General features: G+C 39.0%; 1 pseudogene; it reads left to right on the plus strand.

Annotated features, from left to right (window-relative positions):
- The first annotated feature begins 24,048 nt into the window (after positions 1–24,048).
- On the plus strand, positions 24,049–47,656 carry LOC102949108 (annotated as a pseudogene).
- Positions 47,657–72,089: the final 24,433 nt, after the last annotated feature.

A 72,089-nucleotide genomic window follows, 5' to 3' on the forward strand; every position in this document is an offset into this window, starting at 1 on the left:
CTTGGTTACCTTGTAAGAATTAAATGAGTTATTGTAATGTAAAAAGCTTAAATGTTCAGTACGTATTACATATTGTTTTTATTTTTATAAATATGAGATAACAATTTCCAAGTCCATGAGTAGGACAGGCAATATATAACACAATGGGCTTTGGAGTCAGATCTGACTCAGAGTTTTACCTCTGGTATTTTCTAGCTACATGACTTTAGGTCACATTACTTAACCTTCTGAGTCTTGGTTGCTAGAACTGAAAATGAGAATATTAATGGCAACTTTATAAAGGTAGTGGAAGTATATGTGAAACATCAGGCAGGTACTAAGTATCTACTAAAAGATCCATAGCTTAGCCTTCTTCCCTCCCTCAGGAGAAGCAGTCTGAGCTTCACTATGGAATGAGTATGGCTTATGAAGGTGGAGCCATCTTTCCTAGGATGCAAGGACAACATTGTTCAGAAAATATTTGTTAAAAGGACATTGACATTCAACAAAATAGAGTTCTTGTTTCTCTGACTGAAAACAATTTTAAAGGTCCTACTATAAATAGCTTTTACCCCTGATCAGAGATTTTTGTGTGTGTGTGATTCTCTCAAGGGCCCATTGATTCAACAAAAAAAAACTGAAAGAATAATTCAGAACAGTGAAATGTGGACTACAGAATAGAAATAAGGACACCCTATTTCTCGCACAAACTAGGTAAAAGATAACCCAGACCTAAAGCATATGGTTGATGGGTGGAGGTCTTACTGCTGTGCTAGTAAGTACCTTCTTTACTTGGACACCATGTCCTCTTCCAGCCAGCTTCTTATAAACATCTGCATGTTCTACCAACTGATGGTTACCAAAGGCACAAGGGTGGGGGGATGGGTTAAATAGATGATGCAAAAATGCTCAACATCACTCATCATCCAGGAAATACAAATCAAAACCACAATGAGAAACCACCTCACACCTGTCAGAATGGCTAACACTAACAATTCAGGCAACAACAGATGTTGGCAAGGATGTGGAGAAAGAGGATCTCTTTTGCACTGCTGGTGGGAATGAAAACTGGTGCAGCCACTCTGGAAATCAGTATGGGAAGTTCCTCAAAAAATTAAAAATAGAACTACCCTATGACTCAGCAATTGCACTACTAGGTATTTATCCAAGGGATACAGGGTGCTGTTTCGAAGGGGCACGTGCACCCCAATGTTTATAGCAGCACTACCAACAATAGCCAAAGTATGAAAAGAGCCCAAATGCCCATCGGTTGATGAATGGATAAAGATGTGGTATATATATACAATGGAGTATTACTCAGCAATCAGAAAGAATGAAATCGTGCCATTTCCAACTATATGGATGGAACCAGAGGGCATTATCCTAAGCGAAATTAGTCAGAGAAAGACAAATATCATATGACTTCACTCATATGAGGACTTTTAAGATACAAAACAGATGAACATAAGGGAAGGGAAGCAAAAATAGTATAAAAATAAGGAGGGGAACAAAACATGAGGGAATCTTAAATATAGAGAACAAATGGGGTTGCTGGAGGGGTTGTGGGAGGGGGGGATGGGCTAAATGGGTAAGGGGCTTAAGGAATCTACTCCTGAAATCATTGTTGCACCATGTGCTAACTAACTTGGATGTAAATTATAAAAAATAAATAAATTATAGAAAGTAAAAAAAAAGAAAGGAAGGAAGGAATAGATGATGCAGATTAAGGAGTGCTCTTGTCATGATGAGCACTGGATGATGTATGGATGTGCTGAATCACTACAGTGAACACTTGAAACTAAAATCACACTCTATGTTAACTAACTGGAATTTAAACAAAAACTTTTAAAAAATAAAAAATAAAGATCTACATGTTCTAAATAAAAATGCCAATATCCCTAACCTTTAAAAACATCAACAAAAGCATTTCCCATTCTAACCACTAAATTCAGTTTCTGAGAAGAAAATAAAAATAGGTATTAAATGGCATGAACTTAGCTGGCCAAGGTATGAAGCTTTTAAACATTTAAGACTTGAGAGAAAACATGCACCAATAGGTACAAACTTTAGGTCTTTTGCACATTTTCCCACTTATATATGATGCAAATGGATTAAAGAACAAATATAAAAATGCCTGGGTGCCTCAGTTGGTTAAGCATTTGACTCTTGATTTTGGCTCAGATCATGATCTCATAGTCATGGGATTGAGCTCCACATCAGGCTCTGAGCTGAGCACGGAGCCTGCTTGGGATTCTCTCTCCCTCTCTCTGCCCCTCTACCACACTCATGCTCTCTCTCTCAAAATAAATGAACATTTAAAAATATACATATGTGTGTATATGTGTATATATGTATGTGTGTGCGTGTGTGTATATACACACATATATAAACTAAGCCATAAATAATATTGGAAGAATGTACAGAAGAATATTGGGGTAGGAAAGATTTTCCTTTGTAAGAATAACTGAGAAGGCACAGAGGAGAACATCACAACTTATGTGACTGCATATGACTACATCATACAACTTATAAACTCTCTTAAGACAAAGATATACAAACTAATTTAGAAGACAAGTAACAGAGTTGGAGTCAACTACAACACATATAACCAAGAAAAGATTAATATATGTAATACATAACAATTATTTCAATCTATAATAAAAAAATGGCCAAATTATATTAAGAGACAATAAGCATACCTATTTCAGATTCCAGGTTCCTCTCTGTCTGCCCCTCCCCCACTCACTCTCTGTCTCTCTCTCTCTCTCTCTCTCTCTCTCTCTCTCTGTCTCTCTCTGTCTCTCTCTCTCTCAAAAATAAATTTAAAAAAGCACTTAAAAATTAAAAAAAAAACAAAAGAAGCACAAACTCAGAGGAAAATACTCAATCTCTCTAGTTAGCAGGCAAATGCAAATTAAAAACAACCACTAGAATCTGTTTTGCACTGCATATATACAAAAATCAAAACTATTTGTCCTCATAAGGATGTAATGATACAGGCCATCTATCTATACCCTGTGGGGCAAAGTTTAGAACAGCTTTTTAAGGAGGGCAATTTTGCACTATCTGATATGTATACCTTTTAGCCCCAAATTTCTATTTCTAGGATACAAATCTACAAAAACACACAGAGGCCCAAAATTACATTAGCAAAGATATTTGTTCCTGCATTTTTTATATTAAGAAAAAAAAGGAGGCCATCTGAATGTCCACTAAGAAGCAGAAGGTCAAATAAATTTTAGTACATGTTTAACACAGGACACTATACAAGACTCCAGACTGATTTGGAAATACATCTAAGCTACTGTAGCAGATGGTTTGTTTTGTTGTTTTCCTACATGAAGACAAGAAAATCTCCCATCCCCACAAGCTTTTCTCACAATGTAACGTTGACTTTCTTCCTACCTAGAAATGGGACTATGTTCCCTCTCTTTGAATTTGGGTGGAATTATGAGCACAGTGCTGAGTGGAAGTGACGCTGTGTGACCTCTCACGCAAGGTCATAAAAGAAGATACAGCATCCTCCTGGCTCTCTCTGTTTTGGGGTACACTTACTCTGGCAGAAGCCAACACCATTCTGGGGGGGAGCCTAAACTATCCCACACAGAGAGATGAGACAGAGACGCTCACATGGAGGGGAACGAAGACCTCCAACCAATAGCCACATCAACCTTCAGACACATGACTAAATAAACCTTCAGATGATTCCAGCTTCCATCTCTCAAGTCCTCTAAGCCCCAGACATTGGTAAGTGGAGACATACCTTCCATACCATGTTCTCTCTACATTTCTGACCCATAGAATCCATGAACATAATAAATGATCATTTTATGCCACTAAGTTCTGGGATAATTTATTATGGAGCCAAATAACTAGAACAGATACTTTATATGAAAGATACAAAGTCTCAGGACAATATATGTAGTATAATCCCACTTATGGAAAAATATCAATCCAAACTATAAATGTAGGTGTGAATATAGAAGTATATATGTGTTACTATATATATACATATGTATGCATGTGTTTTTGTATACGCCTAAGAATACAGACAACTATCCAGAAAGATACACAGTATGTTGCAAATGTTACCTCAAGAGATGGGAGAAAGAATGGAACAAGAAGATAAAGAGACACGAAACTTGGTCTCTAGATTTCTAGACTGTTTGAATTTTGTGCCAGCAGCCTATTATTTAAAGGGAAGAGGGAGAAGGAAGGGAAGAAAGCATGAAAGGAGGAAGAATAGATAAACAGCTTTGTCCAGGAACTGAAAATCTAGCTGAGTCCATGAATAAATAAAATATAGATCAGATTTAGGGGAGAAAGGAAGACAAGGCTGAACCTTGACTGAGAATTGGCATCCTGATATCACCACTTATAAGTTGTATAATTTTGGACAATTCAATCCTTTCTAAGCCTCAAATTTCCTGACTATAAACTGAGGGTAATATTTTATTTTTTTTAGGGTTGCTAAAAGGATAAAATAAGATGCAGAATGTAAAGCCCCAAATATAAATGCCTAAAAGATACCATGTTTTAAATAAAGGGGAAATTTTTCTTCATCTTTCTTCTTCAAAGAATGGAAAAAAGGGCACTCACTCAAGTGAGCAAAAATATAGAAGAGGCAACTCAGTTAACAGGGACAATGTAAAGATCAAGCTACATAAAACTTGAGGCTACTTTAAGGTGAAGTCAGAGGTTATAAAGAAAAAACCTGAGCTAATCATATGCAAATATGTACAAATCATTGTAACTGACCCTCCATTCCCATGCAACTCAGATACCTTTAACCATGGAAGCCAGTTGTGCTATGGCAAGGTGCAATTGTTACTGCTGCAGGATATTGAGCACATGGCTTTCTTGATCAAAAAATAAAATCTAATTTCTTCTCCTCTTATATACAGAGGACTACTTATGGCATTCCTTGGTTTCTGACCACCTAGCGATAATACAGCAAATTTCAAATCTAGGGGTTCTGAAAGAGACATAGTCCAAGGGGAGAAGAATGCACTTGAAAACCCATTAGAAACACGTGCAGAGTGTCCTTTGAAGGCTCAGCTCCCCCACCCTGTATTGTGCCCTGAGTGTAAGACCTTATTCCAAAAGGTTGAATAAAAAGGAAGATAGACTAATGATTAAAAAAAAAAAAATCAGATACAGCCTTGCCCCGATAGCCCACCCATCATACTTTCAAATAAGCTGATCACTTACAGTAGAGGTTATGTAGAACAAAGTGGAGCTCCAGAGTCCATTTATTTGAATGTATTTCCATTTCAATCACCCTGTTTCAGAAGTCGCCTCTCCTTCCCGTCACATAAGGTGAACAGATGTGATTTTAAGGACTTACTTCACGAACTCCTGCTCGGAAAAAAACAGCGCTGTCTGGATAGAGAATTTCTTTTTTTTACCCCATTAGGAGCATAAGATTCAAAATTAGTTCATTTCTGATCCTACCCTTGTGAGGGCATCATATTATTGAAGTTTCCTTTCAATACCCTTAGTCATAAGGTTCCCAGATGAGTGAGTTTTCCTCCACTCTGGGCATAAATAGATTAAAGCGATCTGTTCAGGTGAGGAAGCAGAGATCAAGGAGACTTTCTAAAACTTTTCATTTCATTTGGCATAATCATTGGTATACAAAGGCATCCCTCTAACATGAGTGGAAGATCAGTTGAAGTTCCTTTTCCAGAAGATGGGAAAGGATGGGTGGATCTGAAGAAAACCAACTACACAGTTTCTTGTGTACTAAATGCAGTTGTTACAAACAGCCTTTTATTTCAAATGATTAGCCAGGTTGGTGTATCCCCAAGACTAAATCTGGATAGAGATATTGTACATTATGAATGTTTAGCCATATGCTTATTATTTCTAACATATTATAAAAACAACAATACAAACATTAAAAAGGAAGACAAGAGAAGAAATGTATCACCAATTTTTACCTTTTTCACGACTAAGTAAAAATTATGGCATTATCAACCAACATGACATTTTTGAGCACTAGCATCACCCAGGACACTCTGAGAGAAGACAACACTCCTGCCCTCCCTAATGAAAAGATAAAAATTAAACACACACAGGGCGCCTGGGTGGCTCAGTCAGTTAAGCATCTGACTCTGAATTTAGGCTCAGTCATAATCTCACAGTTTGTAGGTTTCAGCCCTACATGGGCTCTGTGCTGGCAGTGTGGAGTCTGCTTGGGATTCTCTCTCTCTCCCTCTCTCTCTGCCCCACCCCAGCATGCACTCCCTCGCTCTCTCTCTCTCTCCCAAAGTACATAAATAAAACTTTAAAAAAATTGAACACACACCAAAACTATAAAAATTTAAGAATGTTCTGAATGAATGAAAAATAAATGGGGTACATGTGTGAAGGCAAGGGTGTATGGGAATTCTCTGTACCTTCCACTCAATTTTGCTATGAACCTAAAAGTGCTCTAAAAAAACAGTCTATTTAATTGGTAAAGAGACAGGTGATACATACATACATACGTACATATATACATACATAGAGAAGGTCATCTAGAATGACTTGTCAAAAATAGGCAGAGTCATAGAAAGCTTCTTAGAAGAGGTAGACCTTGATTTCGAACTTGAGAGGGAGTAGAAGTGGGATAAACTTAGTGAAAAGCAGAGAAAATCAATGAGCACAACTAGGAGCCCAAAAGGTTTCGACTTCACAGAAACTATCCTCATTATATCAAAAGGAACATGCTGGAAAGTATTTGCAAATAAATCTGAAGAGTGGAATAGATAGAAAGTAAGATCCTTGTTTTAAAGTTATAACATCAATCATTCTTACTAATTTTTGCTATAACATGCCTATTCCATAGGGTCAAAACACAGAACTAATTAATGATGAGGTTGAAGCTCTTAGAGTCAAGGCATATTATTCCAGAAAATTTGGTAGTGGCCTTACACAATGTTCACCTTTGACACTAGTGCCCAGGCCAACCTAAGAAATCTCTAGCACGATAGTGTTGGAAATATTCAACGATCCAATTTCTATTCAGCCAGACTAAGAAAACAAGGTAGTTTCTCAGGGAAAAATAAAATAAAATCCTGAATCCCGCAGAAATTTTTCTCAGAGGAAGGAGTTCAAGGGGAGAAGTGCCAAGAGCAACTGAAACAAACAGAAATAAATAAATAAATACCCTCATGTAATGGTAATTTGAAGGGTAGGAGGGAGGTGTGTGAATTTAATTATGATAACACCAGTTTGTCAGGAGAGCTAAACTCAACAAGAAAGTCCTTAATCATTAACACTGTCATCCCAGAAAAGTGCCTTCTCTCAACTGCCGGTTTGATAGATTCTGGATGACAAAGGGAGCCTGCAGACAAGAACCTGTCAATCCTGCTGCACAGAATACCAGAGAACCCCGTGTGTGTGTGTGTGTGTGTGTGTGTGTGTGTGTGTGTGTGTGTGTGAGATGTGGTGTGGTGTGTTTTCAGGGTGTGTATTTCTTTCCCCTTTTGCTTGTCACCCTTTGTCCTTGAAAATTCTTCCCTCGTGTTCTCTAAAACAAATTGGCAATGCCTACTTTGCTCCCTTGCACTTCTTCCTCCCAGTACCTTCTGCTTACTTTTCTCCCTGAAGGTTTTACTCAGCTTCACCGTCTGCTTCCAAAGGGGACCATGTTACTGAAAACCATTCTCAAGCCACAGTGTCTTTCCAGCATGCCCCTCCACCCCCACCTCCATCTAATCTCAGAAGAGAAGCTTCTAAACCAGTTGCATAGGTTAAGAGGTAGTTAGAGGCCACCCCCTGGCCCAGACACCCACAGCCGGGACCCGTGCCGATGAAGAGGTCAGACTTTAATTGGTCTCTTGTTGACTACTGCCACTTCTCCCCTCTTCACCAGCCAAGGAACATGGCAGGTAGTTCACCAAGACACACACAGTTCACCTCTGCAGGCTTGCAATCCACTCCTCTAAATCGACAGCCTTTTCTTGTTCCCTCCTCACTTCTCCCAGCACACAGTCTTTAAAAATCACCTACTGATTTAGCATTTAAATTGGGAACATTTATACTAATATTAGAGCTAAGTTATCTAGATGGGGTGGTAATGCTGGAGAGGGAACTGTGGGCAAATATTGAAAGATCACAAGTCCCAAAAGAGGTGAAAAATAGTTCTATTTCACCCAAGAGGGTGTTAGTTAGAACAACGACATGAGATTGAAGGAAGGTAAATATATGCTCTACTGCAAGGGAAGAGCTCCTAACCAAGAGTCAATGAGACAGCAGGATGGCTTCTGTGGGAAATGGTAAGAACTGCAGCAGCAGGGTCACTGAAGATGAACCCCCAAAGTGCCGGAAATAAACTCGAAGTAACATTCTATTCAAAGGGCTCAATTTGGTCAGCGCCCAATCTGGTCAGCACGTGGTAATAGCAGATTTCCCCATTTGGACATCTGTCATTCTCAGACTTTGAGCAGGGGGAAATCTGCTATTCATTTTTTGTACATTTTTTGGTGCCAATTTTAAATACAGTTTTATTTAAGACATTGCATTTTCCACTTATAATAATATAGTGCTTATAAAGAATGTCCAAGATGAAGAATCCCTGAAACTTGTGAGGGGTAAAATCTGGCTTGCTGCCATCTTCTAAAAATACATTTCTATGATAGTCTTCATTTATTTTATAATCACGGGTCTCTGCTGGGTCTTTGTTTTATTTTAATTCATCAGACAATGAAGTTAAACAGATCTTGTTTTGTACCATCTTTTGTATGACATATACTCCCTTTTGTATTGTTAACAATTTAGGGGCGCCTAGGTGGCTCAGTTGGTTGAGCATCGACTTTGGTTCAGGTCATGGTCTTACAGTTCATGGGTTCGAGTCCCACGTCGGGTTCTGTGCTGACAGCTCAGAGGCTGGAGCCTGCTTTGGATCCTGTGTCTCCCTCTCTCTCTGCCCCTCCCCCCCTTGCTCGCTTGCGCGCGCGCTCTCTCTCTCTCTCTCAAAAATAAGTAAACATTAATTTTTTTAAAAAAATGTCTAGATATATTGGATCAGAGGAAATTTATGGTTGCTTTCTATTCCAAGCTTTTTTAAAAAATTAATCTCTACACCCAAAATGGGGCTTGAACTCAAGACCCTAAGATCAAGAGTTGCATGCTATCAACTTGAACTAGCCAGGCAACCCACTATTGTAAGCTTCTATGATTCTTTGGCTTGAAGCAGAGAGGGAGAACTTGACAATGCTTTTTAAAAGGTGTATGCTTCATTCTTAGAAATTCCTTTTGGTGATCACAATTCCTATAGATTACCATTGAACAATCAGGAATGTTCGTATGTCAATATCTGGTTCTATAAATAACGTTTTCTGTAAATTTTCTGAATTGAAAAGATAATTATCACCTTCAGTTGGGTGTCCTTGCCTTCTTCCAAGAAGGATATGATAGGCTTTTCAGTGGTGGGTGTGGATTTCTCAGTCTCCTCTCTCATATCCCTCTGCAGATTATTTGCTCTTTTCAAACAAACTACTGTCGTTGTTGTTGTTGTTGTTGTTCCTGAAACTGCCATACATCTTCACAGTATGCTGTTCCATTAGCTGGGGGAGCCCTTTCACCAATCTTCAGACACATCCAACTTCCCTTGAGCTTTTTCCCCTTGGACTACCACTATTAGCTACTCCTTCCTACACACAGTGGCTGTGTGCCTAACCCAGGGCATTTCACTCTGCCTGATGTTACAGTTCATTGTTTGTATGGTTCTGTACTCTCACGGCCTGGAAGCTACTAGAGTTAATTATGACTATCCCTCATTTATCTTCTTTCCCCTAGACAACCTAGCTAAGGTGAACTCTAAGTGTTCATTAAATGCCCTGAATGAGTGAAATGATAGATGAAGTAACCATAGAAAGCAAAGATCCTTGATTATGAAAAACTACACTTGAATTCAAAAAGTTTAAACTGGTTTCCAACTTGTATGTGACATGGTTTAAAGTAAATTTAAATTAAAAAAAAAAGTCTTACCCTCCTACTCCTAATTACCTGATGTTCTTTACACTTTATCAAAAGGCAAGTGAAAGGAAATAAATTCTTTCTGCGGTTTCCTGGCCCTGCTTCTATACTCCACAGAAAGAATTAATAAACCAACATTATTCCTGGAACTGGGTTGATATAAATTGATGGTTCTAGTGCCCAAACCAAGATGTGGTGGTTGGATAAGACTGTGAGAGCATAAATTTTTGTTAAAAGAAGAAACTACATTAATTCTATCACCACATATAACAAACCTAAAATTTAAAAAAAAAGAAACATAGAAAGGAGAAAATTACAACATTTCCTTTGTGGAGGTGAACATAGAGAAGGGAGGGAAAAACGCATCTGTTCTTTTAACTTATTTCTAAACCAAGTGAAAGAAATTAGACATAGGAATGAAGACACTTGCTAAAACAGAGAATATTGCATTGAGTTTGTTCTCACTGCAAAACTATTTCTTCTATAAACTGCAGAAGGGCAGTATACCATTAAGCACAGGACCCAGGACACAAGAGCTGACAACTGCTAACATGAACAAATTACTTCATCCTGGTCAGGTACTGTGCTAAGCTCTTTACTTGCTTATAATATTTTATCCTTACAATAGCCCTCTGAACTGTGAATTGAGTACTGTTATTATCTCCATTTTTCAGATGAGGTTTAATAATATTAGGCTGCCCAAGATGATGGAGTTAGTAAGCAGTGAGACCAGGATTCAGATCCAGGTAGTGTGATTTCAAAGTCTTAACCACTTCCTATTCCTAGTATGCCTCAAGAATAGGAAATCTGGAATATAATCTGAATTCTATATTTGAGCTAGATTTTGAACATAGGCAGAATTTCAACAAACCCAGGCTGAGGATAAGACTTTTCAGTTTGAGAAACCAACATCAACTAAGATGTGGAAGTGAGAAAACAGGAGGTATCCCCAGGGATAAAAATGACCCAGTGAGAAAAGAACACAATATCTATGGAGACAGTGGGGCCCGTAAAGTTAGGCCCTGGAGGCCAAATCTGATCTACCACATGTTTTTGTACAGCCAGTGGCTGAAGAATGGCTTTTACATTTATAAGTGAATGAAAAAAAAATTTTTCAAATAACATTTCAGAATAAGTGAAAATGACATGAAATATATAAACTTTGAATAAAATTTCAATGTCCATTAATAAAGTTTTAGTGGAACACAGTCATACTTATTCATTTTGTACTGTCTCTATTGTGCAAAGTTATCTGTAAGTAGCCACTTACAGAATTGAATGGTTACAGTATAGACTATGGGGCCTAAAAAGCCTAAATTATTTACTAACTTGCCTTTTACAGAAAAAAACTTACTGGCTCCTCATTTACAGAAGTAATAGAGGAATGTTTAGAAGGGTATGTATATGACAGGCAGTCTTAAAAACAGGCTGATCAATCACATTTGAAAGGTACTGGATCCAAAATTCTTAAAGATTTTGAGACATAAAGTGAAATAATCAGGATCCTAAGTTTTTAAGATATAAGACATATTCAGATGTCTTCTGTAATGATCATTTTTGTAAGGTCACAAAGGGAAGCAGGACAGCAAGGCAACTGCCTTAGGAGCAGTAAAGCCATTCTGAGTCCTGGGGCTTCCAACTTCCAAGGAAAGCAGTTCATCTACCCCAGGCCTCACCATGACCTCAGGCAAGCCACCAGCCCTGTGTGCTTATAGCATTCATTCCTCCAAGAGAAACTATTTGTTTGGATTAGTGCCTTATTCCATGAAGTACAGTGGTTAGCCTCCTGTTTATCCAGCCTGTCCATGGCTGCCCTTGACTGAGACCATTCCTTGTTCCAGACAAAAGCAAGTGAGTAGTTTCTGAGGTGCCCAGCAACTACACAAGAACTGTCCTTAAAGCCTGGTCCATTTTATCTACCACTTTAATCACTTATCTTTTCTGCAGCATTCTGTCTTTTACTGCAGTTACTTTTGTTCTTTTCCAAAAGAAGGAAGAAAGGGAGGAGGGAGGAAAGGGGACAGAGGGAGGAAAGGGGACAGAGAGAGGGAGGGAGGGAGGGAGGGAGGAAGGGAGGGAGGGAGGAAGGGAGGGAGGAAGGAAGGAAGGAAACAGAAATGCTCTTGAGAGTATATCTCTCCATTAGTGATTGCAAGTCAGTCATTTATTCTCCTTTGAAGATCTTTATTTGTGTCGTACTTACTTTGAATATAATAGCAAAAGATTATCTATATAACTAGCTCAGCAAGTCCCAACAGCTCTCAAATCTGAATCTTTAAAAGGCTTTTTGTCCTCTCTTCTTAAGTATTTAAACTATTTGAAGATTTGAAGCCAAAATCCAGAGTTTGGCTGGAAACTGTATGGATAGAGAGAACCTGAGTTCTAATCTTCACTCTGTTACTCATAGGCTGTAAGATCCTAAGGAAGCCAAAACCTTTTGGAGCTTCATATTGGTCAGATATGAAATATGAATACTAGTATTTCTGTGACATACTGCACATATGGCTCAAGTGATCAAATGGGAAGATAACACATTTCAAGCTTCAGAAATTGTCAAACATAGAATACATATGAATAAAGGATACAAATATTAGTATGCACAATATACATCACAAGGCTACAGAACAATGAGTCATCATGCCAGGCCAGATTGATAAGGGGTTGCTTTGTGAATGATTTAAAATTTCATCAGGATCTTAAAGAAACAGGAAACATCTTAGGCCGGAACAACGGTATGGAAAAAAGCTTGACGTATGTTTAGATGAGTAACTAGCACAGTGGGAGAAAACTAAGCACAAAGTCAAGGGAGATGAATGTGTAAGAGGTAAAGTGAAGCCAAACTGTTAGAGTTGTTGAATGCCAGGGTTAGAAGTTTGGAGTTTTCAGGAGACAAAGAGAGATATTTTTAGACCAATGATTTGGGAATAGCATGCAAGATAGATGGGGAAAAGAATGGGGAACAGGGCCATTAGAGGCTATTGCTGTCACCAATCTAGAAAGGAGATCAGGGCCTACTGAAGTTATGGCTGCACTGGCTACCATGAAGGATTTATCAAATGATGAGGATGCTATTGTTGTAAATGGTGAATTAATAAGTGGGAGCCATCCTAGAAGAAGAAATTAACTCACTTTCAGCCTCAGTTTTTGAAGTGAGGGCATTTGGGCTTGAAAAGATTCTAATATATCACACAGAAAAGGTTTGGGGGAATGAATGAGCACGAAAGGGGCTTGGAGCCCCAGAGAAAGACAGGAGGCAAGCATTTCCCCAGACTTATGGATTGAGTAGGTTCTCCTTAAAAAGCATGAGGGAGACTTAGACCAATATAGCCAGAAGGGAAGGCAGCTCCCTTGGGAGCCTGAGTAATGGAGAAATAAATGTAGAACTGTCATACTGTAGCCCTTGATGGTCTAAACCTGACCTTCTCCAGAGATGTCCAACATAAAGGAAAACCACAACTCAAGACAAATGTTTTTGAACCAGGCAAATGGGGAACCAAACACCAAGGAGAGCTGATTTGTATTTAAATACAATATTTTTATTACTTTTCTAGAAATTTGACACCAATCCTCATTTTAAACTAGACAAAGCAGCATAAATTTTTTCTTTCAAAATGATTGACACTCAAAAGGTAATACCCTTTAAATTCCTCCAATTAAAGTAAATTTAATTTTAAGTTTAATTAAAGGAAACTTTAATTAGAAAGAAGATTAAATTTTAATTAAATTTCTCTAAAATCTTCATACCGGCCTTTACAGCTAATATTTCTGTCAGAAACCAAATCCCTTCTTAATATTCTTAAATTCTATTCTAGCATTTTCCTTCGTATTAAAACAGCATCTCACCAGCTGAACCTGCCACTGTGAAAATTATTCCCATCTTAAAATACTGGAAATGCAACTGAGGAACCAAAGTCTCCCTGGGCAGAGGAGGGAAAACAACAGATTCTATTATTGATGAGATTTTTATTTTCAATCTCTTCCCACTCCTTTCTGAGGCGATTAGGTACGGTGGGCCTGCTGTGAGCCAGTTGTACTGAGTCTACAGCATCAACAAATGTTTATGGAACACCTACTGTGTGCGTGGCCCTGCACTAAGTTTGCTGTCTAACAGGGAAACATTGTTAAAATACCAGCTCAGGCAGAGGTCCCAGTCCACAGAGCCTGGACCAACTTTGCCTCCTGGATTCTTCGGCTGCTTCCCTCTTTCCTAGAGTCAGGAAGAGAAACATCATCTGACACCTGACTGGTACCGGAACTTTTCGCTGCCCCACACTGCTCCACAGCTCACTAGCAGAGGAAGAGCCCCAGAATAAGAGAGAAAAAGTCAGATTCTAGACCTACACTGCTGCTAGACAGCTATATCATCTTTAAGGAAAACCTAAACTCTCCATTCTCATGTTCCTCGTCTATAGAATGGGGTAATAAAACCTGTCACGCCTAACTTTCCAAAGATGTCATAGGATCAAGTGAAATACCGTAGATAGAAAAAAAAAGCTTCTGAAAACCGCAAAGCGCTACATATACCTACAGATAATCACCTCCTATTGCCACATTGCACATCCTCATTTCATTTCTCCCAGGAATGAATTCCTCCCAAGCCCTGCTCTCTTTTGATTCAAACCCAACTTCAGCTCATATTTTATCTCCTCCTAAAGCCAGCACTGAACAAAGACCCCTGAAAAAAAATTCTCTTGCTTGGATACTCATTTATATATGAACCCTGGCTTAGACTGCCTTATATTTAGAGATACTGATATATAGCAGAGCCCTCCCTTTTGACATACATGAAGCAAGCTTCAAGATCCCAAGCATTGGAGTGAAGTTAAAACAAAATGAGAATAAACAATTGCATTAAAAGAATGTTACCTTTAGTTTGCGTGACAGGAAGCAAATCTCCTCTTTGCAGGTTACTAGATTAAGTTTCCAATCACTGTGAACAGAGGGCTGTGCTGAGCTCTGTACCCACTACTACATGTTCAGTTAAACACCCCATTTCCTTGAGTAGCTCAAATGCTCAGGGGCCTAGGCCGCATGCTACAGAAAAACTTTAATTTTTCTGTTATCATCTCCTAACAACCCATCTCCCTGGCATCTCAGGGTACCTTTTGGCCCTGGGCGTGGAAAGCCTCTCCTAAATCTACTTACCTAGCCTTCAAAACTGTCACCAAACCCAAGATCTTCCAAGAAGCCTATCTGACCCCCAGCCCTTCCTTCTGAATTCCTGGATCCCTAGGACTTGACAACACACAATGAAGCCTTTGATGCATGGCTTGGCTCCTTGCTGTACCCTGGGTCTCAGTCCTGTTCCTTCACCTGCCTGCAGTTTCCACAAGGACGATCTGTGTTTTATGCTGTAGCACCTGCACTCCTTGGGCCACCGCTAAGCAGACATAGGAGGTAACCAGGAAACATTTATTCATTAACTGTTTTCAAGGAAGGAGTAGAAGTCCTATTCTAATTCATTAAGTTCAAGGTACACCAGAGACATAAAAATTCTCACAAAGCACAGAGACAATGATTATTCAAGAAGCAAGCAAAAGAGAGGGACAATAAGAAGTGGAAGATGGAATGGAAAGGTGTTTAAATCAGTGGGCTTGGCACAGGGTAAAGATGAGAATGTGGAGGTGGTTTTTCCCAAGGGCTGAGAGGCCCCCAGCATAAGAAAGAAATCAAGGGGAGAGGACTCAGAGAAGACTGTGGTTCCATGGCCAACTCTGGGCCTAGGGTGATCCATTATTCAACTGTAAAATGGGTACAGGGTAATTCCCATGTTCCTACTTTGAGGACTTTTGGGAGATCTAATTATTTATTGTTTGTAAAGGGCTTTGAACTCTCCAGATGAAAGATACCATGAGCAGTTCAAAGGATGACTCTAGACCATTATTAGCTGTAGTTAGACTCAAAGTGAGAGGAACGACATGACCATTTTCAGCACACCTGTCAGCTCAACCTTTTTTTTTTTTATCATTTGTAGGATTTTTGTGGCTAAATTAGAATTGCTCTTCATTACTTTTTCACTGGCAATTAAAAAAAGATCAAAATGGGACTTGCAACAAGGAGGCTGAATGCTAATTTTTGCTCTCTATAGAAAGGCAAAATATACATCTCAGGAATCCTTTCCTATTACATTTACAGTCTGCAAGAATTTTAGGGGAAATGGGACTTTCCTCTTCTGTCTCAGAAAAACTAGGTCTAAAAGAACTGAGGTGAGAAGGTAAAACATCACGTTTAAGTGTTGATTTTTCCTTCTTTATACTAGTTACTAAACTTCCCTACTGCCAAAAGACAGAACACCATTTTATTTTATTTTTTGAAGTTGAACCTCTGAATAGAATCATCTTTCTCATTATCAAAAATGCTGCCAACAATGAATTCTAACATTTTCTCTTCTCCCCCTCCTACTTCTCCCATCTCCCCTTCCTTAAAGGGAAGGTGAGTTTCTCAAGGATCCAATGAGACTGAGGTATGACCATTTTCTTTTCCTGTTCTAGCAGAAGATTTCTTTGGGGCCCCTTTTCCATCCAGGGCTACTGGCTACAGGTCATGTCCACCTCATGCTGAGGTCCCCATATGCCCCTGGTTTTCTTTCTTTCTTGCCTTTCCCTTGACCTTTTCACTTGCAGGAATATTTAACCGAGAATTAGTTTGCTCCAATCTTTTTTTTTTCTTTCTAGCTTTATTCAGGTATACTTGACAAATAAAAATTATATACACTTACATAGATGTGACATTTTGATATATGCAAACATTGTGAAGTGTCACAATTAAGCTAATTAAAATATCCACCACCTCTTATAGTTATGATTTTTATGTGTGCATGGTGAGAACATCTATCAACTGTCTTAGCAAATTTCAAATATATAACGCAGAATTCGTAGCTATAGTCATCACGCTGTACATTAGATCTCCAGAACTTATTCATCTAACATAACTTAACCTTTGTACACTTTGACCTATTATCTCCCAATATCCCAGCCCATTCTACTCTCTGTTTTTATGAGTATGACTTTTTTAGATTCTACATATAAGCGAGACTATGCAATAACTGTCTTTCTGTGTCTGGCTTAGTTTGCTGAGCATAACATTCTCAAGATTTCTCAATGTTTTCATAAATAGCAGGATTTCCTTCTTTTTTTAAGGCTGAATAATATTTCAGTGTGTGTGTATATGTGTGTTTGTGTGTGTTTCACATTTTCCTTATCCATTCATCCCTCAACAGACACTTAGGTTGTTTGTATATCATGGCCATTGTGAATAATGTTACAGTGAATATGGAAGTACAGATGTCTCTTCAAGATACTGTCTTTATTTCCTCTGGATATATACCCAGAAGTGGGGTTGCAGGATTAAATGGTAGCTCTATTTTTTTTTTTTTTTGGTGGCTGTATTTTTAATTTTTTGAAAAACCTCTACACTATTGTCCTAAGATCCTGGAGAATTAGGGCTAACCATAGTCATGGTTCTTGTTTCTTTCCAGTAATTTCCCTTCTTCTCTCACATACGGAAGTCAATACACCAACATGGATATGCATGGAGTCACTAATGGAGATTAGAAAAAGCAAAGGTGTCAACTGCTCCTTCTCCATCTTAGATTAATCCTCACAGATAACCTAAGAATCTAGATTTGCAAATAATTCTTGAAGATGACAAGACTAACCTAAAACAAGGAGTTGAGAACGAGTTGACTGGAAAATAAACTTTTGAACTGAAATGCTTCCTGTTTCTCCTACCAAAGCTGGGAGATGGCAGGGTTTACATAACATTATGCCTCCACAACAGCATCTGACAACAAAAGATGGTGAAGTAACCCACCCACATGAGCTAGTACAGCAAAGATCCACTTTTCCCCAATCCAGGAGAGTTGTAGGATCCCTGAACTGTGCCGTGGGTATATAAGAAACTTTCCTGGCCCCCCCCTTCAAAAGTCCGGTGTCCATATTCAGAGTATTCATAAGTATTCTCTAAAGGACTTTTCATCCCACAGCAATACTTGTGTACCACAGGACTACTCAATCTAAAATATCTTGAATGTGTGTTTAATGAGTCTACTCTTTTCATAAACTGTTTCTCCAAGAACACAAGTTTCTCTTTTCAATAATTGTTTCTCATCTTCTGTTGTTGCTGTTGTCACTGGGGTATACATTGTATAATACAAAACCAAAGGCATTTATTTCAATAATTCCTTATGATATAATAATTCAACAGCAATGGCAACAACAATTAAAAAAACCTAAATATTCAGGAATAGGAGCAATGACATGGAACTTTTAAAGACTTCACAACATTCTTATTTCTTTACTCCCTATCCCAGAGTCCTTTTTCCACGATAATCTCTACCCTATATCTTCCACTTTGCACACACACAAACAATACCCTTTCTGCTCTCATACCCTATACATACATCAACATGGTACTTCTCAATAGCTTCATTTCCAAGACTGCTCATTATTTTCAAATGTCTTCAAGCTTCTTTTGTTCCATTACAAAACCCCATATTCATCTGACGTATCACCCATCACCAAACATTTGAATAAAAACATTAAAAATAATTATTCAACCCATTATATCAAGCATTGGGGTAGGAGACAGGCAACCTGTATTCTGATCCCAGCTTTGTAAGTAATTAGCTTTGTGACTCTGAGTAAATTCATTTACTCTAATTTCTTTATCAGTTACACAAGGAATATAACTGTCCTTCCTATTTTAGAACGTTGTTATGAGATATAATTAAGAACTAAATATACACCTGAAGCCAAATGTTTATTACTGCCTATATCTTCATTATTATCTCTGTCTCTGGCATCCTCTCTGAGACTTCTCTCTGATGATCACCATCTCACCTATTTAAAATTCATCCTTTCATTCATTCAGCACATGTTTATCATATACCAACTATATGCCAGGCCTCAGGAGCTCACACACTCATGGGGAAGAGATCTTGGCAGAATTGCACCCCCATGTGAGAGGTGTCCAGTGTGCTGGGGGACACCTCGCCCAGGCTGTGAAAGCACAGAAAGACTTGAGACAGTTCCTCTATGTATATATGGAGTGGACATGTGTCTTATTTTGCTTTTCCTTCTCAGCCACTCAGCATTCACTCCTCTTTCCTAACAGGATCTTCTTTGAGAAATCTACTCTTTCCCCAATGGGCCAAAAAGCAGACTCAACCTTATGCTAATTGTGTGCTCCTTCTCTGACACATGAAACTTGTTCAGAGACAATAGAGATTTTAAATAGCAGGAATTCACTGATTATAGCCACGGTCCCTGACCCAGCTCTCCCTGCTAAGAGACTGTTTCAGTCATTACCATTTCTGCTCCTCCAGAGCTGGCTCAGTTCCTGTCTTCTTCCAAGCCTGGTCCTCAGCCTTCTCTGTGAGTTAGCTGTATCCTTTCATTAAATTTCATGTTTGCTTCAGTTAATCAGAGTTGTCTGAACAACAAGAAAAACCAAATTAAAAAAAAAAAACTAACAATAATATGCCTATATGCTATACACAATGTGTTTCTGTGAAAGTGTCTGAAACCTACAGGTCTACCTAAGGGCTCAATCCACATTCATTCATTCAAGCAGCAAATATCCACTGAACATAAACTATGTGTCAGGCACTATGTCCATGTTCAGCTCACAGTAGGGCAGGGAGAAGAGTTAACAGGTAATTCGATGTATAAGATGTAGCAAGAAAGCCAGCCCTCTTCTGAAGAGTATGGAAGGCAGCCTGGAACTAAAAGGGACACTTTCTATGAAGAAGTCATATTTTACTTTAGACAGGAAAGGAGGAGGAGGCAGCTAGGTAGAGGCTGGAGAGATGGAGTTCCAGAGGGAGGGAACAGTATGTTCCCCTAGTAGAAGACCATGCACACAGCCACTGCCTCTCTGTTTCATAAGTCACCAGGGCACAGGGTAAAGGGCTATAAAGAAGGAGCCAGGAAGCCGAGTGCTAACTCTGGTCCTACAGATAACTCACTGAGAACTTAACAAGGCACTTCCTTTTTTTTAACGCCTATTCCCTTGTCTGTGAAATGAGGGTAGAAGGACACATGATATGGAAAGTTTCTAATATTTTATCATTTTATGTTTATTTTTCATGTCTATAATAGATAAAGGAGGGGCATGAACTTCATCTGAAAGGACCACCCATCCTATCTTCTCACAGTCTTCTCTCTGTTGCTCTTACCACAGGATAGGACCAATGTGGTGCAGACAACTTTGGAAAGTAATAAAAGGGCACAAAGGCTCAGATGGACAGGGTGTAGAAGGCAGAAAGTTGCCAAAAATGCAACTAATATTTACTCTATCAAGAATTAACCCTACAGCACTTGTACCCCAATGTTTACAGCAGCACTCTCAACAATAGCCAAATTATGGAAAGAGCCTAAATGTCCATCAATTGATGAATGGATAAAGAAATTGTGGTTTATATACACAATGGAGTACTACACGGCAATGAGAAAGAATGAAATATGGCCCTTTGTAGCAACGTGGATGGAACTGGAGAGTGTGATGCTAAGTGAAATAAGCCATACAGAGAAAGACAGATACCATATGGTTTCACTCTTAGGTGGATCCTGAGAAACATAACAGAAACCCATGGGGGAGGGGAAGGAAAAAAAAAAAAGAGGTTAGAGTGGGAGAGAGCCAAAGCATAAGAGACTGTTAAAAACTGAGAACAAACTGAGGGTTGATGGGGGGTGGGAGGGAGGGGAGGGTGGGTGATGGGTATTGAGGAGGGCACCTTTTGGGATGAGCACTGGTTGTTGTATGGAAACCAATTTGACAATAAATTTCATATATTAAAAAAAAAAAAAGAATTAACCCTACAATGTATCCATTTTCCTCTTTGCTGCTACTTAAGACAGCACCTCTTTCATGCAATGTTGACCACATTGTATTGTCTGTATGTATTTCTCTTGTTTTTCTTATTACTATTTTTAATTATGGAAAACAAATATAAGGCACTGTACAAAATTGTGAGAGTCGGTGATTCAGCATAAACGATGTGATCCCACTGTATGAATTACTTACAAACAAACCCACTCACCTATTGGAGAGGAATTCTCTGGGAAGTAGGTGGTATGAACCAAGAAAGCTACCAGTAGAGAATACATTTTCTCAGTCCACAGCCCTTTCTCCCTAACACCTCCTTCCTCTGAAGGCCCAAGGAGGTCTGAGTAAGGGGCAGCCCAGAGAAGGGAGATAAGCACACCCCTGGGAGGACAGCCCTGTGGCTAGAGAAGACGGTGGTCTTTAAAGAAACTGCCGGGTGGCTCAGTCCCTTAAGCATCTGACTTCCGCCCAGGTCATGATCTCACAGTTTGTAAGTTCGAGCCCCACGTCAGGCTCTGTGCTGACAGCTTGGAGCCTGCTTGGAATTCTGTATCTCCCTCTCTCTCTCTCTGCCCCTCCCCAGCTTAGGTTCACACTCTGTCTCTGTCAAAAATAAATTTAAAAAAAAAAAAAAAAAAAAAAAAAAACCTTAAAGAAACTGCCCTAGGAAAATCCGGACTCCTCACACTTCCAAGACACGAGCAATCTTTGCAAACATCTCCCCTATGATAAAATTTAGGCACAAAGCTGTGAGCAGCTTCCCTCCCCCGCTCCCCATAAAATTTACTAAAAGAGCAATGAACATCAGGAAAGTTTTGTTGGTAGCTGGTATTTCACATCTCTGGAGTTCCACGGTGCAGTTAGAAACTGGCATAGTGCACGGCGGGGAGGGAGTCGAGAGGCCAGCCCCTCCCACCGGGAGCAGGTGGCGTGTTTCACAGCAGGGAACTCACCCAGGAGGCTTGCGTTTCCAGGGGCCTCAGAACCGCGCAACTTCCCACAGCAGGGTCTGAGGCTCTCACACCCGGGAGGAATTGGGTGCCGGCGCGCATGCGTCCAGAGGGTCTGCGCACCACGTGCTCACTCACTCGCGGCTGCGCTCTGGAGGACTGCTTCGCTGAGGGCCGGTGGGGCAGAACGTTCGTGCTGAGGTCGTGGAGGGGTGAAAGGGTAGGGAGCGCCCCGCTTGCAGGGGTCCACCTCTCGTCTCAATCCGCTGTCACGTCGTCTCACAACCTCTTCCAACAATAGCTATACATTGTCCCTGAGTACGAAGAGAAAAGCAACTCAAATCCAACATGAGTCCCTACAAAAAGGTTATGGTAACGTCAGCCCTGCTGAGGAAACACTTCTCAGAAAACCAATGCAGGGAGCCAACCTTACTCAGATCCAGCAGCAGTCCCTCCCTCTCCAGGTCACAGAGTGCAGTGCCCTCAGGGCTCCAGAGCAGGATCTAGGATGTGTGAACTGCAGCATTATTCCCAGGGCTTTATTCTGCTGCTGCTCTTCTAATCTAAAACATATGTGGCCTTCCTTAAGTCTTTGCCACCCTGTTCCTAAGTCTTGGAACTCCTTTGCCATTTTTCTCCACCTGTCTACATCCTACCATCGGGAAGGTCCAGGTGAAGTTTGGCTAATAACCACTGGGAAGCTGTCCCAACTTAAACCCTAAGTGACATGTTTTCATCTCAATTCCTATAGCAACCACCTTTTGAATCACTCATTCATTTGACGCCTACAATATGCTTATTATTTTGAATTAAATCAGATAATGGATATGAAAATCCATTAAAACTAAAAAGGGATGACCTAGCATTTTCAAAGCATGTTTCACAATATAATAAATGTATAATATTAATAAATATTACATTTAATAAGGGTTGCCTAGTGAGTGTGAAGAACAAGCAAAACCACTCTGTGCATGAGGGTAGAAATCAGAATAGTGGTTTCCTGGGGGCAGGGCAGGTTAGGAGGAAGAGGATTGAGTGGCAGGAATCATGAGAAAGCTTTCTAGAGCGATACAAGTTGAGAGAGCAGACCTAGGCAGGCTGACTAGTGACTATGTCCCCAACATGGCCGCAGAAAGAAGTTCCTGCTCAAACCTCAGAACAGCCTCCTCCCCTTGAGTAACTTACGTTTTCTAAGAAAGCAGGCTACCGATTGATGCATTCTTCCAAAGTCTGAGGTGGGAGTAAGGGGAGTGTGAGAGGCTTGGAAAGTGTGAGTAGAAGAGGGAGGGCTTCTCTCAGGTAGGGGCCAGAGGCAGGAGCCCTCAACCCTGTCCAGGCTTAGAATGACCTGGGAGCATTTTACCCCTCCCCAAACCAATTAATCAGAGTCTCTGGGGATGGTGTTTGGTGCTAGGTATTTATATAGCACAGCAAGGCTGACAGCCAATGGTTCATAGGTGACCAGTGAGAAACGTTCTGTATACACTGAGGCCAAACATGTTAGAGATCCTCAGACACAGTGGTTCTTCAACTTCAGGTGCATCAGAATCTCCTGGAAGACGTTCAAACACAGATTGCTGAGCCCCACCCCGGGAGTTTCTGATTCAGTAGGTCTGTGACCACCAGGCCCAACATTTGCAATTTTAACAAGTTCCAGGTGACGCTGATAATTGCTGATCTGGGACCACACTTTGGCAGCCAATCGGCTGAGTCCACGACCCTTCCCCAGCCAATCGGCTAAGACCATGATCCCTATAAAACCTTTGTGCTTTTGAAACTTGCTCTCTCTCTCCGGTATCTCACCGCTGTGTCGGTGCAGGTAGGGGATTGACCTCGAGCTAGCTTGACTAAAGGCTCTTTGCTTTTGCATCGGACTCGGCTCCCTGGTGGTCTTTGGGGATCACGAATTCTGGGCATAACAGAAATATTCTAGATCGTTAGGGTTTCGGTTGCAGGAGAGTATCCACTGGTCAAAACTTAACCTCTGTATCTAAAAAGTGTATATGTTGCTATATGTAATTATATCTCAATAAAAAAGATAGTACAAAGATATTAAAAATACTAAATAGATATTTTTATCACAAAACTTCAAAAAGCTTGTATCCTGTTACTGCACATGAAAAATCTCCAAAAAGTGGATATAGCACCTTTTATCCATAGCACTCCTCATTTTTAAAGTGTTCTGAGATGGGTGTATTATATGGAAAGGTCTGTGCTATTATATAACATTTGTTTCTATTTTCTACTATTATGTTTGATTCTCCAAGGCAAAGACAGGTTTTATGACTGTCTGTACCCACAATACCTGGCATAAGACCCTACAGACATGTGCCTTGTTGCTGCTATTGCTGAAAATGATGCAGATAAAGACAATACAAGATACTACAATAAACATAAGGGTAAGTAATTTGCCCCGGGCCACGGGATCAGGACCATAGCAACCTCAGCCCCAAGAGGTATGTGTGGAATCTCTTGTGACAGAGGCAGGATGAGGGGGGATATTTTAATGTGAAGGTTCTATTTAGTAGCTCTTAGATCTCATGAGGTGGCTGCATTCTCTACTCATTTAGCAGATCATGCTGCCACTTTCTGAGAATTTACTCACCTTTAAAACACCCATAAAACATTCTGGTGCTAGGCACTGGGGAATCCACAGTGAATAAAACACAGCATTTGCCCTCAAAAAGCTCATGGTCTTGTGGGGGAGAGTGTTAAAGAGATGACTTAAAATGCAGCGAAGTAGAAGCAAGTGCTATATGAGCTCAGAAGAAGAAATAACTCATTCAGCTCTGGGACGATTTGAGACACTGATATTTGCCAGTCAGACACAGTAGTGGAAGACATCCCAAGCTGAAAGAAGATAAAGGTAATAAGGTAATACATTTGGAAAGGACCTTACATGTCAAGTGACTATAACTAATATGCCTTATGATCTTATACAAGTTATTTATCGTCAGCTTTTTCATCCCTGAATAAATATAATAGTAGTTTAGATGTGTTTAGTGAAGCTGGAACACAGTTTCTTGGCATGGAGACATGGTTGGATGAACTGGGGCCAGGTTGCAAAGCTCTTATGGATCCAAGAACTGTAAAGTGGTGTGGATTTTATCCCTCAGGATGATTTTAAGAAGAGTGGCATGACCACATATGTATATAGAATGTCACTTAAACCCATACCACACAGAAAATTCTATACAGACTTGTGTTTTTTCAGTATCCCCCCGCCCCTGCCCCAGAGTGTTGGTCTTGTTTACCCAAACACATTGTAACCTACATGAGGATAAGATCCTTATCTCACACTAAGGTCATAGAGTACCCTTAATGTGTATTTCTTGATTATCTCTTATACAATTATCTGACTTACTACTAGACATCTTAATAACATTTATAAGGTTTAATACAATCATATGTTACAAAGCCGATGTAAGAAATCCTAGAGCACAGGATTTTGTATTTTACACATTTTATGGAGAGAAGCTTGTCTTCATTTTCCAAAAGCCTTACATTCACCTCATACTTGCAAGTAGCTGGGTGGGTATCTCTCCATATGTATGGAGAAGTCTCTGGATGGTAAATTAGGAGGCTGTTGATTGTAGAGGTCTATGTAGAATTAGGGAATAGAAGCTACTATGTGCAACAAATCCCAGCTGAAAACATTAGAAGGCAGGGAAAAAGAGACATGGTGAGAGATTGAAAGTAGAATAAAGGAAAAGAAATGGAAATGATAGAGGCAACCAGGCTACAGATCTATTCACTGGTGAGTCCAAACTCTTCTTTGGAGACCACTGGATTTAGTGGTTCAGAGGCAAAAAAATGAATATAAATAAAGTGAGAAAAATCAGTGATGACTTTGTAGACTACTGAAGCCTTGACTTGAGTGAGTTATTTTGTTTTCCTTTGTTAATCTTTGCCCATAAGTAGAAACACACAACACAAACACTTGGACCCAGTGTATCTCAGCCCCTCTTTGGGTTCACAAACCCTGGATACTGCCCTCTAGACCACACACTCCCTCTCCTCCTTCACGAAGATAAATTTCGCATCAGCCCAGCAGTCAGCCATCATCTATTCTCAGGGGAAGAGTATATAGCATGACCTCCCTTGAAATATTAGCTCTATTTACACGGGTTTGCGTGGACCACATTACTTATGAGTCACCAAGGGGAAACCGAGCCTCCAGTAGATAAAGCGATCAGCACAAACCTCTGTAAATAAATCTGAAATTTCAATGAAGGTCATGCCAAGCCTGATTTATTCCTCAGCACCCTATGAAATAATGTTGACCAGGTAAGTGGTTTTCATTTTTTTCCTCCATCCACATAAGGGAGAACGTTTTAGCTCTAAGGAGCTTGTCATGCATGTAACAATGAGCATCTGGCTAGAGAGATAATACACCCTGAAGGAAATAACCTTTTATTATTATATTAGATTCTCAGTTCTGAAAGGCCAGGTCATATAGCAACAATTTGGTGTTGTTTTTAAATTTAATCTGGTGGTACAAGTTCTCATAACAAAACTTAATTGAGGAGCTATTGCTCTACAATAGAAACTATTTTTTATTCAATAAACAGAAATGGAGCGTCTACCTACAGGAATCACTGAGCAGAGCATGAGGTTAACCCGTATAAGGGTGATGAAGATAAATATGGCATGGCCGCTGAAGGCCTCCCTGTGTCTCCACTGAAAACCCCCAAATGTTCTCAGAAGTCAAGCAATGTCAATGGCATATTGACTAACCCGTCAATTTGATAAGCAAATAATCATTCAATTAATTTATATTTATTGAGCATTTTCTAAGGATAAGACTTTATCCTAAATATTGAGGTGGGGATAAGAAATAAAATGAAAGCATAAAAAAATTTGCCTTAGAAGTTTACAATACAGTTGAATCCTGTTACAAAAATAGTCATTCTAGTGAGAAAAAAAATAGACAATCAAATTAGGTGGGTTATGTTTCATTTTTTTGTTTTGAGCTCAAGAACCACTTATCCTTTCTGAACTGAATTTCCTACTTTTCCATCTGTCCTATTGTATATAGCCCATATGTGTAGCAAAAGGACTTCAAGACCCCAAAGAATTGTCCTTTAAGCAGGAAAAAAATATATGATGACCCTAGAAGATCTTAAGTGAATTGTTGAAAAAAAAAAAAAAAAGAGAAAGTTCAGGAAGTCAAAGATAAGAACCAGACATTAATTAGTTCTTTAAAGAAGAAGATAAGATGCCAATAATGCTAGAAGTATGCATCACAATATGATTCTCCAGGTTTGGTAGGAACGTACAGAATGAATGGTAACAGCTTCTGCTTTCACTTCTGTCTCGAATCATGACAAAAGGTAACTTCAGTGTGTATGGGTGCCCTTAGAAACTACACCCTAGGAGAACAGGCTGTCCCTCTATCCAGTGTTAAAACACCAATCTCACTCATTCTAAGAAAACTTTCTTTGGTTCTCATTAAAACTCTCATTTATAGGCAAACAATTGATAAATTACTCTTAAGATATTTCTTTCTGTTTATAAAGCATCCTTTTCTTAAGGAGTCCATTGTATACCTAAGATTGAAAAATCTGGATTTCCTTACACTGACTCATTCTTACTTTAACTGATTTCTTCATCTTCACCCTCTCTTAAAATCTTCTCAGTTTTTCCAGTTTCACTTTTTTTCAAACAAATACTTCTTCCCTGGCAGCCTGGACTCACACCCTGTTGGAGAGAATGGCTCAGGTCTTTCTATCTGTGGTAACTCTGATCTCCAGTAAGGCATGAGCAACTGTTTTGGATAAGATACATATATGGTAATTTTGTTGGATTTTCAGTCTCTGCTTACAAAGGTTTCAGAACATTTGAACCGGGTAGGGCATTATCGAAAACCTGAGGGCCGCTCTTTGTCATGCTGAGGCGCTCGCCTGTATCTTGTGCCTTTTTTTCCATTTGATCAGGCTTTATGTGTGCTTTGATCCCGGCAAAACATAACAAAGATATTTTTCAGTTGCAAAACTCCAACTATATATTCACTGAGGGCAAAGCTAAAACCGTCATTAGGCAACAATGATGCTTTGAAATTCTGGCTGTAGAATTTTGTGGAGCATATTCTCCTTCCCCTTTATGTGAATAAAACTCTTTATAATGCTTCGTATTCACGATGCCTCCTGGTTTCCCTGTAATGCAGCCCTGCTTTGTTATTCCCTCCTTGCTGCTAAAGAAAAAGAGGACAAGAGTGACTAAGTAACTTGCCCAAAGTTATTCACATGGATTAAAATGAGAATATTAAAACTATTATAAAGAATGCAATGAATGTCTTTGCAGTCACTGGGTCTTCCTGTGGCATGCTAATATCGCCTGAAATGCACACTCTCCCTCAACTACCACCTGCCAGTTCAAATTGAATCCTTTAGGGGCTAGATCAGGTCCCACCTCCTCAAGGTCCACTTCTTCCAAATCAACCTTCTATGAGCTTCTCTCAGATTCACCAATGAATACAGGATCAAGTTCTTGAGTCTATACTGTATTTCTGTCTATGCAATCCAAATTGGTAAAGTCTTAAGGATAGTAACATGTTTCCTACTTCTTTTGTACACAGTGATATTCATCCTACTTCGTGGCAACAATAGTAACAATAATTATTTTATTAGTTGACAGAAAGCACTAGATTAAAGTCAAAAAGAAAGCATGAACTTATGTTGCCATTAATAAGCTCTTGAAAAACCTGAACAAGCTAAGATTCAGTTTTTCAATCTATAAAATAAAAATGGTAAATAACATGCTTTCTGAGTGTAATTATAAAACTAAAATTCTATGATTCTGTCATTTTACTTGCACACATCCTTTGGGATGCTAGAAGGGGAACACATTTACCACTCCTTTTCCTCCTGCTTCTAACTTTTATCTGTTATGTTCCTTCAACCCTGACCCAATTAGATCGGCATTTTTAGAAGTAGAGTGTAGACAGATGTTACTGAATGAAGATACTGCTAGTCTATTTAACTGGACTATACTTTAAAACACGTATTTTAAATTGACTAGAGTTTTTAAAAAGGAAGTTGAAATTGTATGTGAAAATGCTTAATAATTGAAGGAGGAAAAAATTTGTCACCGGTATTATTCATCCTCTGATGGACAACATGTTCAATTTGACATTATGATATTTGAGTTTTAGTTCAACCCGTTATCTAATTAGGTATTTGATGAATTAAAATGGTCTCTAATGTCCCTTCCGGGACCAACACTCTAGTATTTGAGAGGTCTGATGGGCCTCTCCTACCTCCCTTAAATAGCTCCATATCTAAGTTTCCAAGACCCTCCTTTCCCCCATGGTAGTGTTCTCTTTCTCCAAGACATGCCCTCCTAAAACAACTTCCAATGGGTGACCTATTCTACTAGTTTCCACCTATGTTAGTCTTACCCACATTTATCCCAGCTCTTTAGAAACCTGTTACTGCTTTAAATACCTGAGGCATGAAGCAAGCTCGTGTTGTCCATTAACATGCATGGTTGAGAATACAGGATCTCTTCGGAATCTGTCCAACATGGCAAAAGCAGCTCCTGTCAGATCAGAGGAAAAAGTGACCCATATTCCCTTGTCTGTTGACCAGTCTCCTCAATTTTCAGCAGGTACCTGCTTTTCATTATGATTTGATATTTTACAAATACCAAATGATACACCAGCATTAAGGAAACCAACCTCACAGGACTTTTTGCCAATAATTTTGAATCAGCTAAAACTCTCATCTTCCATATAAAAGTGACAACATGGCATAAAGAAAGTGTTGGCAGAGACCCAAAGCAGGAAGTTACCTTAACTGGCCTCAGTTTCTTTATCTATAAAGTGGAATGGTTGTGCATGCCCAAAATTACAGGAATTATCTAGTATCTTAAGGTAGATCGAGACAACAAACTATCACGCAGCCATTCAAATCAAAAGTACATAAACTGTAATAAGATGGAAAAAAATCTAATGTTAAATAGTAGTAGAAAAATATTGTATTTTTACTTCAGTAACTATACAAATACATATGTGTATAAGTAAAAAACACTACACAATAAGTGAGAATCATTTTAGAGTGGTAATGAGTGATTTATATGGATAACAGCTTGAATAATGGTGGACTCTTCAATTGACAGTATGGTGGTTAGAATGACTGCTCAAGTCTCATCCAGCAATGGAATTCTGTGATCCTTTTATAAATACATTCATGCCAGGGCACCTGGGTGGCTCAGTTGGTTAAGTGTCTGACTCTTCGTTTCAGCTCAGGTCATGATCTCACAGTTTATGGGTTCAGGCCCCACATCAGGCTCTGTGCTGACAGTGCAGAGCCTGCTTGGGATTCTCTCTCCCTCTCTCTCTGCCCCTTCCCCTGCTCTCTCTTTCTCTGTCAGAATAAATAAATAAACTTTAAATACATTCATGCCAACATGCTTAGCAAGTATAAATGGGGTAAGGAGCTTCTCATCAAGATAAAAGATATGTAAGTATTTTAAGTATGGAAAAAATGCCTTTATGAAAAAGGATGGCTGAAATAGACTCATTTATTTCTGTAGTTTCAAAACAAGGGGAGATCTTTTGACTCTCATCTGAAGTTTTCCTTTAGCCGAGGAAGGATTAGGCACCCATGGTTCCTTCTACATACTTTTTTTTTTTTTTTTTACAGATAGCAATTACCACATTCCACAAGGACTATCTTTATGTCTAACTTTCCCAGGAAACTGTGACCCCATGAAAATAAGAATGGGGCTTTATTAATTTTTGAGTCCTTCAGAACCCAATACAGTGCTTGGCATACAAACAGGGGCCAAATTAAATGTTGGCTTGAATGAACAAATAAATGAGAGAAAAGGAGTAGTTAGCATTCTTCTCTTAAAAATAGATACTATAGCCACTCAGGAATTAGTGTTCCATCCCAGGACCAGTGGGCTGGGTTGTTGTTGTTTTTCTTCTTTTTGTTTGTTCCCCCCCACCCCCAAGCCATCTTTATATACACAGCCCACTGGGCTATCTTCTTGTTGCCAAAAAAACTACAATTTACTTCACAGACCCAAGGTTTGCCTGACCAGACTCATTAAATCTGATAATGCTTATTGTTTTAGTCATAATTGCTAATAAACCACCTTTGCTCATATTGATTTATTTCTTACCTGTGCTCATCTTTGTAGAAGGTTTCTCCCAACCCCCTTCACTCCCACAGTGAAGACCATAAATATATTGGGGAGCATATTGGCTCTCTGATCTTCTTCAGAGAGAGAAACTATGTTTCCTAAGCATACTGATACACCATTCCTACAAGTCCTTCGGGGGTACCCAGGAAAGCAGTTCTAGACAGAAGTCCCTGTTGGTGTCTGGATACAGAGGCATATATAAAAATAATTTGTTTTTTTACTTGTCGATGTTGTTTATTTCACAACTGTTTTCTCATTATTCAGAATACTCCCCCTGTGTTCTCTGTCTTTAAAAGTTCCCTTGCTACTGGCTCCTTCTAGTCAACATTAAATATGCCTAAAGTCTGTTCCATCCAGACATCTCCCTCTCTCTTACTTCACCAGTCAGTACTTTAAAGTGTTGCCCACAACCATTGTCTTCACTTCCTCTCCCCTTCCAGCCCCTCCTTACCCCACTGCTCCAGTGAATCTATTCTTCCAAAGGTCAGTAGATACAGTACCTGGCCTCTCTGCAGTGACGAACATTGTTTCCATTCTACTGAAACCCTTGTGCCCACTCTCCTTGGCTTCTTTGGAAACCCCATTCTTTGTTTTTTTGTTCTACCTCTCTAGCCACTTCTTCAACGACTTACATTCTTTTACTGCACTTCAAATATTTGGGTTGTGTTTCCATTTCCCTTCTCATTTTACTTTGTCTTCCTGGGAGAATTCATCTATTCCTATAACTCCAGAAGTTCCTGTGTGCCGATGATTTTCACAGTCCAGCCATATCCTTCTCCTGAGCTCCAGAATCATATAGTGAACACTTCCATTTGAACATCCTAGAGGCACCTCAAATTCAACATGTCAAAAAAATGAACTCATTCCACTTCCCCAAATATGCACCTCTTCCGTATTCATAATTTATCTCCATAAAAGATAAGATCATCTATCCACTTACCTGAGGCAGAAACCTGGTAGTCATCCCCACTTTTCTCCTTTTTCTCCTTTTACCCTCCTCCCACTTCAATCACCAAATCCTGTGCTTTTCCTTCCTCTGTGACCCAAACCCATTCACTTCTCTCTATCTCCACTGCAAATACATTAATTCAGTTTACCATCTTTCTTCACCTAGACTATTTCCTTCATTCCACCCCTACCCTTAGAAGGTATAGTAGAATGAAATCTGAAATGATTCATTACTTTATTCTCGTAGTCAAATTATTTTCATTAGCCTAAACATGTTTCAGTTCTATGTAGTTACTTTACCTTGATCTTCAGATTGCTTAGAGATTACAAATGAGGCTAGATGCTCAAGAACATCACAACAGTGTCTTTTTCCCTCTGCCATCCTTAATTTTGAAATTGGAATTTATCTTTTGTTTCATTCATAGTCTCATTTCCTTCATGGTATGAATCAACCAGAGCTCATAATGCAGAAGAGTGTTACAAGCACTTAGGTTACAATGCAGCCCATTTGCTTAGGTTATAATAATTAATGTGTGACTTGCGGTAAGATATTTAATATCCCTGGGTCTCAGTCATACGAGGATATGAACAGTGTGTACCATAAAAGATTATTGTGAAGACAAAATTTGTTAATAGAAGTAAAGAGTTTAGGCCTGGCACATGGCAAACTATGTTGGCCTTTCTCATTATTGTTTTAGTTGGCTTATTTCTTCTCCTTGCAATTTTCCTGAGCCTACTGCTCATACTCCACACCCAGTTGCCCTCTTTCTGTCACTAGGAACACCCTTTTAGGCATCCCTCCTTTTCTTCAGGCTAGCCTCACACCTGTACCCAAATGATGGCTTAATGACCTTCCCTTTAGAAGGGAGGGAAGAAGAGCTCAAGAACAGGAGTGACTACCACAGTTACAGAGTAAGTCAATGGCAGAGATGGAACCAGATCCTTGTAGCTTATAGCTCATAATTTCTCTTGTCTCAGAGAAAAGGATGGCTGTCAAATGATGGCTCCATCCTGCCATGGTGTCTACAACTCCCATCATTAAAAAGACTTCCTAAAATACCCTGGAGAAACTTTCTCTTAGGAAGTCATTCCCACTGTTTTCCTTCCATTCCACTTCTCTCTCCTTCATTCCACAAAGCACCTTATAATTATATCAGAACTTAGGGCAATTCATTAAAATTAGTTGTTTCTGTGTCTCCTCTCGCCATCCCCCTCACCTATCCACCCAGCCACCCAGTAGCTTGTGAGCTCTGTAAATGGAAGGACATCTCATTAATCTTTAAATTTCTAGTGCCCAGCATGGGGCCTACCTCATGGAAGATAATTCAATAAAAGTGTATTTTATGAATTAGTAAATATATGCTCTAACTGGGTCAAAGAATAAAGTATTTGAAAAATGGCAACATCCCAAGGGAATGTTTTAGATGATTTTACACAAGCCAGAATACATCAGAACTCTCATGAGTTTAAATCCAGAATAGCTGGTTTTCATGGCAGGACACTTTCATCTGCAAATAACAGAATACCCAACTAAAAGTGACTCAGATTTTAAGGGTTCTATTTATTGCTTATTTCACAAGAAGTTCAGAGGTAAATAGTCACTCACCATCGGTGAACCAAAGGAGAGAGGGCAAGGGTGTGAAAAATCCACTTTCTCTTCTGTGAGGCATAAATTTGCCTTATCAGGTTTTTCCTCTCCTGCTTTTAAACTTCTGTGAAACTTCCTCCCCAAACCATTTTAATTTGCTTCTATTTTATGCCCATAGACCATCTTCCCAAATAGATGTTAAGCTGGTCAAAGGGAAGAATAGTGTCTTCTGCATATTTGCATCTGTCACTGAGATAATTATTATGCCCTGATAGGCACTTACAGCTTAGTCATTGTTTGAGTAATTAATTGATTCAAAGTTCTACTCATGTCCTGCACACAAAGGATTTCCACAAAGAACAATACATGTTCCCTATTATGGAACACAGGTTTGAAGTGGGGAGGGAGTGTCTTCACTTGCTTATCCAGAAAACGAACCCAAACTCACTTGCACTTTCTTGGTTCTCTGAAATGTTACTGCATGAGTCTATGATAGGATTCATTTCAGATGAGTTCCTCAGAGTCATGCCCTTATACTGTCAACATTGCCACAATGTTGTCCGGATTGAGTTGAAGCTCTGTTGATTTAATCCAGAAATTTATTTCTGACAGACAGCTGGGTAGCATTTGTCACTGTGTTCTGAATCCAAAGTCAAAGAGATTGAGAGTCAGTGTCATCACAGTTTGGGTGGTAGTGAACCACAAACGTGGTTTATTTCCATCATAAATTGTTATTTGTTGCTTTTACAATGTGCATAAAACCATAGGCTAAACAACGGGAATACTTTATACATTTTACAAATAAAGACGTGAACACTCTGGAAAGAGTACTATGTTTTGGTATCCAAGTTTCAGTATTTTATTAAGAGGGCCTATTCTCTTTAATCTAGACTTTTTCCTCATTTATATCAGCCAATGGAACAAAAAATAAATATATGTGCTATCAAAACTCACCCCCTTCCCTTTGCACATATTTAGCAGAGGACGCCGTTCTTGGCCTCACATCTCACAGATTTCTCTGACAGCCTCAGCAGGAGAGATATGTGAGACAATCCATAAAAAATGTAGGGCTGGTGTAGACATTCTGTCAATGAACAGAAAAGTAATTCAGAGCCCCTGTTATAATTAAGCTTTCTATAATATTTGCCAACTAAAGTCAATTTGGAAGTAAAGTCCCCATGTGGAGAAGCCAGAAACTCTAAGTACATCCCCAAACAATTTTTTAAACTATTGGCTGTTTCCTAAACCATCACCATCACCACACATTATTTAGGGTGAAGTCTAGCCAACCATTTCTATTTTACTTCACTTGAAAGATGAATTAACTTGCATGAATCAAAGAAGGGGATTGCAACTTCTTAATTTCCCAGAACTCTGTGAGGTTGATGTCCATATGTAGGGTTAATCAACTGTTACAGCAGATGAATCCTGGATCAATCAACTTGAGATAAATTCACTATGTGATTGATTATTTGTTTTGTACCTGGTTGTCCCTAAAGGATTTAAAGTAGAATTCAAAAGTGTACATAGTATAATACAGAGCACATACTGGAAATGGAACACAAATTTGTCTCCAAACTTCCAAGAGAACTACAATAAAAAAAAAAAGTAAGCTAGCAGTTACATCACTTAATGTTTGGAAGATAAAACCCAAGCCAGGTTCACAGAAGAAATTGATTCTTCTGGTACTAAGAACAGAGTCCTCACAGAAAAACCCTGTCATGCAGCGAACATCTTTTTTAAAAAACACATTCACATTATGAAAGCATTAATGGTTTTCATAAGACCATTTCCTAGAAAGCCTCTCAGTGTGCTCATTGACATGACACTGAAGTTCAACACAGTGATAGCATTTTCCGTGGTACTGCCATTACTTGTGTAGATAAGTTAGGCAATAGAACAGGAAATTAGCAAGTAACATTTGTTTATCATCTACCAGGGTAGCCTGCTGAGTCATTTGCATTATATTTTAGAGGTGGGCAATAAAAATTAAAGAGATCTTTCTTTTTAAAAAAATACTCTAAAATTAGGGGACAGATGGGCTGTTACTTAGAGTGCTCTGGCTTTTTGAAAATCTTCCTAAGATTTCTTGGACCCAGAAGCTGTACCTATCTAAGCACCCTGAAGTAGAGATATAATTACTTAGAAACTTTGGCAGGGGAGGGGGGGGGAGAAAAAACCCAAAAACCGATTTTCACTAAAATGGCAGTTGTGTCTAAATTTATATAGTCTGGCTATGTCATCGACCAAATCACTACATAGTTTTCTTAAATTTCTATTCCCTCTGCCAATACATTAGCTTCTCCCAGGGCATCAATTACTGCAAGCGATTTTTTGGAAAGTATTCAAAGGCAGCTACCCTAGCAGTTCAGTGAACTGTAGCCATCCCCCAATGCAATCTGTTATTTCTACAACCCCTACATGTGTACTAAATTTCACCAAAATCTATCAAATATACAGAAGATATTCCTCTTTGATAAGTTTGCTCAGCTTCCATTTTGTCTCAAGATGAATGACTGTGTTAAAAATAAGAAATACAGAGACATCTTGATATCCTATCATAAGGTATACAATTTCAGCAAAATAGGTCAATGTAGAACAAAGCCATATTAAAACAAAAAGTTTCTGGAGGGTTGAAAGAGAGCAACTACTCCAGCGGAATGAAAAACCCCATGAACTACCTACTGATAGAACGGCACACCTTTTATTAAAACTTTAATGAGATTGTGCACTCAAAGCTCTCTGGACTCAAGCTAACTTTCCTTACTGTGTAAGAGCCCATATTCCCCTCTCTGTGACCTACACACACCCCTTACTATTCTCAGGGGAAAAAAGCCTGTGGTAGAGTGTATTTTCCAAGAGGGCTGCAGCAATGTCTCCTATCTCATGTGTTTTTCTGCAGAATGTATTCTTCTTGCCCCTGAGAGGTGGAGTCTATTCTCCACCCCCCTTGAATCTGGATGAATCCTTTGAAAGTTTTGATTGATAGAATAGGTCAAAGTGATGTCGTGATTCTTCTTGTCATAATCCTTAACTGAGCCGTCAAGTTCCAACTCCTGCCTCTTGCAGCTTCTGTAAGAAGTCTATGCTACTCTGATAGATAGGCTCTTGGAGGGTACTGAGACACAAATGCCAGCCATTTGGACTTCCAGTTCAGTTGAGCCTTCAGATGATCTGGTCCCAGCTATTCTCTGAAGACAACTGCTTTAGATACCCTAACAAAAACTCCTTAGGAGAGCCTGGTTACCCCACAGAACCACGACAGAAAACAAGAAGTTGTTTTTTAAACCACTAAGTTTGGGAATGCTTCAGAATAAGTCAAACTCCCTAAATATCCTTTCTCTCATATCTGTTCCAAATGCTTGAAATTCTTTTTTTTTTTTTAAGAGAGAGAGAGCAAGAGCAGGGAAGAAGGAGAGGGAGAGACAGAGAGAGACAGAGAGAGACAGAGAGAGAGAGAGAGTCCCAAGCAAGCTCCACGCTGAGCATGGGACCGATGTGAGGCTCAATACAACGCCCCTGGGATGATGACCTGAGCCAAAATCAAGAGTTGGATGCTCAACCAACTGAGCCACCCAAGCACACCACCAACTGCTTGGAATTTTATTCCTCCTTATTTTTGCCTTTTAAAAATTTCACTCATGGGGTGCCTGGGTGACTCAGTTGGTTCAGCGTCTGACTTCGGCTCAGGTCATGATCTCACAGTTCCTGGTTCAAGTGCTATGTCAGGCTCTGTGCTGACAGCTCAGAGCCTGGAGCCTGCTTCAGATTTTGTGTCTCCCTTGCTTCTTGCCTCTTCCCCCACTCATACGCTGTCTCTCAAAAATGAATAAATGTTAAAAAAATGTTTTTAATAAAAATAAAATAAAATAAAACAAAATAAAATAAAATAAAATAATAAAAAATAAATAAAAATCCCACTCATCAAAAGTTGGCTAATTCACTCCCTCTACCTAACACTAACTTCTCTTTCCATTCTAGGCTCATAATAATTTTTCCATATCTGTATTCTATGAGTTTCCACTATCATAGGATATAGAATACACACTCTTCATTCATGGATTCATTCATTCCAGAGTATATATTGAGTGCCTCCTATGTTCCAAGAAAAAGTGAATGCAATGCAGTGCCCAACTTAAAAGAAATTAATGACTGAAGGGGTGACAGATATAGACAAAATGGAGGCTCGGTGATTGTGGAGCTTCATAGAAACACTGAGAACGGATGGCAGGAAGGCAAGGGGTTAGAAAATACATGAGCTCAGCTTGAAGAAAAAAGGAAGGATGTTCCCTATAAAAAGGACCACATACACAAACAAACTTCCCAGTCGTGAGAGGCAATATGGTACTTCTGGGAAGCTACCAGTACTTCGGTATTACCTAGATGCAAACCAGAAATTTTAGAGTGGCTAGAAGACTGAAGAAAAAGGGCATATATTAGAGACAGATTACAGACAGCCTCCTGTACCATGGTAAAGAACTGGGATTTTGCCCCCACAAAGACCCTAAAGAGAGCCTTAAGAGTGGCAAGGTGAATGCCAGGGTCAGATCAGAGCTATAATTTATTTTCTTGGCATATATATGGAGGGTAAGACAAGAGGAGAGCAAATCTGGAAACAGAGTTCAATTAAGAATCTGTGGTAATAGTACATCCTAGAGATGGCAAGAAATTGCCCAAGGGCAGTGGCCATGATCATGGGAAAGAGAATTAGTCTAATCCAATTCCTGCACTTGTAAGAAGGAAAACTAAAACCTCGGAAGGGTAAGAGGTTTCCCCTATGTTCTAACAACAAATCGGGAAATGTTGACATTAAATTCAAGTTAACTGATTCCTCACTTTCTCCATTATATTAAAATGATATTTCCAACCTCCTAGATTATTTTCTCTTTAATAAAGTGATCAAGTACTCCATTTTTATATTTATATCTTTATATTTTTCATAACATGTAGTGCTGACCCTTATATATAGTGAGTGCTTGAAAGTATTTGCTGACTTTAACTGATGCTTAATTCACATTCTGGTGGCGTAGTATATTCATGTATACCATACTACTGTTATTAATATTCTTTTCAAAAAAAAGTTATGAATGTGTAGCAATTTGTAAAAGACATTGTTCTGATATAAAGAGCGGAAATTTGGGTAGCAACAATGTGTCATGGTATTTTTTTTTATTTGAGAGAGAGAGAGCATTAGCAGGGGAGAGGGGAAGAGGTAGAGGGTCTGGGGAGAAAATCTTAAGCAGGCTCCATGCTCAGCACGGAGTATGACTCCATGCTTGATCCCATGACCCTGGGATCATGACCTGAGCCAAAATCAAGGGTCGGGTGCTCCACTGACTGAGCCACCCAGGCATCCCATGTAATGGTATTTTTAAGAAAAGTATTTACTCATGCACGTTTTCCCCTTCTGTAAATATGAATCCTATTCCTCTGCTAAAGACCACTTAGCACCAACTTCAGAGAGGTCTCCCCTGATCCCCCAAACTCACAGCTATCTGCAAGTAATCATGTCTTCTCAAGCTTCCATGATACCAAACGTTTAGGGTACATTAGAACTTTATCAATTATTTCTCATATTTTTCTAAAATTGTTTTATAAATGTTGACCTTGTTTTCTCAAATGTACTATTGTGGGTTAGATGGGCAGTGAACACACTTGCTTCTCCTTTTCATTGCATATGGTAAGGAAACAGAACATAGTTATAAATACTTGACCAGGCAGTTTATAGGAGTCTTGAGCTTGCCCTTGCCCTTACTATATTTATAAACAAAGACACATTAAATAATTATAAAATAGCATTTAAAGGAAATAGGCATGATGGCAAAATGAGGAAAAAATATTTAATAAGTTAATATAGTATTTTCTTGTACTTATAGTCTAGTTAACTAAATGATAATAAAGTCTTTTGTCTAAGCTGTTTCATAAGCATTATGTCCTTTACCTTAGAAAAAGATATATTAAGGAACACAGAGTAATTAAAACATATTGGAGCTATATATAAAGGATTGAATTACCAACTTTATTCTAATCAGTCAAGGCAGACTTCAGAAGTAATTGTGTGCTAACATGAAGTTTTGTAGAGTGAAATGATGTTATTTTACTTGGTCTTTGTCTATGAGATCTATAAAGAACGATGTCTCTCCAAGGGAATACACAGGATCTTGAAGATGTCAGAAGATGATTGCAAACCTCATGTGGAATTCTGAAATGTAACTAAAAGTAAAATGAAGACAAAGATGATTTTCTCCAGTACCCTGAATCTAGAAGAAAATCATTGCATCATTTTCAGCAAATAATTAATTTTGTTTTCTTATAAAGGGACTGCTATAGAACATGTAGGAGTCAGCCAGTTCCATTGTCTTCCTCCTTTTCCTCACATACTCACTCATGGTGACTAACGAAATGAGCCAATAATTATTTTTCCCCTTGCAAGTTCTTCTCTGCATAGAGTGGGAGCTCATCTAGCTAACCACTGGGGATGGCCAAAACCAACAAATAAAATAGAAGAGGCAGAAGACTGGATAGATCACAGAGGTATGTCATAGGTCTTTTAATATAACAATATTTTTAAATAAGAGATCATGTTATAGTTCCATGGGCTCCTTTGCTACCACGAAAACAAGAATTGCCTCTTGTGCACAGAGTCCAATAAACATCAGGTAGTAGATTTCCAGTACATGAAATATACTCTACTACATTTTTCCATGTTTTTTAATTCAATTTTTATGGGCCTCTGTGGCTGAAGGAACTATGGCTAAAGGAACAGGGTGTGCTGGGTATTTTAACACAGGCTGATATATGCTCACAGAATTACAGCGATGGAATGGACCATGAGAATCAATTTGTCCAATCTCCCTCATTTCATAGGAAATTGAGGTCTGGAGCAGTTCTTCGCAACTATGTACATATGATGACAACAGAGAAAGTGGACACATTTTTATGCAACAATAGGATTATCTGTAAAGGCCAATCATAGCTAAAGGCAACCATCTGGGGGCACCTCAGGCCTGCTTGGCCACCAAGAAGGCTATGGGATCATTATCTCAGCACATCTATAACCCATTCACAGTACTTCAGGTTGCTAAGGTACACATCAAGGGGGAGCTCTGGTCTAGAGTACATATACTCAAACAGCAGATTTATAAGAGTAACATCTGAATTTCTAACTCTCCATAAGGTACTTGTATTGTCTTGGCCAATTGGCCAGGGGCAATGGTTAGAAGTAGGATGGTCCACACTAGAGATGACGTGATACAAATCATGGTTGTAAGAAATTTCTAGCTATCTTACATATACTTAATGTCTCTACTTTTCAGATCCTTCCAAGATCTCTAGTCTTAGAAAATGGAAATGTAAATCATTGCTCTATCCCACTCTTCCCTCCCCACTCAATAAGGTTTATAGTAACTAAACAGAGTTGTGATTTTTAGAATAGAAGAAATATTAATGTGAATAATTGCTACAAGTTCCACACATGCATGGGCACACACACATGCACGCACGCACGCAAGCACTGATGGAAGTCTATTCTGAAACAATTAAAATCCTATGATGTTGCATGGCTCTCACTTTAATTTTTAAAAATTCATTTCAACGTACCATTTTCTTTAGCACTTAGGCAGAGGCAGGTTGCTTCCTGGGTCTGTGGGTTGTCGAATCTCCACCTCAGTAGCCTTCCCTAGCTAGTCTCAGAAACCTTAAAGGGCATCTAAACTATTTATGAACTTTGTGCTTCATCTGATTAAAACCTATATGAACCATTCTTTATTTTATATGGCGCTTGCGGCAGTGCCAAAATCAAAAACACCAAGGTAACTGGGCAGTGGTGTTACTAACATTCTGTTCATTAGCCCTTCTTCTCCATCATAACTGTTTCCACAATGAGGTCTTAGCTCTGAAAGAGACAGGGAGAAAATACACCTGCTTATGAAATGTTTTCTTGTATACTGCACGCTTGAGAATGTAACAAGATCCTTGTCATTCCATTAAAAATTACTACTTTAGTACATTCCAGGTTGAAAACAAATGACTACAGAATGATTTTTCTAAACATTTGGAAACCTTGCTTTTTAAACAACTCCACTTCTGTTTCACAGAAAAAGCCTCAACTATTTATTCATTTCATTTGACTACTTTTTAATCTCAGTTTTTATGAGGACACTAATGACCCTCACAGATTGTTACCCTCCAGTGAAATAACAGAGCTTTGGCAGTGGCTGGATTCCAGTTGAAGAGTTCTGAAACTCACTGTAAATCTTCCTGTTTTGTTGTTCTTCAAACTAGGCTTTGCCATCTGCCTTATGAATTGAATTTTTGTTGCAGTATTTCACATGGTCTAAAATATGGTTATTGCCATCCATAAACTGAGGTTCCTGGAGAGTATTAATTAAGTCCAAAATATTGCACCAATGTGCACAGTGAAATACAACACAAATGTCATGGCGTGACCATCATTATAACCCTCTTTGCATTCCATGATGGCTCCTCTCTCAAAAACCCGGAGACAATTTGGTTGTAGCAGCCAATGAAGTTAAATCTGAAGACTTAAATTCAGGTGTATGAGATAAATTGAAACAGATCTTATTGCTCCCAAACACTCTCTTGGAAATAATGGCATCTTGACATTTTATCAGTCACTCAAGCGGTCATTCTCAGCAGTATCAGCCGGAGCTTGAAGGATAGAGCTGTAAAGAAAGGACTGTCAGCCATAAACATTCCTCAAAACCATGAAAACCACAAATGAGAGCTTAAGTAATGGAGGACGCAATACCCTTGATATTTCAACAATTACCTGCAACAACAGGCTTTGTTCAGAACCGTGGTCATTTTTTCAAAAGCTTTACTTGTCAGGCCCAGACTGGGGTAACTAGAAACAGAAAAGAGAAGAGGGAGGAGAGAAAAGGTGGATCTGACATCCTTAGGTTAAAAAGTGAACTTAAGTTCACTGCATATTTAAACTTATGAGAATTTTTCAGCAGCAACAAACTACAAAAAAAAAAAAAAGAATAAAAATAAAACCACTGAAGATTGAACCAAGGACATTAATATTATTAAGCTTGTGGTGAAGCTTTGAGATCATTAGAAAGGCATTTACACTGCTCAGCTGTTTCCTGTGTGGCCATTCCTGATGTCAAATTATAGAAGAGAAAAATAGCAGGGAATGCATTGCAGGGAAGAGAAGGTAGTAATGGATAAGAATGTAAGTATGGGAAGGCAAAATGAATTTAACTTCATTATACCTTGGGAACATATCACTGTGTTGTGGAAGAAGAAAGACTAATTTTAAATGGAGTTGGTGCTATTATCTTGGCAATTGGGACCCAAGAAAACGAAATGAAATTGAGTATACACCACAACCGAGTCACCCAAACTCAAGAGACAGCAAACGTGGAAAGGTTAAATGTCCTAGAAATTGCATTTGTGGAGTTTCTCAACACAAGAGATTAATGGTTACTCAAAGCAATGGATAAATATTAGCTGAAGACCATTAGCGGGGGGAAAACACATCAGTGCATCACAGTTCTCAGGGCTTATCAGATCAATTTTAAATAGGTTTATCTTGGACTTTTCTAACATTTAATGAGGAACAAATTGTTTTGTTTTGTTTTGTTTTTCTGTTTCCTCTACCCATGTTGACTTTTTGATATTACCTAGGAGAGAACAATTAAAATAAATGGGTCTGTGACAAAGTGTTAATTTGCTTGTCTCTGAAGCAATTGGAAAGGGTCATTTTATGATTGTTTCCTCCTATTACACAGTTTATCATAAGTATTTAGATTGACTAGCAGATTCTTTAGATGCGAAAAGAGTTTGAATGGTCATTTGGCTGTTTCCACAGACTTCATATAGCACCTACCTAAACAATCTCAGACTAATGAGAATCTGCCTACTTTTCGGTAGCTCTCCGTTCGTGTTAATCAAATTGTCAGTCACTTCTCTTTATGTTTAACAACAACAAATGAAAACAAACACAAAATATATATTATTATCTATCTGGTGCCCATCACTGGGCTAAGTGTGAGGGGAATTTTAAAAAATAAATAAAGCCCAAATCCTTATCTTAAGAAGTTTAGCATCTAGTAAACCTAATTCACTCATATGAATATAAGTCCATTTCTTTTGTTTCTAGGAAAAATAGGGGGGAAAGTGCAATTATTTTACCAATAGCCTCTTGAATGCATACAAGAAATACTTAAGTCCAAAGCTTCCTGATTAGGCATTAACAAACCATTTGGAGGAAACCAGAGAATAGTACCTAAAGATTGTAAAGCTTGAATATCAGCTTTACAACTTGGGGTTCTGTGCAATCAGCTCTTCTTTGTCTCTTAGTCCAGGTTTACTTGGTTCCCCCACCAACTACGTGGCCTGCTTGATCATTCCTTGTGAAATCACAAAGACCTCTATATATGAATTTGCCTCTTAAATTTTACTGTACTCTTGTTTGTTTTTACTTTATTTTTCTATGGTTACACTCCCAAATTCAATAAGGACTTTGCAAGACCTATCTAAATCTTTTGATAAGCAGCAAATAAAGCAACACAAATGTTCAAACAAATGGTTCAATTTTGAAGTAGCAGGTGACATTTCTGCTTCCTTCAATGAACCATGCATTTCATCTTTATTAAAAGAATCTCTCCTTTTATTCTATGTCAGTAGCTCATAATAAGGCATCAGTAGAGTAGTTCATAAGCACTACTATGCTATGGCTTGGCTGACCTGTGAAACAACTTCCCATGATCCCAATATTTCTCTTTGTGAACAGTACACCCACATAGGACCTGCAATGTCACAATAAACGAAATAGCACAGAAGACCATGTACACTTTTCATATACTGAGGACTATCCAAAGTTGCAAATCTGAATACATTTGTTGTCTGAAAGCAAAGTTCATGAGTAAAGGAAGCTTTGAGAAGATTATTTCATGAGAGAACAAAAGACAAGTCTCCTCTAGTGATCAGAAAAGAGAAAAAGTGTGCATAATTTTGCGTGTTAAAAAGTTAAAAAGAGAGCAAAAATCTCACATAACTTCTAGGTCATATTTTGCTTTTAATAAACATTTTTCTATCTAGAGTCTTCAAAAGAGTGACCAATATCTATCCTACCCTTTCAGCTAGAACATAAATGCCCTTCGTCCTGCTCATAACCAAACCAAAACAAAACAAACCTATGAAAAGCAACAGTTGTTCTAAAAATTGCTTGGAGCCCAATTATAATAATTGTTATTATTTTTTATTATTTTAAAAAAAGAAGAAAAATGCATATGTAAAGGGCAATGCAGTTAGCAGGAAAGATGACAGAAACTAACCTGGAAAGGTAGGAATCCAATAAGAAAGGTAGACAGCAAGAAGTATTTTGAGACAGAAAAGGAATTTAGCTACTGTCTATCAACCCTCACCCAAACACAAAGGACCAATGGATAGGGCCTCCAACTGTACGGTATTTCTGGGCTCACCCAAGCAACAGGTTAAGTGAAGAAACCATCTTGTTTCTCTATTTCCTTCCCCACTTCATGTCTATACCTATTTTTCTTTCTTATTTATCTATTCAGCCAGACAAGTATGAATGAACTAACTTTTAAATTTCCTATAGGAGTAGCAAAGATGCAGGATTCTGTCTTTATGCTTAAGGAAATTTGCCTGTAGATGGGGAGTGAAAATTTATATTTGTATTAATAAGTAACTAAAAAATAAGTAACTGAAAATATAAGTCCTTGATTCTTCCAAAAGAATTTGATAATTAAGAAGTTCTACAGAGAGTGTCTAGCTTTGCAAAGAAGGGCCAAGACCTGAATTTAGAAACAGGAACAGACAAGAGCTGAATTTTTTTGCATAAGAAAATGAGGGAAGATACTGGATTTTGTTGGGATGGGGGTAGAGAATGAAGGAGAAGGAAAAAAAGAGTCGTCCAGCAATTTACAGAAGTGGGAGAAGGACTTTTAATGAGAGACACTGTAATATTTGATTGTAAGATTTTGCTTTGCCAGGATATAGACTCCATTTCTCTCCTCAAACTTTCAGTAAAGTCTGCAGAATGCAAAAAACAAAAGCAAACAAAAAACTGGTATTTTTGTGTAAATGAGAAAAATGGAATAAGACCCATGCTTAGATAGAGGCCACAGTGGAAACAAACAAAGAGAAAACACAAAAGATGGTAAATCTGGAATTCAGAGAAGGCAAGAAGCTGGAGCCAGTTACTGACCTTGATGATAGAACCTGCCTTCAAAAGGCTGAAAATCTTGAGAAAGGCAGGGAACAGGAATACAGGCCAACCTAGATTTTAAGAAAGGAGACCAAAGCTGACATCTGGGTTCTCCATGTAACTAGTCACATGAGGCTACCATATGTCTGTGTCAAATATGTAATAAACACCAGAACGTGCTAGAGAGAAAGTAGAAATAAAAGTAGGCAGAGAGTCAGGAAAGGATTTTAGAAAAAGTAGAGTTCAAAGCATAAGCTTTGACCTGATCTCCCTTGCTATTGTAAAATATGACCACTTCGTTATAATGTTAACACAATGTCATTTGGTAAGCTGTGTGTTGGCTTCAAAGGTTTTGTAAAGATACCCAAAGCCCATAGGGACTGGTCATATGTAACCCAAATTTAAAAAAAAAAAACTGAAGAAAATAAAATTTCTTCAAAGGATCTCCCAGGAGAGTTCTAGTTTTCTTTGATCTTTTCAGCTAGGGTCTAATGCTAGTAGTGTCTTTCCTATGAATTCTCAACATAGGAAATATAAAGAATGCAAACTTAGAATCCCACTTGCTTCTTATGTGACAAGAGGAATAGCATAGTTGTCAGATGTCTTTGAACTCACTTCTGACATGTCTAATGGTGTGACCCTGAGAAAGTCATCTGACTTGTCTGAGCTCCAGTATTACCCTCTGTAAAGTAAGGATGAAGGCAGCTACTTCATAATGTCATTAAGAGAATTACGAAACCTCATAGGTAATACACTTAGCACAGTACCTAACACACAGTAAATATTCAATAAACTGAAATCTTTATTTCTATAAATAGGAGTTCCTATCATAAGCCACTCCAATGTAAAATTATTTTCTTTTAGATGTATATTCATTCATTTTTACAAATATTTGAACTCAATTGTATTATGTAGATGTTAAAGGAACTACCAAAAACATAATTTTTCCACCTTCTAAGAATTTGCCACACACACCACATAATATTCTTTAATACAAACAAATGTCATTAAATGCCAAAGGGAGTAAATAGCATATACCACAGTATAGAGATTTCACTGTGTCTCTGAAAAAAAAAGGAAAGATTATCAGAAAAATATTTTCAGATCAGCAGAAAAAAATGTATTGCTCATGCCAACTTAGTAACTATTTAATTCAATATTTTGACACTGTTACTGGGTCAGGCAAAGGTCCATCAATAAATCAATAAATATTTAATGAGCATCTACTATAATCAAAGATTATTGATGCTCTAGGGTTAATGGTGGTGGCACTGCTGAGCAGAATGCAGAATACCACTGCCAGCACAGGGAAAGTTTCTGGGCCTCTCCCTTTCAGCTCACCACCAGCTTGAGATTACCAGCATGTTCATGGTGATACCTAATTGCAGACTGCTGGCTACAAAAGGAGAGGAGCGGGCAAAAAGGGGTGGGGTGTCAACCAGTTTGGCAACAAGTACATCTAGCCAACCAAGCCCCTCCCCCTGGGGTGCCCCATCCACCTGTACCCTCTTACTAATTATACTTTTGGTATAAAAGAGTACCTCTATGAGAAGGATAGCTTTGTTGTAGCTAGGTTTCATTGCATGGGCAAGGAATTTGATAAACTTAGAAAGAGGAGGGTCGTAGAAGGGGTTCTGATTATGCATGAGTATTGGCTGGCCCATGCATTACTGCTACAGCTAGGAACAACTTTCTTCAAATTACCAAATGAAGTGTTAAATTTAACCCAGGAGAAGAGGTTGAAAGACTAAAATGCTTAATGGCAGAGATACCAAGCCCTGTAGGTCATTGATGACTGCATTGGTAACTGGCAGAAACCAAATTTTGAATCTCATCAATATCCAGACCTTTCTGCACATATTACACAACCCAAGGAGCATAAGAATTTGTTTTTGGTTCAGCTTCAAGAAGAAACCTTATATGCAGTCCCTAAAACTGCAGCTGGTAGCTGCACCATTGTTTGAACTGTATGATGATGCCCTGGGATAAAGACCCATCATTTCTAGTCTCCCTTGGCTTTGGGGCAGGTTCAATTTTATATACAACTGAATTTCTGAATGATGGAGAAAGTTGCTCTGTGAGAACAGCTGTACACAGTATAGAATAAACATGGTAGAAGAAGTGTTTTGGGTTTTTGTTTTGTTTCATCTTTTTCCCAATCCCTAAAATGCCAGCTACTATCCACTGTTTGAATAGTAAAGTTAATATAAAAAACTAGACAGTGGTGTAGCCAGATGTGAAAATATTTAACTTTTTGTTCTGTATTTTTTGTATATTAAAGAAAGTGGACTCCAAAAAATTTTTTTCTAGCATACCATATCCTCTTTAGGTATCAATGTATTATAGAAACCTTAACCAAATCTTATGATAAATACACTATAGTCATGACTGTGCTTGTGCTACATCTCATCCTTATGCTAGCCTTTTACTCTGGTATTTTATTCTGATATATTAGGACAAATCAGCAATCTCAAAATGCTCAACAGTATGTGACTTCTCTTTCTTTTCTTCTTTCTTTCCTTCTTCTTTCTTCCTTTCCTTCCTTCCTCCCTTTCCTCCTTCCTTCCTTCCTTTCCTCCATTCTTTTCTTTTCCTTTTCTTTCTTCCTTTCTTTCTTTTGTTCTTTCTTTCTTTCTCTCCCTTTCTTCCTTCCTCCTTTCCTCTCCCCTCCCCTCTTTCTTCCAAAAAATCCTGTTTATGTCATTAGGGTGGTGCTTTATAAACTTCAATCAATTACAGAAATTACCAGGGGCCCTTGTTAAAATGCAGCTTCTGATTTCAGTAGGTCTGAAATCCTGGTGATGCTAAATTTCTGCATTTCTAGTAAACTCCCAAGCAGTGTTGCTGGTCTATGGACCATACTTTGAGTAGCAAGCACTAGTTCTTAAAAATCCTTTATATCATGATGACTATAGTTAATAATACTATATTATACACTTGAAAGTTGTTATAAGAGTAGAGCTTTAATGTTCCCACTATAGCAGCAAAATGGTAATTATGCAAGGTAAAGGATATGTTAACTAACATTTTGGTAGCTATTTCACAATATATGCATGTATCAAGTCATTACATTGTATACCTTAAACTTACATAATGTTACACATCAATTTTATCTCAATAAAACCAGAAGAAGAAGAAAAAAACCCTTACAATGCTTCAATTCTAAGCATTTCTTTCAATAGCTAGACATAGCTGGGGAGGCAAGAAATACAAGAGGAGTCTGCCTGCTTCTATTTGCTGACCATCCAATAATTATGGTTAACAATTCCTGAAGACTCTCTTTTTTGCCAAGCATTGTGCAGTGTGCACTGAATTCATTATTTCATTTAGGCTTTACAATGACCCTGTGAAGTAGGAATTATTATTTCTGTTTTACAGATGAGAAAACTGAGGTTTGGAGAAGCTGAATAACTTGTTCAACGTCACATCAACTAGCTAATCCATGACAGAGATAGGAACTGAACACAAACACTCTAGCTTACAGTCTAAACTCTTCACATTCACTGTCCTACTCTTTCATACTGTACTTACTGAGCAAAAACATAACCACATTTGGTTCTAAGGCAGTAGATTAATCTGTTATTCATTTGGTGTCCTTACAACTGGAAATCCTTAAGAGCTCTCTCCCAACTATTGGGAAAGGGTGAGATATAGGCGATTTATAGAAGTACTCCCTACTTGGCCTCAGGGCATGTCTACTAGTTAAATTGCCAGACCTCTAGGTAGCTCACTACCCACTAGCCATCATCTATTCTTTTTCCCCTACTCCTGTCTCTATATTTGCCACCATGGACCTTCCACTGTCTCTGAAATTCTTCCCTTGGCTCCATGATGAGCGTTGAAGACCAGCTCTGGCCACTTCCCAGACCACACTCCCAGACCCATCCAGGCAGATTTTACCCTCCCCCACCAATCAAGAGGGAAAGTTCAGACACTGAGCCAGCTGTAAGCCACAAAAATGAATTCAGGCTTATTAATTTGCAGGCAGGAAAGGCTTTAACAAATCAGGGAGCATTTTGCTTAAGTGACCTCATCTCCCATTTGTACCCTTAATGGAGAAACTGAAATTGTCAAATCAGTGGAATATGTTGCCTCCTTTTGCACACAAATAATTTATTTTAAGACTTTTCATGCCTTCAGGGTTCTCTTTTCTGGGTCACAAATGATAAAGCGCACAAAATTTTATTCATTTCTATCATGGTCCTGGAGATGTTAAAAATCACATTCTGCTTTTAATAGCTTCTCTATCAATACAGGTAGTAACCTCTTAACCAGCCTCTTGTCTCTAACTGCTATTCCTGCCAGTCTGTCTTAACTGTGGAACAATTCACTTGTGTGAGTTCTCATTTATTAAGTGCAGACTATAGCTAAGTGCTTTGCAGAATATATACAGCATTAGCACTTTGTGGGTTTCATTGTGGTTTTGTATATTGATGACAATAATATGTGTTACATTCACGTAGTTCTTTTTATTTTTCAAAGGGCTTTTTGTGTTCCTTATCCCATTTTATCCAAAACTACCTTGCAGGAAAAGTAGAATAAATATTATTCTATTTTATAAATAAAAAAAAACTCGAGTGTCATAGAGGTTAAGTGATTTGTTCTGGGTTACACAAGTTTTGTCAGTGTGAGTTTGCAACTGGGGGTTCCCTAACTCACTGCACACTTTTTTTAGTACAGAAAAATGAAAAACAAAACAAAACTTGCGCCAATCACCAACAATAAATGTTATTTTTTTCATGGAAGGAGGGAATAGTATTTCTGGCCTGTTGGTTCACAAAGGAGATAGAATTTTATCTCACTCTTGAAAGATAGCTGAAATGTTAATGACCATTAGGAGAAGGAATTGGTATAAGCAACAGTGTGGGTATATGATCATCTATGGATATGCAAGTTGAGTTTATGAGGCATTGAGTACAAAAATATGACTAGTGCAGGAGACTTAAGTAGGAACGTTAGTAAGAAGTAAGTGGAGATCAGGGGCACCTGGGTGGCTCTGTTGGTTAAGTGTCCAACTCTTGATCTCAGATCAGGTCTTGATCTCAAGGTCTTGATCTCAGGATCATGAGTTCAAGCTCCACGTTAGACTCCACATTGGACATGAAGCCTACTTAAAAAAAAAAAAAAAAGTAAGCGGAGATCAGATGGTAAAGAGTCTTGAATATCAGCCTAAGGAATTTAAGACTATTCATATGTGCATAGTTGATACTAACATATAAGTGGTACATAGCTTTTTAAGGCAATCCATTAATCTCAACAAGAACCACTAGGCTTAACGCTGGGCCAATTACCAAAGGTGTTTGGCCTTGTGATCTTTCCACCTGAGGTCCTACCCCATTATCAACAGCCCTTGCCCAACCTTTGATCTGAATCACCATATTTGTACACATGCACTGCAAGGTTAAGGTCACAGGTCTCAATGCTTGACCATTTTTTTGTTGACAAGTATTTGCAAGAAGTCTATCATGGTAATACTTCAAGTAACTGAAATCCATTTCACTAGTTACATCAATTGGCCATTATTTTTTTCATTGCAATCAAGCAATTGAACTTAAATATTAAGGAAATGCAGAACAATAATAGTATACTTTATGTAGTCATATGTTTTTTTTTAAAAAAAGAAAAAGCCCTGGACTCTATATACTGTGGGACTCATTACATTTGGCCCAGGTCCAGCATCTTGTTACCTATCTCCATCCTTGGTGATGAGAATCCCAGTCAAGAAAAAAAAAAACAGTGGGATTCTGTAGAAATTCCTTGGTGACAGAATACTGAATTCTGTTCCCTAGAGCCTACTGACAACATCAGAATTTCTTTACCTTGACACTGTTAGCATTTGGGGCCTAATAATTCTTTGTTGGGGCTGGGTTGAGTGGCTGTTCTGTCCATTAGAGGATGTATAGCAGCATCCATGGTCTCTACCTACTTGATGCCACTAGTTGTGAAACCCAAAAATGTCTCCAGATAGTTCCAAATACCCTCTGGTTGGCAAATCGCCCCTGGCTGAGAAGCACTTGACCACAACACAAAAAACTCAGAAGGATTTAACAATAGGTTTGAAAAAAAAAAAAAAAGTAAGAAAATAAATGAACTAGCCTCTCTATTTCCCTAAGCTTCCCAGTGCATCAAGATTTTGCTATATAATCTCATTTGCCCAGGTAAACCTATCCAAACCAATAATGAGAAGGGAAAAAAAGAAAAAGGATGACAGAAAATAAATCCCAGCTATGAACCAGTTAACTAACATTCCACATGAAGTTATAGACAATTTCCCCCAAGAAATTAAATTCCTTTACAAAAGTACCCTGAGGACTTTAACACAAATCACTCTTCTTACTTGAGACTATTTATCATTTTTTAGAGCTTATAAATTATACACACCAGCAGCAATTTTATACACCAACAACCACAATAATCCAGACACAAAACAGAGCAGTTGAAGGGTACACTCTAACAAAGAGAGAAAGAGATGGAGGGAGGGGGCAAGAAAGGAACCAACTGTGCTCTCCTTTAGAGCTCTCCTCTCAGGGACATCGCTTTTCCTTTCTGTCCTCACTGTCTTAATAGATTTCATCTTCCTTTAAAAGACAAGTCACAATCTGTCCCTGAAGACAGCCGTTATCATTAAAACGCTCCGCTGGGGGCAGAGGGGCAACATTACTCAGTGTGAGACAGGACATGTGAGAGGATGTGTGACACTTTTCCTTCAGGGCCAGCATTTTGGAGAATGGAAGGACTAAGACAGGACTCCCAGAGGTCAACCCTTCCATCCTCTGCTTGAGGCTGCCACCTAAGCCATTTAAGAAGGAAAGGAGTCAACTCCCTCCATTTACATTTCCAGAGTAGAGTTGTTTTCTCATTTCACACAATTAAAAAGACTGAAGATAGATCCCAGAGCAATAACGTTCCTCTCCCAGTTATATCCTGTGCTCCCCTTAGTGCTTCTGACCTGAACATCACTTAAAACAATCAAGAATCAGATGCTAGATATTCATCTGTGCAGCACACAGAATATATCACTCCTGCCCTCCTGTGTTTGGGGTGAAAGAAAACAGATGAAGGACACTCACACAGTGGTCAACTTCCATGGCAACACTTCTCCTGTCCCCATTATTGTAGGTAGTAACCTACATATCACAATTAAGCTGCACACCATCTACAGAACTCAGTAGATAGAAAATAAAGTAATTACAGTATTTAGAGCAGAAGGCACCTTGAAACATCTCTATTTCCAAACTCAATTTACAAAAAGGGAAAGCCAGAGCCAGAGAGGTGAAATAACACTGCTCAAGGTCATTTGGCTCATCAGTGACCAGTGAGAACCAGAGCCCCTGCCTCCCGACTCATTGGAATGCTCTATGACAGTCATTCTCCTTTTCAGGAGCAGTGACAGAAAACCCAGCTTACACTGGCACCAGAAACCCCAAAGCCAAAAAAAGAAAAAAAAATGGGAGTTCTCAAGTTCTCATAATGAAACAAATCAGAGATGGTGTTTGGTTTTATGAAGCTGCCCAGCAACCACTCTGCTTCCTAGTACCACCCTGATTCCCTTTGAGACGTCACTGTGTCTCCTATTCTCAACCATGTGGTTTGGGTGGATTTGGACTTACTGTAAGCTCTATGTATCCTCCTTTTAGATTCACATTTAGCTACAAACCCTGCACAGTAAATAAATTTATCAGATTGCTCTCCTCCCAGTGAAAAGAAATAGGATCATCAAGAAGAGAGGCACACTGAAGGTAAGATTGGAACTAGGAATCCCAAATATACACCTTTTTGTTTGTTTGTTTGTTTGTTTGTTTGTTTGAAGCTGACACTAAGAAGTGGCTATCATTTTATCGCCCAAGAGGCTTGGGAGAGCTCATGACTAGAGAGGCCCAAGACTTCCCACCAGACATCACAGGGCACCGCTGCAGGACATAACTCCAGCTGACTACTTCAAAGTCCCCTGGACCCAACTGGGAAATAACGAGAGAGGTCTCAGAGAACTCTGCCAAACCACAACAGAACATTGTGCTTACATTCCAAACCACTTGGGGTAAACACCCTAATCTTAAATGAAATCCCACATGTGCTGAAAAGCAATGACTCCGTTTATTACTAGTTATGAGTTTATGCTGCTCAAGTTATTATCAGAAGGAAGAACAGGTCTCCCTTCATATCTTTACTTAAAAAAATATTACCCAAGTAATAACAATATTTTACATTTTTAACTTAAAGATCATACTTGAATAGCAGTTTTATACTTTTCAAAACCTAGCATAACGGAGAAAGACAAATACCATATGACTTCACTTATATGTGGAATCTAAAAAACAAAACAAATGAACAAACAAAACAAAACAAATAGACTTATAGATACGGAGAACAATCTGATGGTTGCAAGAAAAGGGAGGGGAATGAGGGAATGGGTGAAATAGGGGAAAGAGATTAAAAGGTACAAACTTCAAGTTTTAAAATAAAACATGGGGATGCAATGTACAGCATTGGTAATACAGTAAGTGCTATTTTAATAACTTTGTATAGTGGCACATGGCAGCAAATTTACCGTGGTGATCCCTTCCCAATGTACATAAACACTGAATCACTATGTTGTACACCTGACACTAATATTGTAGGCCAACTACACTTCAATTAAAATTTTTTTTTTAAAAATCCTAATATATATTGTCTCATTTATCCTCACAAGGCATCGTTTGTCCCCATTTTATAGATAGAAAACTGAGCCACGGGTTCAAAACGATTACCCAGTATTACATACACAGTAAAAGAATGGTAGAACCAGGGCTCATGACATAGGATTAAGACATTTATTTAATATGATGCAAAGACTAGGGGCCCTTTATTTTTCTTGTAATGGCTCCAAATATATAATTCTCCTCCTCTGTCTTCAAAGCTTTGAAGGTTTATCTAATCTCCATAAAGACATAGATAAATCCTAAAGACAGACACAAAGAAGATGCTTTTGAAGTGATGTGACGTTGTTGTGAGAACTTCTGACAGGTTCATTCAAATTTCATGAAACTCTGGCTTGGTGCCCCTGATCCTGATAGAGGGCTTGCTACTGCAGTGGGTGTGTATGTGCATGTGTGAGCATGCAAACACATGCATGCACATGCACACATCAGTGTAAAATAATAGAAGGGCAACATGTGACAGACCAGGCTATGAAAATGAAAGGCTGAAAACTGCATTTAGTTTCTACATGGCACTATTGACTTCAGATTGGGATTCATTGTTTACACAGCCACTTAGGTCCCCTGACATTCAAAGTGATTCCTTAGCTATGATATTTACAGTCAGATTCTTACTCCTCTTTCTACTAAAAATAAATAAATAAGCATTTTGGACAATGACAATGATCTTGTGTCTGTGCATCTGGAGGTGCTTTTTAAATCCTGTGCTCTGAGAAGCAGTGCTAAGTCAATCAGAGGCAGTTAACTCTGCCATCTAGCTATTCATTTACCTGAATCTGCTTTTTCCATTTGTTTTTACAATCATCAGTGATGAGGAAATTTGGCCACTCCACTGAAGTTTCAGAAGATTTAGTGAGAGGCTTTGAATTACTTCCCAATTCACGCTGGAAAGATCCAGAAAGGCAGCAGAGGCCTGCAGCAGCCAATTCCTAGAGCAGGGAAATGGAAGAGCTGTTTCAGGCATTGTCACAGGAAGAGAGAGAAGGAGACTGGGTGTGGAGAGGACTCGACCAACCCACCAGTGCTTCAAACGGGGCAGCTCCACGCATCTGTTTTAATGTGTTGGGATTTTACTTAAGAATCAACATGTGAAGTTCTGGTTCCAAAGACACACCAAAAAAACCTTTGAAATATCTGAGAGCCATTCAGACAAAATGATTGACTGGACCCGACCCGTATGACATAGTCCCTGCAAAACAAGGTTCCCAGCCTAAGTCATCCGTGTCCCAGCATCCATCTCGTCAGCAAGCCACATCCTCCTGACTTCCTACCGCCAATCTTATGTCATCCTTACAGCGACCAGGCAATGTACATAATATTAGCCTTATTATACAGATGCGAAAACTGAAGTCCAGAACTTCAGAGTATCTTAGCCACCTAGACTAAGGTTGGAATACCTATATCTCCTGATGACAAGCTCCCATGTTGCTGGCGCTATATGTGCTGTCTCAGTGCACGTGTCAAAAGACAGTGGGTTAAAAAAAAATGTGAGCCATGCTATCTCCTTTTCCTATTTTAATTTAAACTGTCTTCTGTAGACGCCACCTTGTCTCTTCTGAAATGTTCTTTGTCCTTTATCTGTGCGTCCGTTTCTTCTCTATTAAACCGATTGTGTCTGTGGTGCCCTTCCAAGATGACCTCTGCCTGGCACAGAAAGCCATCCAACAGACCATTTGTCACACCTCATCTCTTCTCTTTTATGAAAGGGACAAAAGGCTGTCTTTTAGCCCCCTTTGGAAGTGTTTTCATGCTAATCCAAGAATTACTGTTGTGTTTGTTTTCTAGCTGGTGCAGTGTGAAGCCATTCATGGGGCCGCATGGACCTTGTCTAGTCACATTCCAGGCCATTCTTGGAACATTTTGGGGAAACGCATCATCGCTCTGCTGGTGGGAGACAAGTCTGTGTCCCTGCCTGAGGCTGGCAGCCAATGCATCTACGCCCTTGATTGCACATGAAAACATCTCCTGCCATCTCTGCCAGGAAGCCCACTATACACACAGAGAGAGGGGAGAGCAGAATTAAATGTTCATCCAAAAACAAAACAGAAAAAAAAATAAATAAATAAAGGAAAAAAGACCAGGAAGAAAATAACAACCTCCTAATTGTGCATCTCTCTGGAAAACAAGAAAAGAAAGAAAGTAAACTGAGCACTTTAGTCAAGGAGAGGCAAGCTTTTCCCAAACTACCTGAGTTGCTATGGGATAATAGAAATAAATCCAGAATAGGAATCAGGAAATATGAGCACTAATTCTGATTCTGCCACTAACTAGCTGTGTGACTTTGAGCACATGCTTTTATTTTGTTCCTTATAAAATGGGGCTAATATTTCAAACCCCATAAGGGTTAAGTGAAATACTGTTCACTGATGCACTTGATAAACAAAAGAAACCAAACAAATAGCCATTGTTGTTGCTCTGCCTTCTGGGTGTCAGTCCCTCAATCTATAAAATGAAGATAGAATTATGTCCCCAAAGTCAGCTGTGTACCTGAAATACCTAGGGAGCTTTTAAAAATCCAAACTGGGGGCTTTGCTAAAAGGTTAGGGCCCACGAACATGTTTTTATAACCTGGTTTTACAACCAGGGTATTTAGATACAGCCTGCCCAGGACTGGTTTTTGGATCTCCTAAACCATCCACCAATCAGCAGCTCGGTGTTTTGTGATTCTCAAAGAAGACAAAAGAGCTAATATGATGAGCTAAGTTTGCCTGTAATTTCACCATTAACGATTCAGTATTTTGGGGTGCCTTGGTAGCTCACTTGGTTAAGCATCTGACTTCAGCTCAGGTCATGATCTCATGGTTCACGAGTTTGAGCCCCGCATCAGGCTCTGTGCTGACAGCTCAAAGCCTGGAGCCTGCTTCGGATTCTGTGTCTCCCTCTCTCTCTGCCCCTCCCCCTTTCATGCTCTGTCTCTGTCTCTCAAAAATAAACGTTAAAATTTTTTTTTAAAGATTCAGTATTTTGAGTTATAAGAACTTTCTTTTCAAAAGGTCCCCTATTAAAAGGTAAATATCCTTCATTGGGCCATTATCCTAATCCACGGCAGCTTATTTGTCGACCCTGGTCAACTGTACTGATTAAGAGCATACAGAAACAGTGGAACACAAGCAATGCCTGTGTATGTGTGAGGGTAGAATTTTCTAGAATATCTTTATTTTCAAATATGGTAACCAAGCCCCAAACAGCTTATAAGTAGAGTGATCATATAATTTTCATCCAAAATGAGAGTAAAAGGGGGATCCTTAATAGTTACATTAGGCAGAAACCAGCACATACAAGAATATGTTCATCCTATTCAAAGGAATTGTCTACATCACAAATAAAGTTAATATTTTAGAGAGAGAGACTAGAAATATCAAAGAATGGGACTAGAACTTCAGCTTCCAGACTTTTTCATTGACCCATGTCACAGCCTGTGTGATTCAAATTCATTTCACTTTGAGTCCATGTTCACCCTTATTTCTCAGAAACAAGCTAAGAATATGTACCTTTCTCTTCTACTTTTTCCTATCTCCATTTTCTAGCTAGCCCATTTTGGGACTCAGACTCCATCACATCTGTAACATTCTATTGACTCAGAAAATTCACTAACAGTTGAAGGTGACTTTCCTTTGCATAAGCAAAGATATCTGCTATGCAGGATCAACAGAAGCCCATGTGAATATCAGAAACCATACCCAGATCCTTAGGAACATCCCCATCTGAAGACAAATGTTCTTGAGGCTGTTGCATGACTCTGACAGTCCTATCCAGAGACTCTGTGCTTTGCCCCTCTGATTCCCATAAATGGTGCCTTAACTAAACCCAAGCAGCCACTATGTCAATACCCCACCAGGCAGCAGAAAAATGTCTCTTCCCAACATTAGATTTTCTAATATCACTTGTGTAACAAAGGTTATTTCATTCTGGCTTTATTTATGAGAGATTCCTATGCCCCTATTCTCAGCAGCCATATTAACAGGTACCAAACACTGGGCTTGGGATTTAAAAAAATAAATACCGTCGTTTTCAGTTCCCCTTCATGCTTGAAAGGAAATTTGTAAATTGTCAACTTGACTTAATTTTTCCTCTGGACTCACACCTATTTGCTGTAATAAGAATTCCCCTCCTGGGTTTCACTCATCTGCAGCATGTGGCAGGAAAAAAAAGGGGATTAGGATTGTATTTGTCGACTTTTCCGAGCGGATTTTCTTTCAGCTAGTCTGCTATCAATTCTGTCTGCCGAAATAGCATTTTAATGTGTTACCTGCCGGTCAAGTATGTTCTGTTAAGTTAACTTCTGAATCTGCTGTGTTTTCTAATGCTGTTTACCATCATTTTTCCCATTGTTATCAAGCTTATTATTTTTAATACAAATGTGGATTATACTATTTTGATCATGTATCTATTTCTGCAATACATTAGTTGAAAAGAAAAAAGCGGAGGGTATAGAGAAGGCAGCAAACTGGGCCTTCTCCTGCTGGAAAGACTCTTTTAATGAGTTTTATTCTGTAGATGGGGAGATGCTCTTAACCTCCCTGGCCCAGTAAGATGTGATTTCTTGACACTGAGCGTATTGCAAATGCATTTTTATCAGAGCCATATAAGGTGGACACTGAGGGGATTTCTCCAGTATTTAACAAAGCCATCTATTTGCAACACAAAGTAATGCTTTGTTTACCCTTCCTCTTTGTCCTGGGCATGGTATTATTCTAGAGGCATTGCTTCTCCCTTGCAAACTGTCAGTGGCCAAGGGTACTTTTCAGTGTGTTTGGGATCATAATTGGCAAAAATGTCTGCTCAGTAGTGAAACAGAGGTAAAGGTCAGACACGACCCTGTGGGGGCCATTCTCCAGTTCGCATGACACAGACACCAAAGTACCTTGCCCATTCTCCAAAGTTCACAGACCCTTCTCCGTATTCCAGGGACACAGCCTTTCCTCCCTGCCAGATAATTAGCAGCAGCAGCAAGCCCAGCCAGCTTGTCACTGGGCACTCAATGGTGCTCCTTTCCTCCAAGCTCATTTCCTTGGAAGGTGAGAGCCATTATCGTAAAGAGGGATATTGTAAATTCTGTTCCTTCTGCTACACCGTGGCTCTGAACAGAGAAATTTGTGTTTTCTGCCAGGAAGAAGAATAACATTTATTTAATGGATGCTGAGCAAAAGGTATTCACATTTCATGCTTCGGGGCTTAAGCCGATCCTAGATCAGTAGGGAACTTTTCCAGGCTCTGAATTGTGCAACTGGGTAAGTGCTTAGTGCTAACAACCCTTCTGTCCCCATCCAGGCATGGTCTGAGGTCACCATCTCAGGGGTGCCCCCACATCCCCTCAGCTCCTAAATTTGTTCACAAACCATGCTTTACATCCCTGCTTCTGCCAGCTTCCCCTACAAACTTAAAATCTATTGGTATTTTTTATAGACAGCTCTGCTCCACTGATTTCCAGTTCTGCTTCACCAGCATCTGAGACCCTTCAAGGGAATCCTCTACAGTGTTAGAGCTATAATACATGAATGTTTCCTCACTCCACATTGGGGACAGCTGAAAACCAAGAGGACAGAGAAATTCTGGGACAGGAAAAAGAGGGCAGCTTTCAAGCTAGAAAGATCAACATAGATTTAACTTTTTTTTTTTTTAAGTTTATTTATTTTGGAAGCTAGAGAGGGGGCGGAGGAGGGGCAAAAAGAGAGGGAGAGAGAGAATCCTAAGTAGGATCCACTCTGTTAGCATGTAGCCCAGTGTGGGACTCAAACTCATAAACCATGAGATCATGACCTGAGCAGAAACCAAGAGTTGGATGTTCAACTGACTGAACCACCCAAGTGCCCCATAGATTTAACTCATCTTTTCACCCTAAATAGTTGAGTAATCATAAATTGTTTTTCTCATTGACAGTTTCCTCACCTACAAAAAGGAATAATAAATCTTGGCTTACAGCACTATTGCAGGAACCAAGTAAAGTCACATGTAGATGTGTGCTCCATAGAGGACAGAAGTTGGATCATGTCTCCCTTCACTCAGGGGATTACAATCTAGTCTGCCTCTAACACTAACTTGCTAAGTAACTTGTGGCAAGTCATTCAAATTCTCTGTGAGTTCATCTCCAAAATGAGGAAGAGAAAAACCTCTATGCTGCCTTCCCTGCAAGATTATTATAAGGATTAAATGAAATATTCATTAAAACAGAAATTTCTACAATGTAAAAAGAAGTGTTGCCAAGAAATAAGGTGTTATTATTATGCTGATGCTTACTCTTATCTTTAAATTCATGAAATTATACATTTTAAAATATTATCCACAATTAATTAGACCCATCTAAAAATACAACGATGCGTTTTAATCACATATAGATACAGGCCACAATGCTCTGATGGTGGGAAGGCTGGCATAATCTTGTGTCTTGAGAATAGGTTTGCTTTCAGAGCTGGGAAAAAAGATTCCTGGTGGCTTGGTCTATACATAAGATGAATAAGGACTTGGAAATTTTACTGTATTGTAATTAGGTGAAAGCTTTGCATGTAAACATGTGAAACACAGACACTCACTAACTGTCAGATTTCAACTGTTCATGGTTTGCCAGTCAGTCTTGGCCTTCCTCCTCACTTCAATGCTGGCCTCTTGACCTTCTTCACCCTTCCTTTCCATACACTCTGCCACTCCTGCCCCTAGTTCCCAGAACCATCTGGACTTGAGAAAGGTAGTAACCAAGCACTTCTAGTTGCACACTCAACCTTCTGCTAGCCTTCCTTGGGCATAAGTTCCCAGTCTCCTAGATATTTTAGGAGTATCTAAAGTATCTAGATACTTAGTTAGATAAAGTTCTGGGGGATTCTGCCTTGCTCTTGGTTCTTGGCCCCTTCCTCACTGATGTCCTGGGAGCTTTCATCTCCATTCACAGGACACCTTTCTACTCCCTACTTGACCTCAAATCTTCCAGGATTTAAGACTCTTCTGTTTGCAAATAACAAAAGCCAACTGAATGTACCTTATGAAATAAAAATTAGAAGGATACACTAGAACACAGGATTGCCTCACAGAATCCAAGGCTTGAATTATGCTGAGCTTCTCTCCATCCATGTCTCTTTCTCATTGCTTGGTTTTTCTGTAGTGGGCCCCTTTGCTTCCTCAGTCCACCTGAAAACTGACAGCCTTGGAGAGTGAAATACACAGATCTAGCTATCAGGAAAGAATAAACCAATTGGAGCCCAATTGCAAATTCACAGATAACGAAGACTAACTAGTCTGGCCTAGTTCATGTTCTGCTCACTGTTGACCAAAATTTGGGGAATAGCAGGACACTGTGAGCTGGATGCTCCAAAAGCATCCACTTCACATGGGAGGGTGGTCATCAGCATTGGCCTACACTCTTGTTCCAGCCCCATTAGGTGATGTCTTCCACTGAGCTACCCATAGCCTAAACAACACTATTAGGCCATGCCAATGGTATGGCCATTTCCCATGCTTTGCATGCCATAGTAGACAATTGCACATAAGGTTTGATACTTGGTTCACTCTGGTATCTGCATACACTGGGCAATGCTGCTACTTCTGCTATGCCTCCCTATCCACACTAGAAGACATAGCCCTTCTGCAGAGTCTCACCACATCCATTAGGCAGTGAGGCAACTTTGCCTGGAAGGTTCCATCACTGCTGCTATAGTTCCCACCTTGTTGTACCTTTTGGACAAGTCTAAGAAGTACCTTCCACAAGGCTGTGCCACAGTTCAGAGATCATTGTCTCTACAGCTGTCTTTCTATTGCCTACACTTCCTACCAAGTACCTTTACTAGTACATGGATTAAAGAGCCAAGGTACCCGGGGGTGATAGAAATAAGGGGATAGGGGTGCCTGGGTGGCTCAGTCGGTTAAGCATCTGACTTTGGCTTGGGTCACGATCTCACAGCTCCTGAGCTTGAGCCCTGTGTTGGGCTCTGTGTTGACAGCTCAGAGCCTGGAGCCTGCTTCGGATTCTGTGTCTCCCTGTCTCTCTGCCCCTCCCCCATTTGCGTGTGCGCGTGCTCTCTCTCTCAAAAATAAATAAACATTTTTAAAATTTTAAAAAAAAAGAAATAATGGGACTAGAAAGAGAAATAAGGCTTCCTGACTTCTATTTCATTCTGTGTCAAAGTCTGTTAGTGGGGATTTGTACCATCTGTGTTACAGAGATTTAGGTAGAACCCCATTTTCTGTCTTTTATTTGTGACCCTCAGCATCATTCAAAACACAAGGCTTTGCCAATGGGTTAAAATTTTAATGCCTGGTTTCTTCATCCCCTAACATCAATTTTCTACTAAGAGACCACTTAGCTTTCACAAAATTCATGGTAGAATATTCTCAAATCTAGTTGTTTGATAAGCATAGACACATAGGGATCTCATCTTGAGCTGGAATCTTACCACAATTAGAATTGAAGAGAAATAGCTGTGGATTGGTTGTGAAGCTAAAGTTTAATTTAAAAGGATTTTCTTTTATTTGAGATTATCAGAATTACCGTTCTTGGTGAATCTCATTGTCTGGTCAATGTCTGGTCAACTAGGACTTTTTTTTTTTTTTTAAATCAAAAGTGGTCTCTTACAAGGAAGAAGTATCTCTAAACAACTTAGTTTTCTTTGTATTAAAACCTGCTTTGTGTTGAAATTGTACCACAACAGATTTGCCACATATTAGAGTAGTTTGAAACTGGTTATATCTGCAGTCAGGCCAAATGAAAAGCTGGTTCACTAATGGTCTCCAAGGTGAGGGAATATGGTGGTGGGTTGGGTGAGGCTACGGCAGGGAAGGAAGGAGAAAGAGAGAGGCAGTAGTTGGTAGCTGCTGTAAAACACTGTAAAATGTTGCTGAGGGCATCATCCTGAGCTCCTTCTCCCTGAATCCCCTGGAAGAACTGACAACTGCCTGGCCTTTACAAAATGAAATTGACATTTGCAGGCTTAGGTTCAACAGAAACTGAAAAGGGAGGGGTGGAGGATGCTGTAGGCAAAGCCAGAGCCCAGTTCCCTGGATCCAGGGCAGCAGGCCCATAACTCTGCTGTGAGTGATGGGTCAATATCCAATAACTCCAAATCAAAAGCTGAAGTCTTCTTGAGTCAGCAGAGCTGAAGCCTCCTTCAGGGGATAAGAATACAGCACTGGCCCTTCTGACAGAGCTGGAGTTGCCAGTAGCCTTTAATCTAAGGAAACCACAGGCAAAGCGAACTTGGCATGTAACTTTTCCAACATTAATTAGCACCCTTAAGTTTAAAGGGGGAAAAATAATAATACTCTTGAGAGGGCAGTTAGAGCTCAAACTCAACTCATTTGGATTCAGCACACAAAGTCTCTGGGGAGGGGATGATGGGGCAGAGAACAGAACACAGGCATGGAGTGGCAGAGAGATTATTTTCAGGTCAGCTGAACAGTGGCTCTCAGAAGCAGGCCATTGTTTGAATTCTGTTTCATGATATTGATTAAGAATCATCCTTAGTAGTTCTTCACCTTTTTGGTCAGGCTCTGCCTGTCCTATTGGAAATGGGATGCAGTATGTCCTGGAGCTCTGCTAAATGTGTTTTCTTAAATGCAATGAGCCTGTTTGGAGGCTGGGCTGGTGAGGGTGGGGGACAGAAATCAGACATGGTTTTAAAATGAACTTTTAATAGGTCATTATCTAGTTAAGGAAAATAAGCTAACTATTTTTATTTCCACTAACTAGAAATCAAAAACAAATCAGTGAGTGAAAAAAAAATTATAGAACAATACGTACTGTTTGCTATTTATGTGGATGTTAAAGACAGACCAATAAGTTCTTTTTATTTTTTTTTTAATTTTTTTAATGTTTATTTATTTCTGAGGCAGAGAGAGACAGAGCATGAGTGGGGGAGGGTCAGAGAGAGAGGGAGACACAGAATCAGAAGCAGGCTCCAGGCTCTGAGCTGGCAGCACAGAGCCCGACGCGGGGCTCGAACTCACGGACCGTAAGATCATGACCTGAGCCGAAGTCAGACGCTCAACCGACTGAGCCACCCAGGCGCCCCCAATAAGTTCTTTTTAAAATGAACTGAAGATACACACATCACGCTCACAATACTGATTCCAAATGGTAAGGGGGACAAAGGACCAGAATTGAAAATGGTGGACAAAGAAGCTTTATCTTACCATTCTCATTTTTCTCTTTGAAAAGAAGAATTAAAATTCATAAACCACTTATATAATTATTTATAAAGAAAAAAGAGAAATCAATGTTACCTTCTATCTTTTTTAAATTCCTAAAGTTAAAACAAGGAGTTGAAATCAGACAGATGGTTATTGTTTCTGTCTACTTTGCATTGGAAGGTGACTTTTTAAGAACAGTTTTTGGACAAAAGATAATGGACTCCTGATGCTGAGATTATATCAAAATGGTTCCTAGGTTTTGATACAGATACATGTCTGAGCCTTGGTTCCCTGAATCAGGCAGCAAGGCAACAGAAGCGAGGTTCTATGCAAGGAACCATTGATGCTACTTTATGCCCATCCTCAACCAAGAAGCTCATTGGCTTGAATTTATCACAGAGCTCTACCTCATTTTATTTTTATATTTTTTTGTTTATCATTATTTCACATGTAGCACATTTTAAAACAGTGATCTAAAATATTTTTCAATGTTTATATAAACATTTAAAATTGTAAACAAGAATTGAAAATTGTATTTCATTCTCCAGTTACAAAGTATTGCTGCATATTATTTAATTATCATCGTATACTTTGTAAAAGATGCTAGCTAGGATTGGTATCATTTTACTATTTTGCAAATGAGAAAACTAAGGCCTCAAAGTAACTTCTAAATAATACCAATAACAATAAGAACCATAACTAGAGTTCAGATCTAATTCTTAGATGTCCATCTGTTTATTCATTCAGCAAGCATTTATCAAGCTCCTATTAAGTAGACTCTTTCTTAGAATTGTTTTCAGTGCCTCTGGTAACTGTTTCCCTAGCTCTTTATTCTACATTATAAACTACATTATTCATTATAGCTCCATTTTACATGCCTTATCCTCTATCTCATCTGCCCAATAGATTATAAAGTCCTAGGGTAGTTCCTAGTTTCAAGACATAAACTTCTTTCATATCCCATGGGGCTTAGCATAGGTCTGGGTATATGGAAACTTTCAGTGTTGCTTAACAGATTTACTGACAATTATTCAACAAGTATAAAAGTCTAGATGCTAATGATTAACCCACAAAGCTCTAATTATTATAAGGAGGTAAAACCATACCACATATGTCCCAATCTGCCCCAGACATGTATTGAAGATAAAACCCAAGAGCTGGGCTGAAACTTCAAAGAACATTCTCCATGCCTATGTTACTGTTCTAAGATTTTCTGTTTCATTCCTAATTATAGCCTGTTACATAACATTGAAAGCAATCAGATAAGACCTTCTGGTTAGGAAAAAAAAGTTAAAGAACACAAAATTATGATCTATCAACTGTTTTTTTATTGAGATCCTGTTATGTGCATAATATTTTGGATGACATTATGAAAAAAATAGAGTAAAGTGCATGGACACTTTCTTTTTCCTCAGTGTGAACTGTACTTTACAATTTATATATATTATCTCATTTGGAACTTTATAGTCCAGTTTGGCTGTTATATGCTTGAGCTCTGAGCCACAGTCTAAATTTAAATCCCGGCTCTACCACTTTCCAGCTGTGCGACCTCAGGCAATTTGCTTAATCTTGCCAAGCCTCAATTTCCTCATTTGTACAACCATGATAATCGGGTTCTTGGGAAGATTAAAAGAGATAATTCATGTAAAGTACTTAGCACAGTGTCTGGCACAGAGTAAGCCCTCAGTAAATGTTAGCAATTCCTACTATCATCTTTACAATCACCCTGTGAGATAGATAAGGCACACATTATTTATACATTAAAGAGAAAACTGGGGTGGAGAAAAATTATGTTAGTTGTAAAGGGTGACAGAGCTAGTAAAGGCAATGGACTTCAGGCATTCTCTCTCAAGTCCTGTGCTCACCCCCTATCATACTTTCCTTCTGATGGTAGGGGTGAGGGGAAAATCATACCAACATGAGGAAAAGTACAAACGTGGAAGGCAGTTGAGGGGAAAATGTCCTTGCTGACTGAGCTCTCCTGTGCTTTAATCAACATCTGATCTACTTACCAACAGATGAACACATACTTGGTATCATGAAGTTCTTTTCAGTTAAGCTTATTTTTTTAATCTAGGCTAGTTTTTTTATATTTTAATCTCATGCAGACTTGTTGGATTTTTGACACCACACTGTGCTTTTGGATTGAATTGAATAATACACACATGTATTCAAGGGATAAACATTATTCACTGATGTGCCCAGAGGACTTAAATGAAGGAGGCAGAATTCATCCCCAATCCTAGTACAGCCCCTAGATCTAGTTTACATACTTCAGTAAGCATCACATCACAAATTGCTGGGCCCACCTTGTAGACTCTGATTCAGTAGGTCTAAGGTGAATCCTGAGAATCTGCATTTCTAACAAATCCTCAGGTGTTGCTACTGGTCTGGGGACCATGCCTTGAGTACTATATCTGTGTTTCCCAAAGCACAGTTCCCAGATAATCTATACACAGTCATGTTAAAGGATCATCAAAATGCAACTTTCAAAGCTGCACTCTGGACTTACTGAATATGCTTCTCTTTGGATGGGTTCCGGAAGCCTGCATTGTCACAGGTATCCCAAATGAATTTTAAGTCCGTGAAAGTTTCAGAATCACCAAATTCTGAGTTTTTCCATGACCTAAATGTAATTATTGTGTGCCCAGCACCTAACAGAGTGCTTGGCCTCTAGTAGCTACAAAATCAATAAACATGTTTATGTAAATATATCCCCCTTTGGGTGTATAGCCCTGCATCCACCCACCCTGCCCTTCCAGGAACAGCCCACTACTCTGAATTCCCACCTGCCACATCCACCCAGTCAACATGTACAATTCATTGTCTTAAAACAGCTTTTTTATTGTCATTTAAATTATTTTCTCAAACTGTCATTAAACCTTATACAAACCCCTTTATTTAATTGGATTGTAATCTCCCTGAGGAAAATGACCAGGCCCCTTTCTCCTTCCGTTCACAGAAACTCAATCCCAGACACTGCATTGTCATTTCACCCCAAAATGAAACATTCCTTTTGTTTTCAATTTTGTCTCATTGAATTAAAAACCTGTTTTTATTCATTCAATAAATAACTTAATTGCGTACCTACTAGATGCCAGACACTTACCAAAACTCTAGGCTCTCAATTAGCATATACAGAAATAATCACTAAATTAATACTTAGCAAACACTAATCCTCTTTCATTTTTTGTCTTCCCTATCATAACACACACACAGACACATACACACACACACACACACACACACACACACACTTCTAGGAAGCTGACAATATCCACTGATAGCTGAGAGGGGGCAAAGCTCTGATAACAGAGTGATTTCTCAGGAAAGACCAGGGAGTTTATCTCAATGAATATCTATGCAAACCTCCTCCCCCACCTCACCCCAGAGAAAGAAGAAAGCCACTCTTGTTGCCCCTTCCAATCTGATGACAGACACTTTCATATTCCCCGTATTCAATCCTTGCTTTATCATATCACACTACATTGTTTTTTCACTGTGTGGCAGGGAAATGCTATAATCAGTTTTATGGAAGGCTCTCCCAGAATGAAGTAGCTGTAGGCAAGATTGGCTGGCAATACAACTCAGACATTTACAGATGTGGATCTAGCTGTGCAGGAGGAAAAAGCAATTTAAAGAGACATTGTCAAGTTTGAGAGGCCTAAATATTTCATCTTTAGTTTAGTAATTAATAGCTTGAAAAGTACCCAGTTAGAAATATTTTCATAAATATTTTAAAGAAAGAAACAAAGAAAATTTTTTTAATCTGTACAATTAATCCCCAAATGATAAAGGCAGGGAAAGTAGAAAGGCAATTAATAACCGTCTTCAAATACATATAAGTTTATTGTTGAAAGAGGTCTTAAAGGTCAGCAATCCTACCCCTCCTGGGACCAAGCTGAGGGAAGATTTCGTTAGAAGGATTAGGTAAAATGTTAATGACAGGGACTCTTAAAAGCCTTAAAAGGACAGTGTACTTTACAACTGTGAGAACGTGGGCAAAACAGTGATCCAGAGTCATACAGCCAGACCCCAGTCTCTCAAGCTTATCTCCTCTTACTCCCTCTTACTGCCTCCTGAGAAAGACTCTCCTCCCCATATTCCAGCCAACCTAGTAAAAGAAGCAGTCTTTCTCCATAGAGGATTCCAATTGGATATAAAAGCCACATTTCCTATGGTAAACTTGGCTACAGGGAATCTCTTCTTCTACATCCTCCTATTTTTCTTTAAAAGGCAGGAATGATGGTAGTGCTGCATTCATACTTTGGCAAATGCCTGTGATGTGTAATATATGAGAACTAAAAAAGTACTTTTGTGCCTTGAAACCTCTCTATCATTTGCCTATCATGGTGTCAAAAGTTCTCGCCATTAGAAATTGTTCCAAAACCACTAAAATATAAAGCATTTTGTCTTCAGAAAACACCAGTATAATGTTACTACTTCTAGGAAGGCTTCACATGAATCCAATAGCAGTCATCACTGCATTGGCATAGAGATGGGACATACAGTCCATGCTTGAAAAGAGTAGTCTGAAGTCATGGGTGCTGCCTAGGGAAAGCAAATATAAAGGTAGCATAAAGGTGAGTCCTAATAGAGTCAGATTAGAACTTGAGGAGAACAAGTAGCTGAATTACTGAGGAGAAAAAAAATAAAGAAGGCAACTCAAAATGAGCTGCCTTATTTAATGATTTGAACTACGGTTGACTTTGGATGGTCCCCAAGAAAAGCATAGGCTCACATAAATTTAATAACTTTTCAGCAAGCATTAATTGTGTACCTACTCTGTGTTAAATTCTGCTAAGAAATGCAAACGGGAACTTAAGGTATGTGTTCCTTTCCTTAAAGAGACAGCACATGAATAGAGACAAGATTGACAGAACCTTAACAGAACAAACACAACACCTATGGTTTAGAAGTCTGGCCAACCAGGGGCATCTGGGTGGCTCAGTTGGTTAAGCATCCAACTCTTGATTTTGGTTCAGGTCATGATCTAATGGTTCACGAGATGGAGCCCAGAATCTGGTTCGTCACTGACAGCATGGAGCCTGCTTGGGTTTCTCTCTCTCCCTCTCTTTCTGCCCCTCCCCTTCTCATTCTCTCTCTCTCTCTCTCTCTCTCAAAATAAATAAGTAAACTTTAAAAAATAACCAATCTATGTTTTCAAAAGTAGTTCTTAAAAACAGATGCAAAAAAGAGGTGTTAGGGTGGCTCAGTAGGTTAAGCATCTGACTCTTGATATTGGCTCAGGTCATAATCTCATAGTTGTGAGATAGAGCCCCACATCAGGCTCTGGGCTGAGTGTGGAGCCTGCTTGGGATTCTCTCTCTCTCTCTCTCTCTCTCTCTCTCTCTCTCTCTCTGTTCCTCTTCCCCTGCCCCCCCCACCTCTATCTCAAAATAAATAAATAAAAACTTGAAAAATAGAAGCAGAAACAAAATTAGAAGTCAAAGAAATGTTAAGCAACTTACTCAGATATTCAAAGTAAAAACAATGAGTTAAGATTAAAATTCCAAAATGTCAAATTGACTTCTACTTTGGCTGCTACTTATCTAATTCCTTTCATGGGACTAAATTTAGATTTCTCTTTCATTTTCAGTACGTCAGCACATTCTGATTTGTTTTAAATGGGTACAGAGACACACATACACTTACACACACCTAGCTGTCAACAAACACACTTATTAAATTCACAGTCTGTATATATTGATGTTCTATTTAGAAGAGAGTCAGACAATATATAAAAGCTGTAGGGAAAAGTTTCTTTGCATAACAAAAGAGCTAATGCATCAAGTTATGGTTTGTTAATAGCATTCAATTAACACATAACTGTTGTTAGTTGATTAAAAATTAACTGTGAATAACCATTTAACATTTAGCACTTACAAATGTTCCTTGATTTATTAAAATTGTGGGAGCTAAGGAGTCTGGGGAGAAGCTAGAAATATTTGGTTAGATTTTTTAATGGAAATTTCAGGCACATTGTGAAATATTTCTTCCTAGTAAATATACATTTGTAAATCAATCTTCATGTTTTAACCGCTCGTGAAGAATTTTGCAGACCTCCTGTTTTAAAGGCACTTGAGAAATAAATATCTGCCAGGGAGAGAAATCCCATCAGTTTTCTTGCTGTTCCTATACAGATGGTGGACCATACTGTGAAATTTGCCGTTCTTCGATTGCTCCATTCTGCACACGCCCCAAGGAATCTCAGAATTGTAGAAACTAGAGATGTAATAGACTAAATAGGTCATCTATTCCAATAGAAATTTTACCAGATTTATACAAGACTCTTTTGAATTTACAATACAACTTACTTCCAAGGGGGTCCAAGTGCTGAACAGAAAATTAGCTTTTTTTTTTCCAGCCACCCTAGCGTCATATATTATGTTCTACTATTAATCATGTTTTTCTCTTGTGAAGATAATACACCATCAGAATGTGCACACGGAATTGCTTTTCCAACAAAGGGATTAGATTTGCAGTGATCCATTTCCAGGCTCTCATCTGCACCCCACCCCCACCCCAATCTAATGGCTGTATTTGTAAGACAGCTTTCTGAGGTCTTAGGAAGTATTCCATAGCCCAGGAAAAATGTACAGGATAGTAGCCTTTGTGTGGATAATACTCCATAGTTTGGTCTCTTTAAAAACATTATAACCAATTAAAATAACCAGCTGCAGACATATTACATGATAGCTTCAAAATCATTTCAATATGTTTTTGAACACCACGTATGGGTGAAGAATGGTTAGGGAAACAAAGGACTTTGAGGCACAGCCCAAGCCTTAATACTTTACATTCTCGGGTAGAAGGAAAACCATTAAATACATGATAACATAATCCTACTAGATGCTGGGATGTCCTTTGTTTTTGCCTTTGTTCCTCCATTTTTTTGTTCCAATAAGGAATATTCTCACTGTGGTTCAGATAGAACTGACCCCACAATAACTCTACCAGCAGCCACAGCCATTGATGCAGAAATGATCTGTGATCTGAGTTTGCAAATTAGGGTTCTTTCCAAGAATTTTATGCTAGAGGTCTCCCTAAGAAAATCCCCCTCTATCACCAGGAAGTCCTAAACTCCATAAACTTGGAGAATGAGGGTCAGGGGCTGCCAATGGCAATTTACCCAATACATGGGGAGAGCCTGTGTGAGAAAGAAGCCAGGATGAGAGAAGTAGAGAGACTTCAAGGGTCCTGGCAATGTCATTGAACCTCTAAATTCAGCTGTTCCTAAAGCTGCATCCACATTTTTAATTTATCTGTTCTGTGACCTCCCACAAAAGATCTCCTTCTTTAGTTAAGATCGTTTGAGTTTGGGTTTCTATCACTAATAACTGAAAGAGATCTAACTAATATATACAGACACCTGCCAAGTGAAATATACAGATAACGAATTATGGGAGCTGAGGGTTAAAGGTCAAGGGAAGACTTTCCAGAGAAGATGGGGCTTGAGCCACACTTGTATGAATTGGGGAAGATAGAAAGGAGAAAAGAGGCATTGCACATAAGATGATATGTAAAAATACTGAAACGTATAAGCCAGTTTCAAGGGTCAGAATAGAACAGTTTGGGGTGAAATGGAAGCCGTTTAATTTAGAGAATAAGAAGTAGGAGGTAACATACAAAAACAGGAATATGCTTAATAAATGTGGAATATAATTTGTAAT

The sequence above is a fragment of the Panthera tigris genome, chromosome D3 (genome assembly GCF_018350195.1).
Source record: "Panthera tigris isolate Pti1 chromosome D3, P.tigris_Pti1_mat1.1, whole genome shotgun sequence".
NCBI lineage: Eukaryota > Metazoa > Chordata > Mammalia > Carnivora > Felidae > Panthera > Panthera tigris.